General features: G+C 46.0%; 2 protein-coding genes and 3 pseudogenes across 2 annotated transcripts in view; all 5 read right to left on the reverse strand.

The window, feature by feature from the left end:
• LOC143641963 (palmitoyltransferase ZDHHC19-like) overlaps positions 1–2549 on the reverse strand; it is an 8017-nt gene extending 5468 nt beyond the window's left edge. Inside the window, exons 1-4 of the mRNA XM_077110060.1 lie at positions 2419–2549; positions 1948–2069; positions 1262–1401; positions 160–332 (exon numbers count right to left, since the gene is read on the reverse strand). Of these exons, the coding sequence (XP_076966175.1) occupies positions 160–332; positions 1262–1401; positions 1948–2069; positions 2419–2549 (566 nt within the window). The remainder of the gene's footprint in view (positions 1–159; positions 333–1261; positions 1402–1947; positions 2070–2418) is intronic.
• A 2780-nt stretch (positions 2550–5329) lies between these two features.
• LOC143641871 (guanine nucleotide-binding protein G(I)/G(S)/G(O) subunit gamma-5 pseudogene) lies at positions 5330–5536 on the reverse strand (annotated as a pseudogene).
• Positions 5537–15649: 10113 nt separating this feature from the next.
• LOC143641964 (palmitoyltransferase ZDHHC19-like) lies at positions 15650–47063 on the reverse strand (annotated as a pseudogene).
• Positions 47064–54542: 7479 nt separating this feature from the next.
• LOC143641870 (guanine nucleotide-binding protein G(I)/G(S)/G(O) subunit gamma-5 pseudogene) lies at positions 54543–54749 on the reverse strand (annotated as a pseudogene).
• A 10808-nt stretch (positions 54750–65557) lies between these two features.
• Positions 65558–71713, reverse strand: part of LOC143404228 (palmitoyltransferase ZDHHC19-like) — a 6899-nt gene continuing 743 nt past the window's right edge. Inside the window, exons 3-6 of the mRNA XM_077110061.1 lie at positions 71170–71309; positions 70306–70478; positions 69748–69855; positions 65558–65921 (exon numbers count right to left, since the gene is read on the reverse strand). Coding sequence (XP_076966176.1) covers positions 65558–65921; positions 69748–69855; positions 70306–70478; positions 71170–71309 — 785 coding nt within the window. The remainder of the gene's footprint in view (positions 65922–69747; positions 69856–70305; positions 70479–71169; positions 71310–71713) is intronic.

Below are 71713 nucleotides of genomic sequence, written 5' to 3' on the forward strand. Positions count from 1 at the left end.
TTCATAGGTCCTCCCAAGAAGCTTCTCCGTTTAGCCCTGCTCACAACATCAGCCCTCCCTCGGTTAACCCTGCCTCTTGGCTGTCCTGCACCTTGGCTGTCCGTCCCTCCCCACAACCCATTCTCTTTCCAGTGTGGGCCCTTGGGACTGGGTGGATACGCCATGGCTGAGTCCAGCCACAAGGGCATGTGTCTTATACGAATGAGAAAAAGCACACTGGTAGCCAGAAGAACAACCAGATAAAGGCACATGGACACCAGCAGCAGCACGAATACGCGGAAATTTCTTTGACCTACATAATTGTTTACCCACAGGCAGTGGTGGTCAAAGTCCTAGGGTAGAGAAGGGAGACCTTGAGGGTCTATTTGGCTTAGCCCAATACTCCCAAATCTTGAGGCCCCCCCTCAACCCAGCCCCTAGACCTCCTGCTCTTGGCCCTGCACGTGAGCTCCCATCTCCAGGGTGAAACCAGCACGTACATGGATAGAGCACAGTTAGGACGCCATGGCTCATCAGGTCATTTGTCATGAGTGAGGTCTTTAGAGACAAGACCTGCCTGGTGTCACTTTGAGCAGGATACAGAAAAGCTCTGAAGCTGTATTATTTCAGATACTGGGTAAGGATGAGAAGAATTTCTTGCCCAGCCAGGCTTCTGTACTTGGAAACCCGTGCAAGGTGTGCACATGAGAGAAGAGCACTCAGAACCCAGGAAACCCTCAACTGGACACCCAGAGGTGGACAGGCAACGATACCCAGAACAGGGCAGCAGCCGGCCTAAAGTTATGGGTATCTAGTATCAGCAAGCTAGTGGGACAGTCACTGCCTTTTCTCCCCTTGACTCCACCAGGCTCAGCACAGATGGTGCCCTTTGCATGTCAGCACCTGTGCAAGCAAGGCCAGCGTCTCAGGACAAGTGCCGAACTGGAGGCAATAACATATATAAGTGACCATGAGTGGCTGAGAGCCACTTGTAGCAGTGTGGGAAGATGATCTCATACCCACCCCTGAACCACATTTGATGTGAGGTTCCTGGTCCTTGCCAGGTGCCCTGGGATGTGCAAGCAAGGCCAGCGTCTCAGGACAAGTGCATAACTGGAGGCAATAACATATATAAGTGACCAAGAGTGGCTGAGAGCCACTTGTAGCAGTGTGGGAAGATGATCTCATACCCACCCCTGGACCACATATGATGTGAGGTTCCTGGTCCTGGCCAGGTGCCCTGGGATGGGTTGGTGAGTGGACAGGAAGGAGGAGTACTTACCTCCACACAGATATTAAAGAAGGAACAGTGGTGGGTCCGGGGTGGACGATGGAAAGAACACTTCGAGCACCACTGCAGGCGAAAGGCTGTGTTGTTCACTCGTGCTATGTATTGAATGTTGGGGTCCTCTTCTAAGGAGCCTGGCATGGGAAGTGATTTGGGCAGTGGCAGGAGGCGCTTCCACCACTCTACTGCTTGGGGCCGTCCCATAGCATCATTGGGCAACAAGAAGTGTAGGGAGGAGGAGGGCAGGGGAATCCTGGTCCCTGTTGAGCAAGCTGACCACTCAGATGGGCGGCAGTCAGAGAGAAAAGGCTGTCCAGCCACAGGAGCTCTATACAGAGCTCTCCCCTTTTGGAATAGTGATCAGTGCTTGAAGTCCTGTGTAAAATGGGAAGGAGGAGGAGTGAACTGCGTAGTTTGGAAGAGCCTGCTGGCCTCTCTTGCCAGCCTGCCCAGTCCTTCCTTCTAAAGCAGCTGAAACACCTCCAGGATTCTGTTTTTTCGCACTTCAGTGGCTTGGGAAATGAAGTGCCAGGGCCCAAGTAATGATGACATGAATGGAAGGGCTCCTGAGGCCACGGGGGCGAGGGGTGGGGTTGAGGGGGGTTAGCATGTTTGAAATCACCCCTATAGGCATCAGCCCTTGGGATACCACCTCCTTCTCCAGGGGTCTCAGGCCTTACCTTTGTGTAAAATGCCTGGGTCTGACCCGTTGAGGAAAATGAGGCTGCAGAAGGACACTATAAAGAATAGGCCCGAAACCACGGCAAATTCCCACTGCCCATTCTGAGCCAACAACCGGCACCTGAAACCAAAGCCAGACTCAGTCCTAGTCTGGGGAAACCCAGAGCTCCCCACAAGGCCTAGTTCACCTGAGGTAGGACTCACTCGCCTGAAGGACAGATCTAAATATCCAGGTTAGAGACAGACCATGGAGACTCCACAAAAATGTCACCAGCATTACCAGTCTCTCATAGTTCCCTAAATGCGTCAGGCACTCCAGACCTCTGTGCTTTCACATTGGGATACCTCTAACTCTATATCCTCCTTCCCCTGCTGACCCTCTCTCTCCACTTCCCTCCCTGCCTCTGTACTGTCCTTGTCTATTTTCTCTTCTGTGTCTAAGACATTGACACCTTCCATGGGAGACTCACGGAAAGGCGAAGAAGATGCCACTTATTGTAATAAGAAGCATTGCATTAAAAGCTAGAAACAGGCTTGGTTTCATCCATGAGGATTCGATCGGAGGTTCATTTGGGGGCGTGATACTCTGTGAAGAGGCCATGGCTAGACCACCAAGTCTCACACACTGAAGCCACCAACGAACTCTTCTGGGTTGGCACCCAGACTGCCATGACAACACAAGTGACATCACAGAGGTTCTGGAATTGGGGCTCTGGCTGCTTCCAGTGACTTCTGAGATCAACCTTCCCCCACCCCCACATATGCACATGTTGTAGACTGGGACATCCTGCTCTTATGATGGTAGCTTTGTTGGAGCTTGTGATGATGTGATGTGATTTGTCCCAAAGGTGCAAAAGCTGGAGGGTTGGTCCTCAGTGATGAGGTGGTAGAACCTGAAAGAGGTGGGCCTAGTGGGAGGTAACTCAGTCACTCTGCAAGATGCCCTCTCAAGGGAGTAATGGACTTCTCATGGGCCCCCATTTGCTCCTGTAAGAGGGAGTTGTTATAAAAAGAGCCAGATTGGTCCCTCCCTGTTTTCTGACCACACAATCTGGTGAACACCCTCACCATGTGTGATTCGGGTGCTCTACCACTGAGCTACAGTCCCAGACTTTCAGTTATCATTTCTATTTGGAGGCACTTTGTGACAGAAAAATATTATCTCTTTTTCTGTGTGTGGGGGTACTGGGGATTGAACTCATGGCACTTGACAACTGAGCCCATATCCCCAGAACTATTTGGTATTTTATTTTAGAGACAGGGTCTCACTGAGTTGCTTAGCACCTTGATTTTACTGATGCTGGCTTTGAATCTGAGATCCTTCTTTCTTAGCCTCGCAAGCTGCAGGGATTACAGGCAGGCGCCACTGTACCCAGCCCAATATTATCTTCTTTTAGTATGATGCAACCCAGTTGTTTTCTTGACTGTTTTAAAATAAATCTGTTCTCATCATCTGATACAATGCTCATGTACTCATCAAAACCAATGATACAGCTCTTATCATTATATTCTATTGCTCATAGAACCACCTCTGAAATTGGCACCTATTTTGCAAGCATCTGAAGAAGAGGGTGATGGGCTGCACCATTGCCTTCTGTGCTTTTGGCCTGACCATACCAGTGGTGGAATCTCTGACAGACCACTCTCACTGCATGCTAGTACCTCAGAAAACCATTGTGAGTAAATATATTTCTGCAGAATTTCTTAACGACGGCTACATAAAAATTTATAACATTTAATTATTTGTTATTATTATTATAATTTATATTATAATTTATTTAATTCTCGGTAGTAATTTCAAGCTTTACACGTTACTTTTACACTGTGGTGACCTTCCTTCTATCTAACAAACATCTTTGTGTACCGAACAACTTGTTTCTTTAAAGGATTTGGGAGATCCCTGTGCTGTGGATCAAACCCAGAGCCTCACATGAGCTAGGCAATTGCTCCATCACTAAATGACACCGTTGGACCAGAGTGGAGAGATTTTACTGGGAAATTTTATTCAAGCTCTGATAGTACCTAATGAAATGTTGCTGTATGACAAAATAATGGGTTTCTAGAAAATGATTATTTGTACCCACCAGATACACTTATGATGCCAGCCATCAGATTTACAGATTTACTCTGGGGTTGTTGATAAGATAATACATTGCTTTTTTTTCCCCAAGTAAAAAATTGGAATCTATTGATTTATTTTTATTAGTAAAATTTTACATAATACTGGGATTCATTATACCATATTCTTGCATGCACATAATTTGATCAGTCTCATGTTCCAGCTAACATATTCTTTTTTTTTTTTTTTTTTTTTTTTTTGGTACTGGGAATTGAACCCAGGGGTGCTTAGCCACTGAGCGACATCGCCAGCATGTTTTTGTATTTTATTTAGAGATAGAGTCTCACTGAGTTTCTTAAAGCCTCACTAAGTTGCTAAGGCTGGCTTTGAAACCACAGTTCTCCTGCCTCATCCTCCAAAGCCCCTGGGATCAAAAGGAGCCACCACACCTGTCTAACATATTCTTTTTGGGTGAGGGGAGGTGGTATCTTGAACTTTTCTTTTGTTTTAAATGCTGGGAATTGAACCCAGGGCCTCATGCAAGCAACCAATTTATCACTGAGGTACATCCCCAGCCCTTGAGCATTATTATTAATAGGTCTATCTTTTGGACACGACCTAATGGCTGGGTATCATGAGAAATCCAGTATTTTATGTGTCTGGAACTTTAAGTATATTTTCACTCAAAATTCCTGTAGGACAGGAGTTTCTCAGAGTAATGAACTGGCTCTGGTCATATTCAACAAGATGAGACAACCAGCAAATATGGGAAAGACCTAAGATTGAAATTCAGATTTATAGTACACCAGGAATGAATATCTGGGTTATGTGGCTTCTCTGCAAGAGGAAGAAGAAAGTTGTTTTTTTTTTTTTTAATACCAAGTATTTTGAGCCAGGTGTAGTGGCACGTGCCTGTAATCCTAGCAGCCGGGGAGACTGAGACAGGAGAATCCAGAGTTCAAAGCCAGCCTCAGCAAAAGCAAGGCACTAAACAACTCAGTGAGATCCTGTCTCTAAATAAAAACACAAAATAGGGCTGGGGATGTGGCTCAGTGGTTGAATGTCATTGGGTTCAATCCCCGGTACTAAAAAATAAATCAATATTTTATTGTATGTTGCTGCCAGTGTATATAAAATAATTATCCTTGTGAAATAGAAATTCATGAAAATTCAGAGAGGTAGATGTTAAGGATTGACAAAAGTAGAAGATTGTATTTTGGTACATGTGTTACAGGCAAATTTTTTGTACAGGCTTCAAATTAAGTTCTCTTGAATATTCACTGGTTCTTGAGCAGTGGGTTTGGGAAACCTCAGAAAGATGACTACAAAAAGAAATAGACTTTCTGGGGTCTGAAGGAACTTGTACATGAAGATACTCCAGTCAGTAGGGGATCATGGTGAGCATTCTGCAGACTAAATTTTTTCAAGTCTGCAACTGTCTGGGAAACCTTCATGTGGTTGAGTCTGGCCTCAAGCCAGAGCTGCTGAACCACCTTCTTCATAGTGTCAACGCTGGAGGAACAAGACATGGTGCATTCGAGGGCCAGGTGACTCTTCTGTCAGAGGTTCCACAGGTCACCGTCAGCTGGGCCAGATGACTGGGCAGTGTGCAGCAGAGAAGATTCTTTTTCTGAGGGGGGGCTATGGATTGAATTCAGGACACTTGACCACAGAGTCCCCTCCATGCCTTTTTTGCATTTTCTTTAGGGACAGGGTATCACGAGTTGCTTAGCACCTCACTATTCTGAAGCTGGCTCTGAACTCAGGATCCTCCTGTCTTAGACTCCCAAGTCGCTGGGATTACTGTCTGTGCACCACTGCAATTGGCTAGAAAAGAGTATCTTATAGAAAAAGAGATAAATAATTGCCGGGAATTAAGGGCTGATTCTTTTTTTTTTTTTTAATTGTTCTATTCTACATGACAGTAGAATGCATTTTGACACAACATGCATAAATGGAGTATTACTTCTTATTCACCTGGTTAAGGGCTGATTCTTTATCTGAAAACCCAGAAAGAGAAGCATGTCTCTTGGGAGCATGAAAGCAGTCATTCCAGTGTAGCTGAAGTCTGGGAAAGCCCAAGACTAACTTCATGGAGACCCCATTCTTCTGACACAGAAGTCAAAATATAACTGAGTAATTTGATAAGGGCCTAAGAGTAAATGGGAAGTCTCAACTGGTTCTAGGGATGAGTCACTCTTTATGGGGACACATTCCTCACTGAGCTAACAGAAGAAAACTCAGTTCCTTGTATCTAAATAGCATGTTTTAGGTTTCCATTTTGTTGTGAATTCAATTAACAAATATTTGTTCAGCTCCTGTGTTAGCCTGGGAACTCCATGAAATACTTATTTTCTGTACCCCATTGTCCAGGTTCTTGTAGCTGTCTGGCCAGCTACATGAGGACTGTGATGGTCACTTTCTCCTTCTTCTGAAACTACACCCTTATATTTCCTCCTTTACCAGTAACCGCCACCCCCCCCCACCCAGCCCATCTCTCTTTTAGTATCAATGTGAATGACATTTGTCTTTCTTCACAGTGCAATATCTAATTCCCCTCTTCTATTACCACCATATTCTTTTTTGAAATTTTTCTTATTGTGTGAAGGCTTTATTGGAACAATTCTTAGGATGTGTCTTCCATTGCAACCTCCCATCTTGGGATTGGAAGTCCCTTCCTTTATCTCCTTTGGGTTAATTATTTCAAACAGGTAATTTAGACCATTAAAGTCCCAGGAATTTGAATCCTGGATCAGAAGGGATGCTGGAGGTGGGGCTAATGGCGATTCAAGGGACAGATTATTCATAAACCTGTGGATTTGTGCCAGCTCCATGGAACTGCCTTGATTCTGCAATTTGCCACAAGCCAGATAACTGCCTTAATTCTATGAACTCCTGATACCCTTCCAGGAATTTCTCTATTTGCTTTGTATAACTAGAGTTGGTCCCTGTTCTATGCAAATCACAGCTGGAACTGATGCAGTAAAGCTTCTATTCATTCAACTGAATATGCAATAAATTTAATTGAACACCTATCCTGCCCCAGTCAGTCTCAGTGTGTGCCAAAGTGATCACAACTGATTTGTGGTAATATGTCCAAGGAAAAGATTGGAATTCAGTTTGTTGATCAGCTTTGTGTCACTGACAAAATACTTAAGATATACAACTAGAAAGGAGAAAAGATTTATATTTGGGTTATAGTTTCAGAGGTTTCTTTCCATGATTTGCTGATTCTGTTGCTTTTTGGCCTATAGTGAGGCAGAACATCACTGAGGGACATGTGGTAGACCAAATCTATTGACCTCATGGTGCCTAGGAAGCAAAGGAGAATTTGCTTTTATAGCAAAGCCTCTCACTCAAAACCCAGTAAACTCTGAACCATAAATGAATGAATGCATTGTTGAAGTCAGAGTCCTTGTGATTTAATCAGTTCTCAAAGACCCCCATCTTTGAACACCGCTGCATTGGGGACCAACTCTTCAACACTTGAGCTTTAGGGATCATCTAAGAATACCCAGATTTAGCAGAATTAAACCCTGAGCTGATATTTCTTTTTTTAAAAAAATGTTTATTTCTTATTTTTAGGTGTACAGAATATCTTCATTTTACACTTATGTGGTGCTGAAGATGGAACCCAGTGCCTTCTGCATGCTAGGCGAGCGCTCTACCACTGAGCCACAACCCCAGCCCTCTAAGCTGATATTTCTTGAGAAACATCCCCACATTTCTATGTCAAGCTAGTTACTAGAAATCTTCAACAGCTGCAAATCATCAAAGAGAGACATTTCTCCCCTGCCAGATAACTTAAATTACCCTTTGATAGAGGCTATAACTAGGCAATTTATACCAAATAGAGTAGGAGGAAACCCAGGTTATTGGCCAAGTTATTTCAAGCCAAGTGAGTCTTATAGCATCTCTCAACTATTATCAGTAATGTGAGTAATGACAGATTAACTGTAAAGATACTTTGCAAACAGAGAGGAGCCTGGCAATTGAAGTTCTAGAAATGGATAGTTTTCTTTGATATTCAGAAGTTGTCAGACTACCTGGTTTTTGTTTGAAACTTACTAAGAATTCATTATATATAGGATATTCCTAATTCCTCAAACTTCCCCAGCAACCTGCTCCAAATCAAATCCAGTTTCTTTCTTTCTTCTTTTAAAGATAGAGAGAGAGGGAGAGAGAGAGAGAGAGAGAGAGAGAGAGAGAGAGAGAGAGAGAGAGAGAGAGAGGGAAATTTTTGATATTTATTGTATAGTTTTTTTTTTGGCAGACACAACATCTTTATTTTGTATGTGGTGCTGAGGATCGAACCCAGGGCAGCGCGCATGCCAGGTGAGCACGCTACCACTTGAGCCACATCCCCAGCCCCTCTTTCTTTCTTCTTTTTTTTTTAGTTGTAGATGAACACAATATTTTTGTTTATGAATTTATTTTTTAATGTGGTGCTGAGGATCAAATCCAGTGCCTCACAAGTGTGAGGCAAGCGCTCTACTACTGAGCTACAGCCCCAGGCCCCCACCCAGTTTCTTAAACAGAAATTCTTACTATGGTCTGAATGTTTGTATTCCTACTCCCAACCCCCAAATTAATATGTTGAATTTCTAAGCCTCCAAGGCCATGGCATCTGGAAGTCGGACCTATGGGAGATGATGAATCATGAGGGCAGAGAACTATATTCCTGTATACAGTGCATGCCAATTTCCAGAGATTACTATCTTTAAAAATGGTATAGTGTTCCTCAAAATAAGCCAAGGGGGCTTATCTGCCCCTTTCAGCAAGTGAGGATACAGCAGGAAGTTATTTATGAATCAGGAAAGCTGGTACCATGACCTTACATTTTCCAGTCCCCAGAACTGTGAGGAATAAATTTGTTATTTACTATTTGAGCGTCCTAGGAATACTAAGATAGTTCATAAACAAATAAGTAGACTCTTTGCTCTGAGAATGATGAAACAGAACCCACATGGGGAACAAACTCTTATCTAGTTATGTTTGTTTATACTAAACAAAATAGTTGGGGAGATATAGGTATTCACTGTTTTAAGTGTAACCAGAAATGGTGGTGGTTGTTTTTTTTTTTTTTTTTTTTTTTTTCCTTGTTTGTTTGGACACCATGGAATGAGCCCAAGGGCACTTAATCATTGAGTATATTATACATCCCCAGACTTTTTTTCTTTATTTTTCATTTTGAGACAGGGCCTTGCTAAATTGCTGAGGTGGCTTTGAACTTGTTATCTTCCTGTCTCAGCCTACTGAACTGCTGGGATTACTGGAATGCACCATCATACCCATTCCCAGGATTGTTTGAAATGTGTGTTAAATCACATAGACAAAGAAAGTACTGTCATGAAGGAAGAAGGGACTTATACTACTGATCCCTACAAACAGAAGGCACTGCAGGGTGTGAATGGGGAGCACACAGGGAAATACCAGGTCAGTCAGAAAACAAGGTCAGAGCCTTTATTGTGGTTTCCAAGGGAAGGACTGGATAAAGGAGCATAAGTTTTGAATTGTTTGGTTTGGCTAACTCCAACAGGCTGCAGCATTTAGGAATGTCTCTTGCAATCTGGTACCTGGCCCTGGGGCAATTAGTTAAAGGGAACACTAAGAGCTTGCTAAAAGAAGAGGTTAGAAGTATAGCCCCCACCCAGTGGTTTGTATGCATATAAGAGGTGTGCCTTAGGCAGTTTTTTACTGTCTTTAGGAAATGGCTAACCCCAAAGTAGCAGTCCCTTATATAAACACTACAACAATAACAACAGAAAGCAGAATATAAAGGTATGATTAATACATTCACAGACAGTCCTACTTGTTTTGGCACTTTTCATCTTTTTTACTAACTCTTTAAGTGTCCATCTCCCTTTCTACGTCTGTGAACAATGAGCATGGGGTGACATCTTACTCTTGTCACTGGTGGGTATTCAGCATATGCCTGCTAAATTAATGAGCCAGTGTGTGTGTTTAGGCAAAATTGAGGTTAGGTATAGTCAGACAAAAGAAAACAAGCAATCAAATAATAAAAACTGTGAGTCAGCTAGGCAAGAGAGTCAGCGTCTGGCCAGCTGCCCACTTTGGCTCTTCAGATACCACTGGGGCGAAAAGAAAGCCTCCCCCCACCCTTTTTGCAGCCTTCCCCCCATACCTGTATTCTCTCCAAAACTGCAAGAAAGGGAGTAGGTACGAATGAATAGGGAGACAGCCAGAGCTATCTCCTCAGTATTCCCTCCCCAAACCCCAAACTTGCACTCCTTTCTCAGCCCTTTCCCCATGGGCTTGGTCCTATGAAATTCTAGCTTGGTCTCTGTGTTTTCTTTAGACAAAAGGGACAGGCAAGCAGTGGGAGTCACTGTGTTAAAATCTTGACTGGCTCTAGGCTCATGTCCTTGTAAAATGAGGGAAATACATAAACTCAGGGGAAACTGAGCTTACAATTGTGCAGCTCCACCCTGTCTCCACCTCAGTCCTGTACCTGACTATGGCCCTTCTACAAATTTTGGACCTCCAACTCAAGGAGGGCTTCTCACTCTTGAGACAGATGGCATTCTCCCTTTAATGTGTATCTACTTTCTAAATAAACCTTTGTCTCTGCCTTTGCCAGACTCATGCTGAAATTCTTTGCTGCCCTGAGTTCCCTCCGGGAACTCTTTGGACCCTTCTTGGGAGAGATCTCTTCTCCATGACAGTTACTGAATTAGGCATGGTCCTGGCCACCCGCCTCCCATACATGGCATGCCAATCACTAAACTGGTCACAGGAGAAGATATTTCTCTGAAGAATGGTCTGAGAAGTTTTCAGAGAAAGGGAGAACTTGACTCAGGGCCAGCAGGGTTCTTGCAGACATGACAGAAAAGAATTTTACCATGCACCAGTCAAAGGCAGAGACAGAGGTTTATTTGTGAAGTAGATACACATTCAAGAAAGAATGGGGGCTTATCTTAAGAGAGAGACCTCTTTGGGGTAAAGAAGGCTATCTCCAGAGAGACAGACAGCAACCTGTTGGTATGGGGTGTTAGTATTTGCAGAGGGAGGATAGCTAGGGGCTGGTCTAGAGGTGGAGGCAGGATACAGCTTCACAATTTTACACCCTCCTTTGCACATTGCCTTCAAAGTTGCAAGTGTTGGAGGGAGCATTTCACATTTAGTGGTTTATGGTGCTTCTTTTGACACTTAGTATGTCTCTCTGTCTTCCCAAATTACTATCTCAAAATGACCAGTTTTGCAAAAGAGAAAAAAGTTTATTTAGGAGGCAGCCAAGCCAGAAGACAGATCAAGTCTCAGATCTCTCCCCCATAAGGTTTAGGGATATTTATGATAACAAAGCAAGGAGGTTGAAGGTACTGGGAGAGGTGATTGGAAGTAAGGAAAATTGAAGTAATCAGTGGTCCATACATGTGGAATCAAATTTCATTGTCTTCATAGGACACCTATTCAGAAAGTGTTGTTGGTGGGGACAAAAGGACAGTGCAAGTAATAAATAATGGGTCAGATCAGAAAGATGGAGGCTGGTTTGAAAGGAAAAGTAATAAAATGTTAATACCTCTAGAGCACTTCCCCTTTTCCACCTGTTTCCAAGGTTACCAGCCTCCAGGGATTATTCCTCCCTGCAGGGAGTTGTAGGGGCTGTTAATGAATGCCTCCTAGGCTGCTCCCTTCTTGCCAGGACCCCTGATGGACTTCCTTCTGGCCCTTGGATCACTCCATCTTTTAGGTCAAGTGAGCAGGTTGTGAGGAAGTGAAGGCATGAGAACAAAGGAATTCTAAAGTGTGTAAAAGGGGCAGGACACCCCCACTTCCTCAGACAACCAGCTCCTCTGCCCCAGGGTTCCTAGCCTTGCCTCACCCTCAGCCACTTGCAGGCCTTCTTGGGTGGGGCCCTAGGGCAGAGCAGGACAGGGCTGAGCCAGAGGCAGCAGGAGCACTATGGGCACAGTGCAGGGTTGGAGAGGGGTTCAAACTGGCCGCCTTTTCAGTAGACAGCCCTGTGCTGAACTTCACTGCCAGCTCTAAGTTTGCCTAGAGAGTGGGGCCCTGTGGTCACTGCCCAAGCCCTTAGCCTGCTGGAATGGCCCTGGAAGCATTAATGAGAGTGGTCCCCTGGGAACAAGAGAAAGCCATCAGGCTGATGCCACCAGGTTATCTCGGGCAACCTCTTCCCTCTGCAAGACCTAAGAGTCCCATATGCAAAATTGGGGATTGCAGACAGCTGGATGAGGTAGCCCTGAGTCCCTACCCTCCCTAAAGACTTAAGAGTCTGTGACCCTCAGTGTGATATCTATGATTACCTTGAGGACTCCAAGTTTTAGCAAAGGGAAGACAGATTCTCCTGTGGCACATTAGTTGGCAGCAGAGCTGGGTGACTAGGTTGAGTCTCATCCTATATGCCCTGACTTCACAAGAGGCCCATGAGGAAAGGTCTGGAGATGCTAGGCTCTCCATCCCAGGTTCTGAGAAACTGATGTGACTCCATTTTTGAGAAATCAGCTTCTACCTCAAGGCCTGTCCAGAGGGAGGGGGCATGACTCTTGTCCTTGGAAAAACCCAAGGAAGCTTCTTAGGCACATACCCACCCTACTGAGTTGTTTAACAAAAGGGATCTGTGGTGCTAGGTGCCCCTGACTCAGTTATGCTAGGTGAAGACCCATAGCAACCCCCTAGCAACCACCAATCAGGAAAAATATCTGAAATGTCAGGTGACCTCCTAGTAGTTTCCGTGATGTAAAACATGATTAGGCAACCCTGCAGTTTGGTATATAGACTCTTGCAACCCTTCCGGGCCTATACCAATCAGTTCAAATATATCCACCATTTGAATTCACCCACTACCCTTACCCAACTTGTTCCCGCCAGTGAATGTGCTCATCAATGTTAAGAATTGTTGTTTGATTTTCCTGCGGTATAAAATGATTTTCTGTGTGATGTTGTGCTGCATAGTGTATTCCTCCAAAACCTATATATCCTCACTAACTAAGGGTTGGAACTCACTACACAGGACCGCTATATTGTAAAAGATTGAGAGTCCAGGCGCGAGCCTGCAATAAACACTCTTGTGTAATTGCATCAGATTCGGCTCCTGGAGGACTATTGGGGTCCCAAGAACCTGGCATTACGGTTCTAGGAGCTTGTGGGCACCTGGTAGCCCTACAGGCATGGGGGCCATTTCTTGGATCTGGCCCAGGGATGGCAGAGTTTCCTGGGTAAGTGCACAGTGGGCCCCATAACTGGTCCCCTATAACACCCCTTGCCTTATCCATGGGCCAAGGATTGGGTGGGGCATGTCTGAGAATCAAGGGCATATTCAGCAGAAATGAGAAGGGGGCAAAAAGGGAAGGGGGTGCAGCCCAGTTGGGTCCTCTCAAGTTGGCAAGGAGTCACAAGACTGGCCCAAGGCTTAGGGTAGAGGGTATGGTGGAGGATGTCAAAGGAAGGAATGTTCTATGTCCCACTTAATGCTCAAGAAGCAATGAGCCTGATCCAAGGGTCTTTCTTAAGGAAATGCTAGGAATCCTAGGCTGGGGACAGGGGGCGGACACACCTAAAATCTTCATCCCAGAGCAGGAAGTCTTTGCCTTTGGAAAGGCCATGTCCTCTTTTGAGAATCTGAGGGATATTACATTCTTCCCTAGTGGGGAAACTGAGGACCAGATTGTGAAGTAGATGTTTCACATCTAGCTTAGGACTTAAAAGGCCTTTGCCTGAGACTGAGTGAGGCCCTGTATACCTGAAGGCAAGGAGCCAATGAGTGCAGACCTGAACCAGGCAGGATGGCAGGGGGATAGGCAGGATGGCAGAGGGACAGCCAGCGGGGCTGGAGGAGGCAGCATGAACTCCTCAGAGACTGGGGCCTGGCCTTCTGGGCCCCACTTGGAGCTGGACTCCCTCCAGCACTCCCCCACCCAGCCAGCTCCATGATGCACATCCAGGCCTTGGCCCAGGCTCCTGGACCACCTCTCTCCTCCCTCACTCAGATCCAGTTTATTGGGAGGGCTGTCCTTTGGGAATGAGCTTGGGAGCCTCTGGCTTCCCCACTGGGCCTTTCCCCCTGTTGCTCAGCAGGGTTCAGCCATCCCTACTGCACACACAGGTTCACAGGCACTAAAACCTGGCCACAGGGACTCCTCCCCTCCTTCTCCGCCATGTGCCCATGAACTTGGGCTTCCCAGACAGAGGAAGTGAGCAGGAATAAGATTTGAGAAAAGCCTTAAGCCCCAAAGGGACTTGGGCCCAGGGAGATAGATATTGGGATAGGGAAAGGGGATGAGAAGTGTTGGAGTCAAGCCAGGGCAGGCGGGTGGGGCTGGGCCTGGGCTTCCCAGGAGAGGTTGAGGAGGAAAGGAAGAGGGAAGAGCAGTCTTGTCGTGGGACTTTGTAGTCTGGAGACTTGGACACACATCCTGCATCATAGGTCACCCACCTCCTAAAGTTGGTCAGAAAGGATAAGGGGCTGGGCGAACAAACCCCCGAGGATGAGCTCATACCAAACATGTGCATACTCTCTCTCTCTCTCTCTCTCTCTCTCTCTCTCTCTCTCTCTCTCTCTCTCTCACACACACACACACACACACACACACACACACACCCTAGGGACATGCATCTGACCCCTTGGGTGACATCCTTTTGCCTCCACCTTTATCACACAAGATGGTTTCACCCAGATACAAGTATGGAAAGAAGCAGTATAGTTTGTCTGTCCTGATGCTTCATGTGTCAAGATGATATGGGGTCCTTGATACAAATTCAGAGAGCCCTGCAACCACTAATAGTACTCTGGTTATTCTGACATAGTCGGGTTGCCCAACTAGTGGAGAAAATAACCATAAATCTTTCCAGCTGCATTCATTGCTTGCCTGCTGTTCACTAGATGAAACACCTCACCTCCTCCTCCAACAACCTACTACGAAGGTGATATTATTCCCAGTCCCAAGATCACACTCTGGAGACTAACAGACACACAGTTTCATGTGCCCCGTGCCCAACACTCTGGGGCCTTCAGACTCAAAAGACCTAAGTCTACCCCAGGGACAGGACCAGAATCAGCACCTGATGCACCCCAGGAGGAAGGGACCAGGGTGGGACACAGTTGCAGGAGAGATGCAGGATGAATGCCCCCACCCTCCCACATCTGGGGAGGAGGCAGCAAGGAGGGGGCTCCAGACTGACTCAGGCTGGCTCACCTTCCACTAGAGGGCTGGGCCAGACTTGGTTTTCAAATTCCTGGGCAGCAGCCACCCCCTGTAGTCAGACAGGGATGCTGCAGGGCAGGGCTTGTTCCATCCCTAGTGCTAGCTGGGGGTTTTCTCTCCTCTCATCTCCTGCCCTTGCCAGGAAGCCAGCCAGGTCAGTCACTGTGATTATTACTGTTGCCACAATTTAAGGATGAGAGAAATGACAAGTGTCTTGCTCAAGGTCAATGAGCTAGACAATGTTGGTTCCCTAGCTTGAGTCTCCAGAGAGCAAGGATCTTTCCCTTCCAAGAGGGCTTTGTTCCAACCCCTCAGAGCTTCCCTACAGCCCCAGGAAACACCACTTCTCTAAACCTAGAACAAACAGACAGAGCAGCCATAGGAAGAAGTAAAAACTATTTACAAATGTACAACAGGAATGGAAGTCTTAGCACTCCCAATAGGGGAGTGATTGAGGGCTCAGCTATGAGAGGCCTCCACGTGGAGGCTCAGAAGATGAAGTTCAGATGTCCTGGTATCCAGGAGTGTGAATGGGTGAGTGAGAGGCTCATGGATGGGAGGCCAAGCCTTCTCTGTGGGCTTTTTGATGCGGCATCGGGCTGATGGAAATCTAAACACATAAGTCAATACATGGGTGTTCTTTCCAGTGTCTTCCCTGCATTTCACAGTCATGGCTCTGGGCCCCAGGAGGCAGGACAAAGGAGAGGGCTGGTACCCCAAGTAATGCAAGGGCCCTTGGGGGGCACCATGGCTTATCTACCCTACTGCACTCCTAATGCTCCACTTCATATATTTCACATGGGATTTCAAGTACAAATTTCCATAAAAAAAAGAGCCAGGCACAGTGGCACATGAATATAATTCTAGTGGCCTGGGAGGCTGAAGCAGGAGGATCACAAGTTCAAAGCCAGCCTCAGCAAAAGTGAGGCACTAAGTAACTTAGTGAGAACCTGTCTCTAAATAAAATACAAAATAGGGCTGGGGATGTGGCTCAGGGGTCGAGTGCCCTGAGTTCAATTCCCTGTCCCCCTCCCCCCCAAAAAAGAATCTCCTTTAAAACATGAATTACTAGTCTCAGTCCTCATTAATAACTGAGGAAACTGAGGCCTAGAAAGGTAAGGGACTGGCCAAGGCCAACTAGCAAATTAGTGGTGCAGTCTTTTCTCTTTGTCTATTCATCAACACCTGGGAGTGCTCTGAAACCTGGAACCCGCACACTCAGGTTCATTTTTCTGTTCCTTAAGCTCCATGTGCTTCAGCTTCAGGGCCAGCCCAACCTCAGGAGCCTCCCCCAACACATGTGTGACCCAAGGACATCCCTCTCCCAATGCATACCCACTATTCCTCACCTCTTGTAATGCTGCAGCCTCGCCACTCACTGGGGGGCCGTGCCCATGTGTTGGAGATGTGGGCCCAGGGAGCTCTGTGGGACGGTGTTGACGGGAATATTGTGGCGAGAACCGTGTGTGCACTGGGTCCCCTTTCTCAGGGTCCCACTCCGTGCCTTCCTCTTGCTGCATCCAAGTAGCTGCAGACATGTACCTGGGGCGTGATAGACCAAATGCAGGGAGTCACTACCCACCTTGGCCTTGTCTTCCTGACCACCCTCACCCTCATCTTGGAAAGCACAGAGCCCAGGGTTCCCAGCCAGGAGTCTCATCCCGGCTGCATTTCCCCTCTACCCCATTTCTAAGGGCAAGAACCTAGAAGGCCAATGAATAGGGACGTTCCCAGAGGCTCCCAGAGTGCCCTGGAGAAAACCTCAAAGGAAAGGACAATGGGTGACAGGGCCTGGGAGCTGGGGTCAGGGACAAAGAAGAAAACCCAGCTTTATCTCACCCCACTCCCACCAGCCCCAGAGGTCCACCACTTGAGCCTTCAGTTTACCAAATCACTTGGGTCCCACTGGCATACAAATGGTCAAATACCAGTTGTTGGCACAGCCCTGGTCGAAGGTGTTGTTGTTCCGCAGTGATTTGCCCTGGAGGGAGATGGGGATGGGAAGAGGAGCTCAGAATCAGCAGGACTGGGCAAGGCCATCTCCCAGTGACTCCTCCTAAGTCAGTCAGCTAAGCCAGGGCTCAGCCCAGGCCTGGAGCAAGATTCTAAGTGCAGGGGAGCCCAAGAGTGACCCAGGGCCTCCTGCCTTCCTATGCTCCTCGGATGAGTGACCTCCCTCGACCCACTTGTGAGCAGCTCTCCCCAGACAGTGCTGACACTGCACTCCTTTCTCTTGCCTACTCAGGGCTCCTCATCATCCTGTGCCTCCCTGTGCAAGATCCTTGTTCTGTCTCCATTGGCCACAGCTGTCCTCTTACCTCATCCTTCCACACACCCCCCTTTTTTAAAAAATATGTTTTAGCTGTTGATAGACCTTATTATTTTTTTTAATTTGTATGGGGTGCTGAGGATTGAACTCAGTGCCTCACACATGCTAGGAAGTTCTCTGCCACTGAGCTACAACCCCAGCCCCTTTCAGATACCTTTTAAATTCTTCCTTGTGCTGCTCAATTGCTCCAAAGAAAATGTCACCACCCCACTACCACTTCATTTCCCCACCTCTCATTTTTTTTTCTAAAATAATGCCTTAATTGAATTTCACTATCTGGGAGGACAGGGGCAGTGGGGAGGCCCAATCATAGTTTCCTAGTCAAAAATCACATGGCCCAGGAAAATCTGGGCTGAAGGCCTTCAGTACACAAAGCAGTAAAGGTCAAGCTCAAAGTAAAGGCAGACCACAGGGCTGATGAATAAGGGCCAAGCACAGAGTCTCAGGTGGGAGGAGGACCAGATATGGCAGTGGTGGGCTGGGGACTAAAAGGATGGGTGGTAATGAGCAGGTAGGCTCCTCTGTCTGTTCACTGTCTCGGGGTCTACAGCATCCCCTCCCCCACTGATGCTGCCCACCAGTCTTACTGAAAGAGACTTTAATCAAGAGATTGCCATACTAAAGGAATCCCAGGGCAGAGATGCCCACCCCTATCATTCCTATTCAACACTAAAAAGAAAAAGCAATAAAGATACACAGATTGGAAAGAAGGTAATGAAACTGTTCTTCACAGATGACAATTTTCTATGTAGAATGTACAACAGCCACAAAATGCTGAGGGAGAACTCAGTGGTTGAGCACCCCTGATTCAACCCCTAGTCCTAGAAAAACCACACTAAGGACTCCTGCTCTTGGGAAGATGCTATGGCAAAAATGGAATGACAAGTCACAGATTGCAAGAAGAGATTTGCAAAACCTAGATCTGAATCTGATGTAGAAAACTCTTAAAACTCAATAAGAAAACAACCGTTTTTTCAAATGGGCAAAAAATTGGAGTAAACGCTTTTGGGGGGAGTGGGTACCACGGATTGAATATAGGGACACTCAACCACTGAGCCACATCCCCAGTCCATTTTTTTTTTGTATTTTATTAGAGACAGGGTCTCACAGAGTTGCTTAGTGCCTCGCTTTGCTGAGGCTGGCTTTGAACTCAGAATCCTCCTGTCTCAGCCTCCTAAGCTGCTGGGATTACAGGTGTGCGCCACTGTGCCCTGCCAGGAGTAAACATTTTTCCAAAGACCCACTGAAGACCACAAAGATATGAAAATAGGCTCAACATCATTACTCATTAGGAAAACACAACCTGGAACCTTAATGAAATACTACGACTCATTTAATAAGACAGGATTGATTAAAAGACAAAACAAAATAACAAAGGACAGTGTGAGGGGCTGGGGTTGTGGCTCAGTGGTAGAATGCTTGCCTAGTGTGTGTGAGGCACTGAATTCGATTCTTAGCCTTGCACATAAATAAAGAAAAGGTCAACTGATACCTCAAAGATATTTGAAAAAAAAAAAAAGTGTGAAATGTTGGTGAGGATGTGAAGCAACTGGAATTCCCAAACATATCTGGTAGAATTTAGAAACCTTACAGTTGTTTTGGAAGACAAATTTGGCAATTTCCTACAAAGTTCCACACGTCATTACCTTATGTCTCAGCAATGCCACCCTTAAGACTTTATTCAACAAAAATGAAAACTTATGTTCACATGCTGTGCATTAATGTTTGGGGCAGCTTTATTTATAACTACCCCAAACTAGCTAGGCATAGTGGCCCACACCTATAATCCCAGAGGCTTGGGAGCCTTAAGCAAGAGGATGGCAAGTTCAAAGTCAGCCTCAGCAACTTAGTGATGCGCTAAGCAACTTAGTGAGACCCTGTCTCAAAATTTAAAAAAAAAAAAAATTTAAACATAATGGGAGGGGTGCTAGGAATGTGGCTCAGTGATTAAACACCCCCGGGTTCAATTTCTAGTATGAAAAAAACAAAACAAAACAAACAAAAATACTGGCAAAAAGTAGATATAATGTAAAAAATCCTTCGTTTGATGAATGTATAAACAATCTATAGGGCATCCATACGTGTCTACACAGCAATAAAAGGAAATAAAATACTGATATGAGCGACAACATGGATGAATCTCAAATACATTGTCCTAAATAAATAAAGCCAGAGAAAAGAAGGCAATGACTCCATTTACATGCGATCCTGGAAAAAAAGAAAAACCAGAAGGACATAGGGAGAGAGACTGACAACAACAGGTGAATGAAAGGATATTCTGGAGTAAAGAAACTGCCTAAACTTGATCATGCTGGAGAATGCAGGACAGTATCCATTTGTCAAAATTCCTTATCCTAGAATAAAAGGGTGAATTTTGCAGTTTTAATTTATTCTTCAATAAATGAGTTTTTGTGGTTGTTTTTTTTTTTTTAAATCCCACCATGGCTCCCAGGTTTCCACTTCATCAAAACTAAATTTCACGCTCAACTTTTAGGGGCTTTTTAATCTTGACTCCGCAGGGTCAACTTCATTGCTCATGCCACCTTGGGTTTGATTTAGAATCCTTCCTTCCTCATTTCCTTAACATCCTACTTTCGGGTTTCTGTGCCTTTTGGCAAAGGTGTGCCTCTCACAGAAAACACCCTCCTGTCTTCCACCTTTGCAAAATCACACCAAGGACAGGAAGAGTGGCACGTCCTCCTCTCCAATGCTGGCCTCGCCAAACTCAGTTTCTTGCAGGCTGCTACACCACTCAGCACCGACCCCCGTCTCAAGCGTTTTCCTAGGTGTCTGCTGGTATTTTTCTGATCGCAGGGTTCTCATCAACACAACCTCAGGATGCATCCATCCCTCAAAAAACAGGCTCTCCATACAATGCACCCACGAGGAAGAATGACCACTGAGCTCCAGGGGGAGGGAACATCTGAGCTTCATCTTAAGGGGTGGGTTTGGAAGGACTCATGAGGCACCATCAGGACCAAGGGCAGTGAAGATCAGCCGAAAGTGCCGGATTCCCAACGATGCAAGATGCCTCCGCACCGTCTGGTATTGCAGTACTCACTTACCTTGCTCACCGACACAGCCTGTATCATCAGGATCAGAATGACAGGCAGCAGGAGTACCAAGACTGGTACAGCTACTGTGATGCTGAGCATACACAAGCTAAGAAGAACAGACAAACTGTTCTCTCCTGGCCCCGCCCAACGACCAACACGCCCTCATGAGCCCCGCCCTGGCTGGCCGCGCCCACCCACTTTTTCCTTCCTGGACTGGACAATTAATCCAGCACACCCAAGAGAAACCTCACCCCACCATGCTGTCCTCCCACTTGACCCTTTTCAACCTTCATTACCCCACTTCTTGGCCTCCCTAGATTCTTAACTCCATAGTCCATCCTACCACGCCCATCTCCCTGACCCCACTCGCCTTCAACGTGTCCTTCATAGGTCCTCCCAACTAGCTTCTGCCTTTAGCCCTGCCCACAACATCAGCCCTCCCTAGGTAAACCCCGCCTCTTGGCTGTCCTGCCCCTTGGCTGTCCGTCCCTCCCCACAACCCATTCTCTTTCCAGTGTGGGCCCTTGGGACTGGGTGGATACGCCATGGCTGAGTCCAGCCACAAGGGCATGTGTCTTGTATGAATGAGAAAAAGCACACTGGTAGCCAGAAGAACAACCAGATAAAGGCACAGGGACACCAGCAGCAGCACGAATACGTGGAAATTTCTTTGACCTACACAATTGTTTACCCACAGGCAGTGGTGGTCAAAGTCCTAGGGTAGAGAAGGGAGACCTTGAGGGTCTATTTGGCTTAGCCCAATACCCACAAATCTTGAGGCCCCCCCTCATCCCAGCCCCTAGACCTCCTGCTCTTGGCCCTGCACGTGAGCTCCCATCTCCAGGGTGAAACCAGCACGTCCATGGATAGAGCACAGTTAGGACGCCATGGCTCATCAGGTCATTTGTCATGAGTGAGGTCTTTAGAGACAAGACCTGCCTGGTGTCACTTTGAGCAGGATACAGAAAAGCTCTGAAGCTGTATTTTTTCAGATACTGGGTAAGGATGAGAAGAATTTCTTGCCCAGCAAGCCTTCTGTACTTGGAAACCCGTGCAAGGTGTGCACATGAGAGAAGAGCACTCGGAACCCAGGAAACCCTCAACTGGACACCCAGAGGTGGACAGGCAACGATACCCAGAACAGGGCAGCAGCTGGCCTAAAGTTATGGGTATCTAGTACCAGCAAGCTAGTGGGACAGTCACTGCCTTTCCTCCCCTTCACTCCACCAGGCTCAGCACAGATGGTGCCCTTTGCATGTCAGCACCTGTGCAAGCAAGGCCAGCGTCTCAGGACAAGTGCAGAACTGGAGGCAATAACATATATAAGTGACCAAGAGTGGCTGAGAGCCACTTGTAGCATTGTGGGAAGATGATCTCATACCCACCCCTGGACCACATATGATGTGAGGTTCCTAGTCCTGGCCAGGTGCCCTGGGATGGGTTGCTGAGTGGACAGGAAAGAGGAGTACTTACCTCCACACAGATATTACAGAAGGGACAGTGGTGGGTCCGGGGTGGACGATGGAAAGAACACTTTGAGCACCACTACAGGCGAAAGGCCGTGTTGTTCACTCGTGCTATGTATTGAATGTTGGGGTCCTCTTCTTAAGAGCCTGGCAGGGGAAGAGATTTGGGCAGTGGCAGGAGGACCTTCCAACACTCTACTGCTTGGGGCCACCCCATTGCATCATTGGGCAACAAGAAAAGTGGGGAGGAGGAGGGCAGGGGAAACCCGGTCCCTGTTGAGCAAGCTGACCACTCAGATGGGCGGCAGTCAGAGAGAAAGGGCTGTCCAGCCACAGGAGCTCTACACAGAGCTCTCCCCTTTTGGAATAGTGATCAGTGCTTGAAGTCGTGTGTAAAATGGGAAGGAGGAGGAGTGAACTGCGTGGTTTGGAAGAGCCTGCTGGCCTCTCTTGCCAGCCTGCCCAGTCCTTCCTTCTAAAGCAGCTGGAACACCACCAGGATTCTGTTTTTTCGCACTTCAGTGGCTTGGGAAATGAAGTGCCAGGGCCCAAGTAATGATGACATGGAGGGAAGGGCTCCTGAGGCCATGGGGGCGGGGGGTGGGGTTGAGCATGTTTGAAATCACCCCTATAGGCATCAGCCCTTGGGATACCACCTCCATCTCCAGGGGTCTGAGGCCTTACCTTTGTGCAAAACGCCTGGGTCTTACCCGTTGAGGAAAATGAAGCTGCAGTTGAAGACACAAATTCTTTATGGGCAAGAAATGAAAATAAGCACAATATAGGAATCTGAAAGTTTCTGGCCTCTTTGGCAACAGAAAACACTAAACATAACCGAACTTCTGGACAAATGAGCACAAAATCTCACCAAATAAATGGCCTATTTACCTCAGTTCCCATTATTCAGTACACTGTCTAGCTTTCAATCAAAAATAATTATAAGGTATACATACTAAAAAGCAAGAAGAAAGAAAGTCCTAGGACATAAAGCAAGCATTCGAATAGAACCCTCAAATGATGAGGCTGTGGGAATTATCAGACAGGGGTTTGAAACAACTATGATTGAGATCCTAAGGGTTATAGAGGGTTATAGCTGAACAAGAATATTAAAGAAAAGATAGATAATGTAAACTGATGATGGAAATGGTAAACAAGAAAAAAAAAAAGGAAAGACTGGAGATAAAATGACTAAGATGAATGCTTAACACCTTTGATGGGCTCACTAGTACCCTGGACATGACTGGGGAGAATATTAGTGAACTTGCAGATAGGTCAGAAGAAATTTCTCAGGCAAAATTGCAAAAGGAAAGAAAAATTGAAACAAAAAATTTAAAAACAACGGGGCAATTGCAAAAGATAAACACATGTGAGGTTGGAATAGGAAGAGGAGAAGCAAAATAGAACAGAGTTGAGGAAAGACTTCGAGTAATAATGACAGAAAACTTTTATGAAGTAATAGATACAGGAAGTTCTGAGAACATCAAACAAGGCAAATACCCCAAATCTACACCTACCATCTTTCAAATTGCTGAAAATCAAAGCCAAAGAAATTGTATTTAAAGAAATAATCTTACTCATAGAGGAGCCAAGATAAGAATCTTAGTGGACTTCTCCTAAAATGTGCTAGAGAAAGAGAGTTAAGTGAAATTTTGAAGTGTTGAAAGGAAAACCCACCAGCCTATAATCCTCTACCCAGTGTATCTTGGTTTGATATTGTGTGTTCTCCAAAAGCTCATGTGGGAGACATGCCTTCAATATACATTTTAAATTGTTTTTCTGGACACAGTTTTGTTCCTGTATCTTCTTAAGAGATATCCTTGAGAAAAAGTTTTTTGAAAAATCTAGTCTCAGCCAATCATTGCAGGACATGTCTCCTCATCCCCACTACTCAAAAGGATGAGGCAGGAAGATGGCAAATTTGATGCCAGCTTGGCAACTCAGGTGGACCCTGTCTAAAAACAATGGGGATTGGTTGGGTATGGTGCTCGTTAGTAGGGCACTTGCCTAGCATGTGAAAGCCCCTATTTCAATCCCCTGTACCCAAAAATGGGGTCCTTGAAGAGGCTAATATCAAGGCAAAAAGGATGCAATGATCATTTCTTTTTTTCTTTTTATTAAGTTGCTAAGGCTAGCCTTCAACTTGTGATAGTCTTGTCTCAGCCTCCTGAATTTAGGCATGTGCCACTGTCCTGGGCCAGAATTTTTAAAATAAAATCAACACCACAGCATTGTCATCTGATAATATCAAAAAGGTACCAAAAATAATATGTAAAAAAATGTTTCCCCCAAATATATATATATATATTTAGTTGTATTTGGACACAAAGTCTTTATTTATTTTTATGTGGTACTGAGGATCAATCCCAGTGCCTCACATGTGTGATTCGGCTGCTCAACCACCGAGCTACAGTCTCAGCCTTTCAGTTATCATTTCTAGTTGGAGGCACTTTGTGACAGAATAATATTATCTCATTTTCTTGGTGGGAGGGTACTGGGGATTGATTTCATGGCACTTGACAACTGAGCCCATATCCCCAGAACTATTTGGTATTTTATTTTAGAGACAGGGTCTCACTGAGTGCTTAGCACCTTGATTTTACTGAGGCTGGCTTTGAATCTGAGATCCTCCTGTCTTAGCCTCCCAAGCTGCAGGGATTACAGGCAGGCACCACTCTACCCAGCCCAATATTATCTTCTTTTAGTATGATCCAACCCAGTTGTTTTCTTGACTGTTTTAAAATAAATCTGTTCTCATCATCTGATACAATGCTCATGTACTCATCAAAACCAATGATACAGCTCTTATCATTATATTCATTTGCTCATAGAACCACCCCTGAAATTGGCACCTATTTTGCAAGCATCTGAAGAAGAGGGTGATGGGCTGCACCATTGCCTTCTGTGCTTTGGCCCGACCATACCCGTGGTGGAATCTCTGACAGACCACTCTCACTGCATGCTACCACCTCAGAAAGCCACTTGTGAGTAAATATATTTCTGCAGAATCTCTTAACGACGGCTACATAAAAATCTATAACAGCGTGCATGCCAGGTGAGCATGCTACCACTTGAGCCACATCCCCAGCCCCTCTTTCTTTCTTCTTTTTTTTTTTTTAGTTTTAGATGGACACAATATTTTTGTTTATGAATTTATTTTTTAATGTGGTGCTGAGGATCAAATCCAGTGCCTCACACAGTGAGGCAAGCGCTCTACCACTGAGCTACAGTCCCAGGTCCCCACCCAGTTTCTTAAACAAAAATTCTTGCTATGGTCTGAATGTTTGTATTCCTACTCCCAACCCCCAAATTCATACGTTGAATTTCTAAGCCTCCAAGGAGATCGCATCAGGAAGTGGGACCTATGGGAGATGATGAAGTCATGAGGGCAGAGCCCTATATTCCTGTATACAGTGCATGCCTATTGCCAGAGATTACTATCTTTAAAAATGATATAGTGTTCTTCAAAGTAAGCCAAGGGGGCTTATCTGCCCCTTTCCGCAAGTTAGGACACAGCAGGAAGTTATTTATGAATCAGGAAAGCTGGTACCATGACCTTGCATTTTCCATTCCCCAGAACTGTGAGGAATAAATTTGTTTTTTATTATTTTAGCATCCCAGGAATACTAAGATAGTTCATAAACAAATAAGTAGACTCTTTGCTCTGACAAAGATGAAACAGAACCCATGTGGGGAACAAACTCTTATCTAGTTATGTCTGTTTATACTAAACAAAATTGAAGGGGAGATATAGGTATTCATTATTATAAGTGTAACCAGAAATGGTGGTGGTTGTTTTTTTTTTTTTTCCTTGATTGTTTGGACACCATGGATTGAGCACAAGGGCACTTAATCATTGAGTATATCATACATCCCCAGCCTTTTTTTTTATTTTTCATTTTGAGACAGGGCCTTGCTAAATTGCTGAGGTGGCTTTGAACTTGTTATCTTCCTGTCTCAGCCTACTGAACTGCTGGGATTACTGGTATGCACCATCATACGCAATCCCAGGATTGTTTGAAATGTGTGTTAAGTCACATAGACAAAGAAAGTACTGTCATGAAGGAAGAAGGGACTTATACTACTGATTCCTACAAACAGAAGGCACTGCAGGCTGTGAATGGGGAGCACATAGGGAAACACCAGGTCAGTCAGAAAACAAGGTCAGAGCCTTTATTGTGGTTTCCAAGGGAAGGACTGGGTAAAGGAGCATAAGTTTTGAATTGTTTGGTTTGGCTAACTCCAACAGGCTGCAGCATTTAGAAATGTCTCTTGCAATCTGGTACCTGGCCCTGGGGCAATTAGGTAAAGGGAACACTAAGAGCTTGCTAAAAGAAGAGGTTAGAAGTATAGGACACACCCCCCCAAGTGGTTGGTATGCATATAAGAGGTGTGCCTTAGGCAGTTTTATACTGTCTTTAGGAAATGGCTAACCCCAAAGAAGCAGTCCCTTATTTAAACACTACAACAATAACAACAAAAAGCAGAATATAAAGGTATGATTAATACATTCACAGACAGTCCTACTTGTTTTGGCATTTTTCATCTTTTTTACTAACTCTTTAAGTGTCCATCTCCCTTTCTAGGTCTGTGAACAATGAACATGGGGTCACATCTTACTCTTGTCACTGGTGGGTATTCAGCATATGCCTGCTAAATTAATGAGCCAGTGTGTGTGTTTAGGCAAAATTGAGGGTAGGTATAGTCAGACAAAAGAAAACAAGCAATAAAATAATAAAAACTGTGAGTCAGCTAGGCAAGAGCTTCTGGCCTGCTGCCCACTTTGGCTCTTCAGATACCACTGGGGCAAAAAGAAAGACTCCCCCCACCCTTTTTGCAGCCTTCCCCCCATACCTGTATTCTCTCCAAAACTGCAAGAAAGGGAGTAGGTACGAATGAATAGGGAGACAGCCAGAGCTATCTCCTCAGTATTCCCTCTTCAAACCCCAAACCTGCACTCCTTTCTCAGCCCTTTCCCCATGGGCTTGGTCCTATGAAATTTTAGCTTCATCTCTGTGTTTTCTTTAGACAAAAGGGACAGGCTTGAGGACAGGCAAGCAGTGGGAGTCACTGTGTTAAAATCTTGACAGGCTCTTGGCTCATGTCCTTGTAAAATGAGGGAAATACATAAACTCAGGGAAAACTGAGCTTACAATTGTGCAGCTCCACCCTGTCTCCACCTCAGTCCTGTCCCTGACTATGGCCCTTCTACAAATGTTCTACCTCCAACTCAAGGAGGGGCTTCTCACTCTTGAGACAGATGGCATTCTCCCTTTAATGTGTATCTACTTTGTAAATAAACCTTTGTCTCTGCCTTTGCCAGACTCATGCTGAAATTCTTTGCTGCCATGAGTTCCCTCCGGGAACTCTTTGGACCCTTCTTGGGAGAGATCTCTTCTCCATGACAGTCAGTTACTGAATTAGGTATGGTCCTGGCCACCCGCCTCCCATAGATGGCATGCCAATCACTGAACTGGTCACAGGAGAAGATATTTCTCTGAAGAATGGTCTGAGAAGTTTCCAGAGAAAGGGAGAACTTGACTCAGGGCCAGCAGGGTTCTTGCAGACATGACAGAAAAGAATTTTACCATGCACCAGTCAAAGGCAGAGACAGAGGTTTATTTGTGAAGTAGATACATATTCAAGGAAGAATGGGGGCTTATCTTAAGAGAGAGACCCCTTTGGGGTAAAGCAGGCTATCTCCAGAGAGACAGACAGCAACCTGTTGGTATCGGGTGTTAGTATTTGCAGAGGGAGGATAGCTAGGGGCTGGTCTAGAGGTGGAGGCAGGGTAGAGCTACACAATTTTACACCCTCCTTTGCACATTGCCCTCAAAGTTGCAAGTGTTGGAGGGAGCCTTTCCCATTTAGTGGTTTATGGCGCTTCTTTTGACACTTAGTATGTCTCTCTGTCTTCCCAAATTACTATCTCAAAATGACCAGTTTTGCAAATGAGAAAAGGTTTATTTAGGAGGCAGCCAAGCCAGAAGACAGATCAAGTCTCAGATCTCTCCCCCATAAGGTTTAGGGATATTTATGATAACAAAGCAGGGAGGTTGAAGGTACTGGGAGAGGTGATTGGAAGTAGGAATATTGAAGTAATCAGTGGTCCATACACGTGGAATCAAATTTCATTGTCTTCATAGGACACATATTCAGAAAGTGTTGTTGGTGTGGACAAAAGGAAAGTGCAAGTAATAAATAATTGGTCAGATCAGAAAGATGGAGGCTGGTTTGAAAGGAAAAGTAATAAAATGTTAATACCTCTAGAGCACTTCCCCTTTTCCACCTGTTTCCAAGGTTACCAGCCTCCAGGGATTATTCCTCCCTGCAGGGAGTTGTAGGGGCTGTTAATGAATGCCTCCTAGGCTGCTCCCTTCTTGCCAGGACCCCTGATGGACTTCCTTCTGGCCCTTGGATCACTCCATCTTTTAGGTCAAGTGAGCAGGTTGTTAGGAAGTGAAGGCATGAGAACAAAGGAATTCTAAAGTGTGTATAAGGGGCAGGACACCCCCACTTCCTCAGACAACCAGCTCCTCTGCCCCAGAAGTCCTAGCCTTGCCTCACCCTCAGCCACTTGCAGGCCTTCTTGGGTGGGGCCCTCAGGGCAGAGCAGGACAGGGCTGAGCCAGAGGCATCAGGAGCACTATGGGCACAGTGCAGGGTTGGAGAGGGGTTCAAACTGGCCGCCTTTTCAGTAGACAGCCCTGTGCTGAACTTCACTGCCAGCTCTAATTTTGCCTAGAGAGTGGGGCCCTGTGGTCACTGCCCAAGCCCTTCCCCTGCTGGAATGGCCCTGGAATCAGGAATGAGAGTGGTCCCCTGGGAACTAGAGAAAGCCATCAGGCTGATGCCACCAGGTTATCTTGGGCAAACTCTTCCCTCTGCAGGACCTAGGAGCCCCATCTGCAAAACTGGGGGTGGCAGACAGCTGGATGAGGTAGCCATGAGTCCCTACCCTCCCTAAAGACTTAAGAGTCTGTGACCCTCAGTGTGATATCTATGATTACCTTGAGGACTCCAAGTTTTAGCAAAGGGAAGACAGATTCTCCTGTGGCACATTAGTTGGCAGCAGAGCTGGGTGACTAGGTTGAGTCTCATCCTATATGCCCTGACTTCCCAAGAGTCCCATGAGGAAAGGTCTGGAGATGCTAGGCTCTCCATCCCAGGTTCTGAGAAACTGATGTGACTCCATTTTTGAGAAATCAGCTTCTACCTCAAGGCCTGTCCAGAGGGAGGGAGCATGACTCTTGTCCTTGGAAAAACCCACAGAAGCTTCTTAGGCACATACCCACCCTGCTGAGTTGTTTAACAAAAGGGATCTGTGGTGCTAGGTGCCTCTGACTCAGTTATGCTAGGTGAGGACCCATAGCAACCCCGTAGCAACCACCAATATGCAGGAGACAGGAAAAATATCTGAAATGTCAGGTGACCTCCCAGTAGTTTCCGTGATGTATAACATGATTAGGCAACCCTGCAGTTTGGCATATATACTCTTGCAACCCTTCCGGGCCTAAACCAATCAGTTCAAATATATCCACCATTTGAATTCACCCACTACCCTTACCCAACTTGTTCCCACCAGTGAATGTGCTCATCAATGTTAAGAATTGTTGTTTGATTTTCCCATGGTATAAAATGATTTCCTGTGTGATGTTGTGATGCATAGTGTATACCCCAAAACCTATAAATCCTCACTAACTAAGGTTTGGGACTCACTACTCAGGACCTCTGTATTGTAAATGGTTGAGAGTCCAGGAGCGAGCCTGCAATAAAGACTCTTGTGTAATTGCATCAGATTCGGCTCCTGGAGGTCTATTGGGGTCCCACGAATCTGGCATTACGGTTCTAGGAGTTTGTGGGCACCTGGTAGCCCTGCAGGCGTGGGGGCCATTTCTTGGCTCTGGCCCAGGGATGGCAGAGTTTCCTGGGTAGGTGGACAGTGGGCCCCATAACTGGTCCCCTATAACACCCCTTGCCTTATCCATGGGCCAAGGATTGGGTGGGGCATGTCTGAGAATCAAGGGCATATTCAGCAGAATTGAGGAGGGGGCAAATTGGGAAGGGGCTGCAGCCCAGTTGGGTCCTCTCAACCTGGCAAGGAGTCACAAGACTGACCCAAGGCTTAGGGTAGAGGGTATGGTGGAGGACATTAAAGGAAGGAATGTTCTATGTCCCACTTAATGCTCAAGAAACAATGAGCCTGATCCAAGGGTCTTTCTTAAGGAAATCCTAGGAATCCTAGGCTGGGGGCAGGGGGCAGACACACCTAAAATCTTCATCCCAGAGCAGAAATTCTTTGCCTTTGGAAAGGCATTGTCCTCTTTTGAGAATCTGAGGGAAATTACATCCTTCCCTAGTGGGGAAACTGAGGACCAGATTGTCAAGGAGATGTCTCACATCTAGCTTAGGACTTAAAAGGCCCTTGCCTGAGACTGAGTGAGGCCCTGTATACCTGAAGGCAGGGAGCCAATGAGTGCAGACCTGAACCAGGCAGCATGGCAGGGGGATAGGCAGGATGGCAGGGGGAGAGCCAGCGGGGCTGGAGGAGGCAGCATGAACTCCTCAGAGACTGGGGCCTGGCCTTCTGGGCCCCGCTTGGAGCTGGACTCCCTCCAGCACTCCCCCACCCAGCCAGTTCCATGATGCACATCCAGGCCTTGGCCCAGGCTCCTGGACCACCTCTCTCCTCCCTCACTCAGATCCAGTTTATTGGGAGGGCTGTCCTTTGGGAATGAGCTTGGGAGCCTCTGGCTTCCCCACTCGGCCTTTCCCCCTGTTGGTCAGCAGGGTTGAGCCATCCCTACTGCACACACAGTTTCACAGGCACTAAAACCGGGCAGAGGGACTCCTCCCCTCCTTCTCTGCCATGTGCCCATGAACTTGGGCTTCCCAGACAGAGGAAGTGAGCAGGAATAAGATTTGAGAAAAGCCTTAAGCCCCAAAGGGACTAGAGCCCAGGGAGATAGATATTGGGACAGGGAAAGGGGATGAGAAGTGTTGGAGTTCAAGCCAGGGCAGGCGGGTGGGGATGGGCCTGGGCTTCCCAGGAGAGGTTGAGGAGGAAAGGAAGAGGGAAGAGCAGTCTTGTCGTGGGTCTTTGTAGTGTGGAGACTTGGAGACACATCCTGCATCATAGGTCACCCACCTCCTAAAGTTGGTCAGAAAGGATAAAGCGCTGGGCGAACAAATCCCCGAGGATGAGCTCATACCAAACATGTGCATACTCTCTCTCTCTCTCTCTCTCTCTCTCTCTCTCTCTCACACACACACACACACACACACACCCTAGGGACATGCATCTGACCCCTTGGGTGACATCTTTTTGCCTCCACCTTCATCACACAAGATGGTTTCACCCAGATACAAGTATAGAAAGAAGCAGTATAGTTTGTCTGTCCTGATGTTTCATGTGTCAAGATGATATGGGGTCCTTGATACAAATTCAGAGAGCCCCACAACCACTAATAGTACTCAGGAAATTCTGACATGGTTGGGTTTCCCAACTCGTGGAGAAAATAACCATAAATCATTCCAGCTGCATTCATTGCTTGCCTGCTGTGCACTAGATGAAACACCTCACCTCCTCCTCCAACAACCTACTACGAAGGTGATATTATTCCCAGTCCCAAGATCATACTCTGGAGACTAACAAACACATGGTTTGATGTGCCCCCTGCCCAACACTCTGGGGTCTGCAGACTCAAAAGACCTGAGTCTACCCGAGGGACAGGACCAGAATCAGCACCTGATACACCCCAGGAGGAAGGGACCAGGGTGGGACACAGTTGCAGGAGAGATGCAGGATGAATGCCCCCACCCTCCCACATCTGGGGAGGAGGCGGCCAGGAAGGTGCTCCAGACTGACTCTTCATGGCTCACCTCCCACTAGAGGGCTGGGCCAGACTTGGTTTTCAAATTCCTGGGCAGCTGGCACCCCCTGTAGTCAGACAGGGATGCTGCAGGGCAGCACTTGTTCCATCCCTAGTGCTAGCTGGGGGTTTTTTCTCCTCTCATCTCCTGCCCTTGCCAGGAAGCCAGCCAGGTCAGTCACTGTGATTATTACTGTTGCCACATTTTAAGGATGAGAGAAATGACAAGTGTCTTGCTCAAGGTCAATGAGCTAGACAATGTTGGTTCCCTAGCTTGGGTCTCCAAAGAGCAAGGATCTTTCCCTTCCAAGAGGGCTTTGTTCCAACCCCTCAGAGCCTCCCTACATCACCAGGAAACACCGCTTCTCTAAACCTAGAACAAACAGACAGAGCAGCCATAGGAAGAAGTAAAAACTATTTACAAATGTACAACAGGAATGGAAGTCTTAGCACTCCCAATAGGGGAGTGATTGAGGGCTCAGCTACGAGAGGCCTCCACGTGGAGGCTCAGAAGATGAAGTTCAAATGTCCTGGTATCCAGGAGTTTGAATGGGTGAGTGAGAGGCTCGTGGATGGGAGGCCAAGCCTTCTCTGTTGGCTTTTTGCTGCGGCATCGGGCTGATGGAAATCTAAACACATAAGTCAATACATGGGTGTTCTTTCGAGTGTCTTCCCTGCATTTCACAGTCATGGCTCTGGGCCCCAGGAGGCAGGACAAAGGAGAGGGCTGGTACCCCAAGTAATGCAAGGGCCCTTGGGGGGCACCATGGCTTATCTACCCTACTGCACTCCTAATGCTCCATTTCATATATTTCACATGGGATTTCAAGTACAAATTTCCATTAAAAAAAAAAAAAAGCCAGGCACAGTGGCACATGACTATAATTCTAGTAGCCTGGGAGGCTGAGGCAGGAGGATCACAAGTTCAAAGGCAGCCTCAACAAAAGTGAGGCACTAAGTAACTTAGTGAGAACCTGTCTCTAAATAAAATACAAAATAGGGCTGGGGATGTGGCTCAGGGGTCGAGTGCCCTGAGTTCAATTCCCTGTCCCCCTCCCCCCAAAAAAAGAATCTCCTTTAAAACATAAATTACTAGTCTCCGTCCTCATTAATAACTGAGGAAACTGAGGCCTTGAAAGGTAAGGGACTGGCCAAGGCCAACTAGCAAATTAGTGGTGCAGTCTTTTCTCTTTGTCTATTCGTCAACACCTGGGAGTGCTCTGAAACCTGGAACCCGCACACTCAGGTTCATATTTCCGTTCCTTAAGCTCCATGTGCTTTAGCTTCAGGGCCAGCCCAACCTCAGGAGCCTCCCCCAACACATGTGTGACCCACAGACATCCCTCTCCCAATGCACACCCACTATTCCTCACCTAGTGTAAAGCTGCAGCCTCGCCACTCCCTGGGGTGCCCTGCCCATGTGTTGGAGATGTGGGCCCAGGGAGCTCTGTGGGACAGTGTTGACGGGAATATTGTGGCGAGAACCGTGTGTGCACTGGGTCCCCTTGTTCAGGGTCCCACTCCGTGCCTTACTCCTGCTGCATCCACGTAGCTGCAGACATGTACCTGGGGCGTGATAGACCAAATGCAGGGAGTCACTACCCACCTTGGCCTGGTCCCCCTGACCACCCTCACCCTCAGCTTGGAAAGCACAGAGCCCAGGGTTCCCAGCCAGGAGTCTCATCCCGGATGCATTTCCCCTCTACCCCATTTCTTAGGCCAAGAACCTAGAAGGCCAATGAATAGGGACGTTCCCAGAGGCTCCCAGAGTGCCCTGGAGAAAAACCCAAAGGAAAGGACAATGGGTGACAGGGCCTGGGAGCTGGGGTCAGGGACCAAAGAAGAAAACCCACCTTTATCTCACCCCACTCCCACCAGCCCTAAAGGTTCACCACTTGAGCCTTCAGTTTACCAACTCACTTGGGTCCAACTTGCATACAAATGGTCAAATACCAGTTGTTGGCACAGCCCTGGTCGAAGGGTTTGTTGTTCTGCAGTGATTTGCCCTGGAGGGAGATGGGGATGGGAAGAGGAGCTCAGAATCAGCAGGACTGGGCAAGGCCATCTCCCAGTGACTCCTGTAAGTCAGTCAGCTAAGCCAGGGCTCAGCCCAGGCCTGGAGCAAGATTCTAAGGGCAGGGGAGCCCAAGAGTGACCCAGGGCCTCCTGCCTTCCTATGCTCCTCGGAAGAGTGACCTCCCTTGACCCACTTGTGAGCAGCTCTCCCGAGACAGTGCTGACACTGCACTCCTTTCTCCTGCCTTCTCAGGGCTCCTCATCATCCTGTGCCTCCCTGTGCAAGATCCTTGTTCTATCTCCATTGGCCACACCTGTCCTCTTACCTCATCCTTCCACACACCCCCCTTTTTTAAAAAATATTTTTTAGTTGTTGATAGACCTTATTATATTTTTTTAATTTGTATGGGGGGCTGAGGATCTAACTCAGTGCCTCACACATGCTAGGCAAGTTCTCTGCCACTGAGCTACAACCCCAGCCCCTTTCAGATACCTTTTAAACTCTTCCTTGTGCTGCTCAATTGCTCCAAAGACAATGTCACCACCCCACTCCCACTTCATTTCCCCACCTCTCATTTTTTTTTTCTAAAATTATGCCTTAATTGATTTTCACTATCTGGGAGGACAGGGGCAGTGGGGAGGCCCAATCATAGTTTCCTAGTCAAAAATCACATGGCCCAGGAAAATCTAGGCTGAAGGCCTTCAGTACACAAAGCAGTAAAGGTCAAGCTCAAAGTAAAGGCAGACCACAGGGCTGATGAATAAGGGCCAAGCACAGAGTCTCAGGTGGGAGGAGGACCAGATATGGCAGTGGTGGGCTGGGGAGTAAAAGGATGGGAGGTGATGAGCAGGTAGGGTCCTCTGTCTGTTCACTGTCTCGGGGTCTGCAGCATCCCCTCCCCCACTGATGCTGCCCACCAGTCTTACTGAAAGAGCCTTTAGTCAAGAGATTGCCATACTAAAGGAATCCCAGGGCAGAGATGCCCACCCCTATCGATCCTATTCAACACTAAAAAGCAAAAGCAATAAAGATACACAGATTGGAAAGAAGGTAATGAAACTGTTCTTCAGAGATGACAATTTTCTATGTTGAATGTACAACAGCCACAAAAAGCTGAGGGAGAACTCAGTGGTTGAGCACCCCTGATTCAACCCCTAGTCCTAGAAAAACAACACTAAGGACTCCTGCTCTTGGGAAGATGCTATGACGAAAATGGAATGACAAGTCACACATTGCAAAAAGAGATTTGCAAAACCTAGATCTGAATCTGATGTAGAAAACTCTTAAAACTCAATAAGAATACAACCGTTTTTTGAAATGGGCAAAAGATTGTAGTAAACGCTTTTGGGGGGAGTGGGTACCACGGATTGAATATAGGGACACTCAACCACTGAGAAACATCCCCAGTCCATTTTTTTTTGTATTTTATTAGAGACAGGGTCTCACAGAGTTGCTTAGTGCCTCGCTTTGCTGAGGCTGGCTTTGAACTCAGAATCCTCCTGTCTCAGCCTCCCAAGCTGCTGGGATTACAGGTGTGCGCCACTGTGCCCTGCCAGGAGTAAACATTTTACCAAAGACCCACTGAAGGCCAAACAGACATGAAAATAGGCTCAACATCATTACTCATTAGGAAAACACAACCTGGAACCTTAATGAAATACTACGACTCATTTAATAAGACAGGTTTGATTAAAAGACAAAGCAAAATAACAAAGGACAGTGTGAGGGGCTTCGGTTGTGGCTCAGTGGTAAAATGCTTGCCTAGTGTGTGTGAGGCACTGAATTCGATTCTTAGCACTGCATATAAATAAATAAAAGGTCAACTGATACCTAATAGATATTTGAAATAAAAAAAGTGTGAAATGTTGGTGAGGATGTGAAGCAACTGGAATTCCCAAACATTGCTGGTAGAATTTAGAAACCTTACAGTTGTTTTGGAAGACAAATTTGGCAAATTCCTACAAAGTTCCACACGTGTTTACCTTATGACTCAGCAATGCCACCCTTAAGAATTTATTCAACAAAAATGAAAACTTATGTTCACATGCCTGTGCATCAATGTTTGGGGCAGCTTTATTTATAACTACCCCAAACTAGCTAGGCATAGTGGCCCACACCTCTAATCCCAGAGGCTTGGGAGCCTGAAGCAAGAGGATGGCAAGTTCAAAGTCAGCCTCAGCAACTTAGTGATCCTCTAAGCAACTTAGTGAGACCCTGTCTCAAAACTAAATGAAAAAAAAAATTTAAACATAATGGGAGGGGTGCTAGGAATGTGGCTCAGTGATTAAACACCCCCGGGTTCAATTTCTAGTATGAAAAAAAAAAAACAAAACAAACAAAAATACTGGCAAAAACTAGATAAAATGTAAAAAATCCTTCGTTTGATGAATGTATAAACAATCTATAGGGCATCCATACGTGTCTACACAGAAATAAAAGGAAATAAAATACTGATATGAGGGACAACATGGATGAATCTCAAATACATTGTCCTAAATAAATAAAGCCAGAGAAAAGAAGGCAATGACTCCATTTACATGTGATCCTGGAAAAAAAGAAAAACCAGAAGGACATAGGGAGAGAGACTGACAACAAAAGGTGAATGAAAGGATATTCTGGAGTAAAGAAACTGCCTAAACTTGATTATGCTGGGGAATGCAGGACAGTATCAATTTGTCAAAATCCCTTATCCTAGAATAAAAGGGTGAATTTTGCAATTTTAATTTATTCCTCAATAAATGAGTTTTTGTGGTTGTTTTTTTTTTTTTAAATCCCACCATGGCTCCCAGGTTTCCACTTCATCAAAACTAAATTTCACGCTCAACTTTTAGAGGCTTTTAAATCTTAACTCCCACGGGGTCAACTTCATTGCCCATGCCACCTTGGGTTTGATTTAGAATTGTTCCTTCCTCATTTCCTTAACATCCTACTTTCGGGATTCTGTGCCTTTTTGCAAAGGTGTGCCTCTCACAGACAACACCCTCCTGTCTTCCACCTTTGCAAAATCACACTTATGACAGGAAGAGTGGCACGTCCTCCTCTACAATGCTGACCTCGCCAAACTCAGTTTCTTGCAGGCTGCTACACCACTCAGGACCGACCCCCGTCTCAAGCGTTTTCCTAGGTGTCTGCTGGTGTTATTCTGATCGCAGGGTTCTTATCAACACAAGCTCAGGATGCAGCCATCCCTCAAATAACAGGCTCTCCATGCAATGCACCCACGAGGAAGACTGACCACTGAGCTCCAGGGGGAGGAAAGATCTGAGCTGCATCTTAAGGGGTGGTTCTGGAAGAACTCATGAGGCACCATCAGGACCAAGGGCAGTGAAGATCAGCTGAAAGTGCTGGATTCCCAAAGATGCAAGATGCCTCCGCACCCTCTGGTATTGCAGTACTCACTTACCTTGCTCACCGACACAGCCTGTATCATCAGGATCAGAATGACAGGCAGCAGGAGTACCAAGACGGGTACAGCTACTGCGATGCTGTGCATACACAAGCTAAGAAGAAAAAACTGTTCTCTCCCGGCCACGCCTAACCACCATATGCCCTCATTTGTCCCGCCCTGGTTGGCCCCGCCCACCCACTTTTTCCTCCCTATACTGGACAATTAATTCAGCACACCCAAGAGTAACCTCACCCCACCATGCTGTCCTCCCACTTGACCCTTTTCAACCTTCATTACCAAACTTCTTGGCCTCCCTAGATTCTTAACTCCATAGTCCATCCTACCACGCCCATCTCCCTGACCCCACTTGCCTTCAACCTGTCCTTCATAGTTCCTCCCAAGTAGCTTCTCCCTTTAGCCCTGCCCACAACATCAGCCCTCCCTCGGTTAACCCGGCCTCTTGGCTGTCCTGCCCCTTGGCTGTCCGTCCCTCCCCACAACCCATTCTCATCCCAGTGTGGGCCCTTGGGACTGGGTGGATATGCCATGGCTGAGTCCAGCCACAAGGGCATGTGTCTTGTACAAATGAGAAAAAGCACACTGGTAGCCAGAAGAACATCCAGATAAAGGCACAGGGACACCAGCAGCAGCACGAATACGTGGAAATTTCTTTGACCTACACAATTGTTTACCCACAGGCAGTGGTGGTCAAAGTCCTAGGGGAGAGAAGGGAGACCTTGAGGTTCTATTTGGCTTAGCCCAATACCCACAAATCTTGAGGCCCCCCCTCAAGCCAGCCCCTAGACCTCTTGCTCTTGGCCCTGCACGTGAGCTCCCATCTCCAGGGTGAAACCAGCACGTCCATGGATAGAGCACAGTTAGGACGCCATGGCTCATCAGGTCATTTGTCATGAGTGAGGTCTTTAGAGACAAGACCTGCCTGGTGTCACTTTGAGCAGGATACAGAAAAGCTCTGAAGCTGTATTTTTTCAGATACTGGGTAAGGATGAGAAGAATTTCTTGCCCAGCCAGCCTTCTGTACTTGGAAACCCGTGCAAGGTGTGCACATGAGAGAAGAGCACTCGGAACCCAGGAAACCCTCAACTGGACACCCAGAGGTGGACAGGCAACGATACCCAGAACAGGGCAGCAGCCGGCCTAAAGTTATGGGTATCTAGTATCAGCAAGCTAGTGGGACAGTCACTGCCTTTCCTCCCCTTCACTCCACCAGGCTCAGCACAGATGGTGCCCTTTGCATGTCAGCACCTGTGCAAGCAAGGCCAGCATCTCAGGAGAAGTGCAGAACTGGAGGCAATAACATATATAAGTGACCAAGAGTGGCTGAGAGCCACTTGTAGCAGTGTGGGAAGATGATCTCATACCCACCCCTGGACCACATATGATGTGAGGTTCCTAGTCCTGGCCAGGTGCCCTGGGATGGGTTGGTGAGTGGACAGGAACGAGGAGCACTTACCTCCACACAGATATTACAGAAGGGACAGTGTGGGTCCGGGGTGGACGATGGAAAGTACACTTTGAGCACGACTGCAGGTGAAAGGCCGTGTTGTTCACTCGTGCTATGTATTGAATGTTGGGGTCCTCTTCTAAAGAGCCTGGCAGGGGAAGAGATTTGGGCAGTGGCAGGAGGCCCTTCCACCACTCTACTGCTTGGGGCCGCCCCATAGCATCATTGGGCAACAAGAAGGGTGGGGAGGAGGAGGGCAGGGGAATCCCGGTCCCTGTTGAGCAAGCTGACCACTCAAATGGGCGGCAGTCAGAGAGAAAGGGCTGTCCAGCCACAGGAGCTCTATACAGAGATCTCCCCTTTTGGAATAGTGATCAGTGCTTGAAGTCGTGTGTAAAATGGGAAGCAGGAGGAGTGAACTGCGTGGTTTGGAAGAGCCTGCTGGCCTCTCTTGCCAGCCTGCCCTTTCCTTCCTTCTAAAGCTGCTGGAACACCTCCAGGATTCTGTTTTTTCGCACTTCAGTGGCTTGGGAAATGAAGTGCCAGGGCCCAAGTAATGATGACATGGAGGGAAGGGCTCCTGAGGCCATGGGGGCGGGGGGTGGAATTGAGTGTCGCGACCCCTTGCCGGCAAGGAAGATGCAACTCAGGAATCTTCTTTCAGCAGTTTATTCAGGCCTTTATTAAAGTATCTTTTAGTGACCCCCCTCTACTCCCGAGCGCCCAAGCACAGCCTAATAAAGCCTCCCACGTACCAATCTTATGCCGCCACGTGGATCTTTCTTATATGGTGGCAAGAGATAGCGTGCCAACTCTCCACAAAAGAATTTGTTTACTACAGGCCACAGTGGAAGCCGGCGCCATCTTCTAATGGCGGCCACAATCTACAACAATGGCTTACCACAGTTCCCCCTTCTAATTTATAAAACAATGCAGGCGAAAGTAGAGGTTCTATCCCACTGTGCAGAAGCGGCTGCAATGTATGGTTCAGTCCTAAGGAGGCGCCTTCCCCAGACCTGACCCCATATCAGCCGACGCCTTTTTTCGTAGGGCGGGGGCGTGGACGTCAAACCCGCATGCAATAGGACATGCTTTCCTTGAGGTCCGTTGAGGGATCACTCAAGAGCAGTGCTTTGCCTCGCATCCTGCATCGTGATGAAGGTGGACGAAGGGGGATAGCTGAGGCTGTTCTGTGGCTGTACACAACGACAAACGAGTTGACAGCACCCTGAAAGAAAGGCACGGACTTTAAGGCGATAGAGAAGCATTAGTGTGGAAACCCACCTGCGTGCAATGGCAGCAAGACCAGCAGAGTGCAAGGGCTTTCCAACACTAAGAGAATAATGAGGAAAGACATGCCGATCCCAGTGCAATGTTATAATAACTTGGGGTGCAACGACCATGTCAAAGATTTACTGTTTAAGATGCGCAAGCCAGACTTGAGGTGAATTGCCATTTTCTAAAGCTGCAAGAGCTTGGATGATCATAGCCTTATCGTGAGCATTGCGGGCCTTGAGGCGACAGAGAAACCACAAACAGAGAAACATACCGAAGCAACACATTGCACCAAAAATGCCTGCCCCAACCCACTCTTTAAAAAAGGAAAAAGCAGAAGATATCCAATCGGTGAATTGACCCAAAGTCACGGGGTCAACACGAGTGCTATTCAAGACAGCTATCTGGGTTAGTTGAGACTGGATCATGTCTTCCGCTTCCATGGACCAATTTCCAGCCAAATATTCGCCAATGATGCGGGAAGCATTCCTGGAATCATTAAATCTGACAGAGGTTATGCATAAATGTGCACGTTGGTCAACACAACCCAAAAGCACTAAGTCAGCCAATTCTTCTACCTGAGCTTGGAGTAAGTCTATTCTTTGGTTGGCAGCTAAAATCCCTGATAAAATATGTTGATTAATTGTATTTTGGGATTCAAGTATGGTGGATGTTTGTTGGACAACTTGATTAATGGTGGCAGCAGTTTGTACTTGATTGGCCATAGCCACTCCGGCCATAACCGCTGCAGCAGCAGATACCGCCACGGCTGTCACTAGAGCCGCTGTAATTCCAAAATCTCTGCGGACTCTAAGTAGCTCAACAATAGGGAATTTATCAGGATCCGCAGTGACCGGGATTGGGACGAAAGTTGGAATTTTCATAATCACTGCTACAGTCCAGGAACCATTCCAACACTCAGATAAGAGACAGGTAGTATGAGAACAATCCAGCATCCCTGATGAGGTGGCCTTAGCCAAAAGGAATAAGAATGGGGATTGGACACAGACCATTGCAGGAGGCAATGTGGCATTATACAACAGAGAGTTGAATGAAACAGATGTAAGTCTATTACCTCGTTCACTTTCCCTAACAGTACCAGAAATATTAGCCAGCCAACTTTTGGCTCCTACCAACTGAGCCAGTGCAGAAATATCGGCTGAAGCCCCCTTTTCATTGGAAATCAGCCATTGAAACCAGGACCAACCTACTCCTGTAGAGGAGCTGGTACTATTGTTAAAGTTATAAACATACCTCTTAAGAGAGGGGGAAAGGGAGAAACCTTTAGCAACTTGATGTTTCTCCCAAGAATGATCCTGACAAGGCGTAAATGTTGGGGGGAAACCAAGATTAGGGGAACAGTAAGGAGAGGCCTTGAAATGAGTGGCATTATAAATACTACTAGAAGAAGGAGGCACTGGGATTAGTACCTCGGAGATAATAGCCAAGGTAGTTATGTTAAGAGCAGAGTTGCTGTTTGTGGGGGTCTCTGAGCCTGATTGCTTCCCCGAAACTCCCTTGCTCAATACAGCACTGATAATGCTTCCTGAGACCTGATTGGACCGCAATGGGTCCTCCCAGTTAGTCAAATTTTTGGTCTTAAGGCTAATGCAATTAGCGTTTCTAAGGCTGAAACAAAAAACTCCTGTGAGATTAACTTGAGATTGATTAAAAATTCTCTCCATGTCCCCTCTAGGAGAGGCACAGGGAGCAGACATCTCACATGAGGTTGAAAAAAGAGTGGGGAGGACACTAGAATTACCATGAACCGGCATCGGCATTGGCCATGCCCGTGCCACTGCCCACCACTGCATTGGTGTCGCCTGTGCCATCGGCACCAGCACCAGAGCCAGAGCACTTAGCAGAATGAAGATCCTCATCACAGGATTGTTGTGGTATCTCTTGTTGCTGGTCAGTTGATGTCGAGACTCTTCTTGTCAAGTGTTCAGGGACCCACAACGGTTCCGTACGATCCTGGGGAAAAACACATACAGATCCTCGTGCCCATGTCAGCACGGGGTCAGGGCCGTTCCATTGGCCCGTAAGAACATCCTTCCACTTAACATAGCCAATCACAGAGGGCTGAGGGGACACATGTCTATCGGCCGCAGAGCGACCATGAATATCCAAATTCAAAAAATTAATGGTAAAGAGAGCTAAGGACAGGCGTTCTTTAGGAGTGTGTTCAGCTCCTATTCCCCCTTTTTGTTTTTGTAAAGTTTCCTTTAAGGTGCGATGAGCACGCTCAACAATGCCTTGTCCTTGAGGATTATAAGGCAAACCATGAGTAAGTTGCACTCCCATAGTAGAACAAAAAGCTGTAAATTGTCTGCCAGTATAAGCAGGTCCATTATCAGTCTTAAGGGATGCAGGTGCACCCCATGCTGCCCATGCCTCTAAACAGTGAGTAATGACATTACGTGCCTTTTCTCCCGATAAAGCAGAAGCATGGATAATTCCAGAGCGCATATCAATGGAAACATGCACATACTTAAGGTTACCAAAGTCAGGTATATGTGTCACATCCATTTGTCAAACAACCAATGGCTTTAATCCCCGTGGGTTTACTCCATAATTAGGGGGATGAAGAAATGTGACACAATGGGGACATTGCAATACTATCTGCCGAGCATCCGCTCTTGAAATGGAAAAACGCCTGCGCAGCGTTAATGCATTAACATGGAAGTTTTGGTGAAACAACTTAGCCCCCTCTAAGGAGGAAGCCAAGCATATCAATTGACCTCTAGTGGCTAAGTCCGTACACGCATTTCCCTGGGATAACAGACCAGGAAGAGAGGTGTGAGCCCTAATGTGTATTGGATAAAAGGAAGCAGTGTGGTTAGAGATAAGCTGTTGAAGCTGAGTAAACAGACACATTGTGGGCATCACTAATAGCTCCCACGGCCTCCAGGACTTTTAGTGCTTGTACCACATAGCTGGAGTCCGAAATAAGATTAAAAGGAAAAGAACACTGTTTAAAAACTTCAATAACAATTTGTAGTTCTACCCATTGTGGATTTCCAGGAGCAAATTGATGCTGGATAGGGGGAGAGTCATTAATTACATAAGCTCCCATTCCAGACTTGGAACCATCAGTAAAAATGTTAACAGCCCCCGGAATTGGACTGGATGAAGTTACCTTAGGGAAAATGATGTGATGTTCTTTAACAAAATGGAGTAATGGATGAGAAGGGTAGTGATTATCAATACCCCCTTGAAACGAGCAACACAGAATAGCCCAGTTGTCTAGAGTAGCACATAAAACATTAAGTTGAGCTTTAGTGTAGGGTATGATAAGAGAAGAAGGTGATTGGCCGAAAAATTGAATGCTTTGTTGAATCCCTTTAAGTGCAAATGCTGCAACAGCATCAGGATAATATTCTAAGGATTTTCCTGGGGATACATGTGGGTGGATCCATAGTAAAGGCCCATCTTGCCACAGTACTCCAGTAGGCTGCCGCATAGTGGCAAGCACACATAACTGGAAAGGTTTATCACTCTGGAGCCTGCATAGAGTGGCATGCTGTATAGCTTGTTCTACTTTTATAAGGGCTGCTCTAGCCTCAGTAGTGAGGCTACGAGGGGAAGCAAGATCTGGATCACCCTTAAGAGTAGCATACAAAGGCTGGAGCACAATATTAGGAATATGTAAATATCCTCTTATCCAATTAATATCTCCCAGCAATTTTTGAAAATCATTTAAAGTTTGGAGATCTTGAGTCCTGATGGTAATTTTTTGCAGTTTTAATTTGTCATACCCAATTGTCGCTCCCAAAAACCTGATAGAATCCCCCGTTTGAACCTTTTCAAGTGCGATGTGCAGTCCATGTTGAGCCAACAGCATCACAAGTTCTTTATAAGCCTCATTAACTGTCTGTTCTAATTTTGCGGCCAATAATACATCATCCATATAGTGAATGATCTTGGTGGAGGAATACTTATGTCTGAGAGGTGCGAGTGCCTTCCCCACATACATCTGGCACATCGTGGGACTGTTAGCCATCCCCTGTGGCAACATTACCCACTCAAACCTTTGATCCGGTTCCTCGTGATTACACGAGGGAAGGGTGAAAGCAAAACGTTGTGAATCTTTAGGATGCAAAGGAATGGAAAAGAAACAGTCTTTAATGTCAATAACAATTATATGCCAGCCTTGAGGAACAGAGGAGAGCAGAGGCAGCCCTCTTTGAATGGGCCCCATAAGTTGCATCTGAGCATTAACTGCTCGTAGATCATGCAGTAGGCGCCACTTCCCTGATTTTTTCTTAATGACAAATATGGGAGTATTCCATGGAGAAGTAGAAGGTTGGATGTGACCCAAATCAAGTTGTTCTTTGACTAGATCATGGGCTGCTGCCAGTTTAGCCGAGGGAAGAGGCCACTGAGGCACCCAAACAGGCTCCTCGGTGAGCCATGTTATGGGTATTTGAGCCCCAGTGGCCCCTAGGAAAAACCCAGACCAAACCTGTTAAGCTTTTGATGACCTTGCACAGGATGCTTACGCCCCTGTAGGTGCCTATTAGGGTCCCCAAAAATCTTTCCAGCAGCATCCACCATTCTTGCTACAAAATCTGAAAAGGGTTCTGTGGGGCCCTGCAAAATCTTAGTCAAGTTACCAGACACCTCTCCTCTATTTGGAAGTAACTTCCATGCCCGAATGCAAATGTTGTTAATTTGATCATATGCCTCAGGAGGGAATCCTGTCTGTTGATTAGCAAATCTGCCTTGTCCCAAAAGCATATCCTTGTCCCAATGGGGGTGTCCCGCCGCATAGTTTTGGGCAGCCTGCTCTACAGCGCCCTCTAGCACAAAGGCTCTCCAGTCCAAATATTTGCCTGGAGAAACACAAGCCCGAACAAGGCTAGCCCAATCAGAGGGAGTCATACAGTATCTAGACAGACTCTCCACCTGAGTTAATGTGAAGGCGGCATCCACCCCATAAGTGCGCACAGACTCTGCCAAGGTCTTCACAATTTTGAAATCTAAGGGCTCATGGAATCTTCCCCTCTTGTCATCCTGGAAAACTGGATAAGCAAGACCCATCTCAGCGTTAACAGCCCTCCATGTTTGGGCATGGAAAGCTCTCCTCGAAACACCCCCACCGTACGGCGGCAGGTCCGGAGGATCATTTTTCTTGAGCTCCTGTTTATTTTTGTTCCCTTCTCCCATAGTTAGACTCCCTAGCTGCAGAGACAGTCTCCCGAGCTCCTCCTCCTCATCCTCCTCCTCTTCTGACCCACTTTTGCATGGGAGTATGCGCAGTGTACTGAGATCTGGATACAAGCGTTTCCTCCCCCGTTTCTCGCTCTGCACATTCCCTTCCTCCTGAAATATCTCACTCTGTGCCAGAGACAATCACCTCCTCCCCTGTTTCTCGCTCTGCACACTCCCACCCTCCTGAAATACGTCACTGCCTGCCATTTTTGATCTTTCTTCATGTAATTGCTCTAAAACTTCTTGTCCTTTAGTAAGTGCTTCCTGACATCTGCCATCTGCGAGGCAACTACGGATCATCCTCCAAAGGGGTATCACCCCACCCTCTAATATGCCCTGCTCAGAAGCAAAGTCAAGATCTGTGCCTAACTTATCCCAGCTAGGTATAGTAAGGCTGCCCGAGAACGCAAACCACGGTGCAGCAATATCTGTCTTCTGTAAAAATCTCTGTAAAGTACTACGTTTCACTTCTAGGCCCTTGGAACGTAACAGGTTATCTAGGGCCAGGAGAAGCGGACTTGAAGATACGGCACCCATGACACAACAAAAGACGCACAAAAAACAAAAGTGAAAGTAAGAGCGAAAGTACACAGTGCAGCTGCAATAAGATGTAATGCTCTCTCTGGCTTTACAGAGGAGCTGCCGCTTTGATAGCGGGTCCCACTTACCTGGGACTAATCTCTGCTTTGACCGCGGGTCCCACTTATCTGGGACTGACCTCCGCTTTGACCGCGGGTCCCACTTACCTGGGAATAACCGGTGCACCAACCCTGACTGCTGAAAGTTCTGGTTCCCGGGTGTTCAGCACCATTTGTCGCGACCCCTTGCCCGCAAGGAAGACGCAACTCAGGAATCTTCTTTCAGCAGTTTATTCAGGCCTTGATTAAAGTATCTTTTAGTGACTCCCCTCTACTCCCGAGCGCCCAAGCACAGCCTAATAAAGACTACCACGTACCAATCTTAAGCCGCCACGTGGATCTTTCTTATAGGGTGGCAAGGGATAGCGTGCCAATTCTCCACAAAAGAATTTGTTTACCACAGGCCACAGTGGAAGCCGGCGCCATCTTCTAATGGCGGCCACAATCTACAACAATGGCTTACCACAGTTGAGGGGGGTTAGCATGTTTCAAATCACCCCTATAGGCATCAGCCCTTGGGATACCACCTCCTTCTCCAGGGGTCTGAGGGCTTACCTTTGTGTAAAATGCCTGGGTCTGACCCGTTGAGGAAAATGAGGCTGCAGAAGGACACTATAAAGAATAGGCCCGAAACCATGGCAAATTCCCACTGCCCATTCTGAGCCAACCACCGGCACCTGAAACCAGAGCCAGACTCAGTCCTAGTCTGGGGAAACCCAGAGCTCCCCACAAGGCCTAGTTCACCTGAGGTAGGACTCACTCGCCTTAAGGACAGATCTAAATATCCAGGTTAGAGACAGACCATGGAGACTCCACAAAATGTCACCAGCATTACCAGTCTCTCATAGTTCCCTAAATGCGTCAGGCACTCCAGACCTCTGTGCTTTCACATTGGGTTCCCTCTAACTCTATATCCTCCTTCCCCTGCTGAGCCTCTCTCTCCACTTCCCTCCCTGCCTCTGTACTGTCCTTGTCTATTTTCTCTTCTGTGTCTAAGACACTGACACCTTCCATGGGAGACTCACAGAAAGGCGAAGAAGATGCCACTTATTGTAATAAGAAGCATTGCATTAAAAGCTGGAAACAGGCTTGGTTTCAGCCATGAGGATTCGATCGGAGGTTCATTTGGGGGCGTGATACTCTGTGAAGAAGCCATGGCTAGACCACCAAGTCTCACAGACTGAAGCCATCAACGAACTCTTCTGGGTTGGCACCCAGACTGCCATGACAACACAAGTAACATCACAGAGGTTCTGGAATGGGGGCTCTGGCTGCTTCCAGTGACTTCTGAGATCAACCTTCCCCCACCCCCACATACGCACATGTTGTAGACTGGGACATCCTGCTCTTATGATGGTAGCTTTGTTGGAGCTTGTGATGATGTGATGTGGTTTGTCCCAAAGGTTCAAAGGCTGGAGGGTTGGTACTCAGTGATGAGGTGGTAGAACCTGAAAAAGGTGGGCCTAGTGGGAGGTAACTCAGTCACTCTGCAAGATGCCCTCTCAAGGGAGTAATGGACTTCTCATGGGGCCCCATTTGCTCCTGTAAGAGGGAGTTGTTATAAAAAGAGCCAGATTGGTCCCTCCCTGTTTTCTGACCACACAATCTGGTGAACACCCTCACCAGAGATCACTTGTAGTAGCTGTCAAATCTTGGATACTGAGTTAAATAAAACTTACCTCCTTATGAATTATCTGTTCTTGGGTATTTTGTTAGAGCAACAGAAAGCAGGCTAATACAGAGGCCATAAAATATGTGAAGATGGCATGGGGAGAAGTTTGGTGATGGTTATCCCCCTTTCAGGCCCAGTGCTAATTGGAGTCAACAGTGCTCATTGCTCATCCTAGCTCCACTTCTTCCTTTTTGTTGTAACAGAGCTCCAGTTTGGGGAAGGAGGTAGAAATCTACCAATTAAATATCTTTTCAGTTTACTCACTTCCATGGTGGGATTTATGATGTAATTCTCTCTCAAAAATAAAATGAGCTGGGGATGTGACTCAATGGTTAAACAATCCTAGGTTCAATCCCTGATAATGATGATATTAACAATAATAATAATAATTTGTACATATTTATGGCATATAACATAATTTGAAAACTGTTACATTGAAGAATGTCTGAGTCAAGCTTTTTAACATATACATTACTTCATATTCTTATTTGTGGTGAGGACCCTTAAAATCTACTCTTTGAGTCATTTTTAGTGTAGATAACATTATCAACTGTACTCATTCTGTTGTATGTTATTATTAACTGTAGTCATTATATTGCACAATAGATCCCTTAAACTCATCCCTCTCATCTAAGTGTAATTTGTTCTCCTGGGACCAGCATATTCCCCCTCCACAGCCCAGCCACTCCTGGGCCCCTGGCAGTCACCATTCTGCTCTCTGTTTCTATGAGTTCAACTTTTATCGATTCCACATGTGGGTGAGATCATGTGATTGTTGCCCTGTGCGTGGCTATTTCCCCCAATAAAACGTCCTTTGGCCTCATTCATTTGTCATAAATGACAGAATTTCCTTATTTTTTTTAAAGACTAAAGAGTATCCCCTTATATTTCTAAACCACATTTTCTGTATCCATTCATCCACCGATTGGCTGGACCATAGGGTAGTTTTTTTTTTTTTTTTTTTTTGTGCTGGGGATTGAACCCAGGGCCTTGTCCATGCAAGGCAAGCACTCTCCCAACTGAGCTCTATTTTTAATTTTTAAAGAAACTTCCCATACTAATTTCCATAATGACTGTACTAATTTACATTCCCCCAAACATAGTACAAGAATTCTAGTTTCTCCACATCCTGACCAGTACTTAAAATCTTTTGTCTTTCTTTTTCTTTTATTTATGATGGGGGTTGAACCCAGGGGGACTTTACCCCTGATAGCCATCTGGAGACCTTTTTACTTTTTATTTTGAGATCAGGTCTCACTGAGTTGCTGAGGTTTACCTTGAATTTATAATCTTCCTGCCTCAGCCTCCTGAGTTACTGAGATTAAGGAATGTGCCACTGGTTCTTTTGTCTTTTTGACAATAGCCATTCTAATAGGTGTGAGAGGGTATCCCATTATGATTTTAATTGCATTTCTCTAGTGATTAGTAATGTTGAATATGTTTTTTCAGATTTCTCTTGGTCAGTTGTGTTTCTACTGAGAATGAAGTGATGTTTGGGTCACAGTCTACCACCAAATTTTATGTCAATTTCTGTTGTAGCACAAGAAGAAGGGATGACATGCATTGGGTCATGGAAAAAGGTTAGGAGTGGTACTAGAATCATAACTACCATGTCTATTGAGCTTTGGAGCAGACCATGCTAGCCTTAGGGTTTCTCTTTTTGTTTTGTATTTTTCATTAGATATATATGACAGCACCATGCCTTTTAATTCATTGTACACAACTGCAGCACAAATTTACATTTCTATGGTTGTACCTGATGTAGCTTTCACACCATATGTGCATTCATACATGTACCTAGGGTAATGAAGTCCATCTCATTCCACCATCTTTCCTACCCCCATGCCCCCTCCTCACCTCTGCCTCCCCTTTGCCCCATCAAAGTTCCTCCATTTTTCCTTATCAGAGAGAACATTCAGTCTTTGGATTTTGGGGATTGGCTTACTTCATTTAGCATGATATTCTCTAACTCCATTCATTGCATATCATAATTTTATTCTCTTTTAATGCTGAGTAATATTCCATTAGGTATATATACCACAGTTTCTCTATCCATTCATCTATTGACGGGCATCCAGGCTGTTACCACAGTTTAGCAATTGTGAATTGAGCTGCTATAAACATTGATGTGACTGTGTCCCTGTAATATGCTGATTTTAAGTCATTTAGGTATACACCTAAGAGAGGGATAGCTGGGTCAAATGGTGGTTCTATTCCAAGTTTTCTAAGGAATCTCCATACTGCTTTCCAGATTGGGTAGTACCAATTTGCAGTTCCACCAGCAGTTTATGAGTGTACCTTTTCCCCTTCTACATCAGCATATATCGTGGTCTGTCTTTAGCACACAGGGCACTTTGTGGTACAACCACTGTTCTATGTGGTTTACATGAATTAACCCACAATTCCTTGTTTTACAGATAGGGAAATTCAGTGACCAGATGCTAACTGCTACCCAAGGTCTCCATGCTGGACAGTTGTAGAACTGTGATTTGGACTTATGAGGTCTGGCTCCAGAGTCCTTGCCACCAACCACCAAGCAAGTGACTCGAGGAGGAGTTGCAGTCAGGGGGCTGAGTAGAAAGGGAGTGAAGTTGGAGCATGGGATCAGTGCCTGAGATGGGTGCTGCCAATAATGGAAAGGAGCCCTGATTGGTGAATCCCAGACGGCAGACGACATTTAGGTCCCTTGAGAATAGTGATCCTGGACATGGAGGTAACCATTGTGAAAAGAGCAACCATTCTCCAGAAGAGAAACTTACTCTACAAGTACAAGGATTTCACCAGAGCCTTGTCACTCAAGGGGGAAGGCGTTTCTCCTACTCCAGGCTCTTATCTCCTGCAAGGTGCTAGTGGTGATGGAAAAGTAGGAAACACCAGTGAAAGTCATACCCCAGCAATACAGGCTAACTCAACACCATGATCTAATCATAGACCACAGAATCCTTCTTTCTTCTCTAATGTGCCACTATACCAAAAAGCCTCCGCACAACTTTAGAGAATTAGAGATGAAAGAGTTGAAGACACAAATTCTTTATGGGCAAGAAATGAAAATAAGCACAATATAGGAATCTGAAAGTTTCTGGCCTCTTTGGCAACAGAAAACACTAAACATGACCGAACTTCTAGACAAATGAGCACAAAATCTCCCCAAATAAATGGCCTATTTACCTCAGTTCCAATTATTCACTACACTGTCTAGCTCTCAATCAAAAATAATTATAAGGTATACATACTAAAAAGCAAGAAGAAAGAAAGTCTTAGGACATAAAGCAAGCATTCGAATGAGACCCTCAAATGATGAGGCTGTGGGAATTATCAGACAGGGATTTGAAACAACTATGATTGAGATCCTAAGGGTTATAGAGGGTTATAGCTGAACAAGAATATTAAAGAAAAGATAGATAACGTAAGCTGATGATGGAAATGGTAAACAAGAAAAAAAAAGGAAAGACTGGAATTAAAATGACTAAGATGAATGCTTAACACCTTTGATGGGCTCACTAGTACCCTCGAGATGACTTGGGAGAATATTAGTGAACTTGCAGATAGATCAGAAGAAATTTCTCAGGCAAAATTGCAAAGAGAAAAGAAAAAATTGAAACAGAAAATTTAAGAACAACGGGGCAATTGCAAAAGATAAACACATGTGCAGTTGGAATAGGAGGAGGAGAAGCAAAATTGAACAGAGTTGAGGAAAGACTTCGAGTAATAATGACAGAAAACTTTTATGAAGTAATGGATACAGGGAGTTCTGAGAACATCAAACAAGGCAAATACCCAAAATCTACACCTACCATCTTTCAAATTGCTGAAAATCAAAGGCAAAGAGATGGTATTTAAAGAAATAATCTTACTCATAGAGGAGCCAAGAAAAGAATCTTAGTGGACTTCTCCTAAAATGTTCTAGAGAAAGAGAGTTGAGTGAAATTTTGAAGTGTTGAAAGGAAAACCCACCAGCCTATAATCCTCTACCCAGTGTATCATGGTTTGATATTGCGTGTCCTCCAAAAGCTCATGTGGGAGACATGCCTTCAATATACATTTTAAATTGTTTTTCTGGACACAGTTTTGTTCCTGTATCTTCTTAAGAGATATCCTTGAGAAAAAAGTTTTTTGAAAAATCAAGTCTAAGCCAATCATTGCAGGACATGTCTCCTCATCCCCACTACTCAAAAGGCTGTGGCAGGAAGTTGGCAAATTTGATGCCAGCTTGGGCCACTCATTTGGACCCTGTCTAAAAACAAGGGGGATTAGCTGGGTATGGTGCTCGTTAGTAGGGCACTTGCCTAGCATGTGAAAGCCCCTATTTCAATCCCCTGTACCAAAAAATGGGGTCCTTGAAGAGGCTAATATCAAGGCAAAAAGGATGCAATGATCATTTCTTTTTACTTTTTATTAAGTTGCTAAGGCTAGCCTTCAACTTGTGATAGTCTTGTCTCAGCCTCCTGAATTTAGGCATGTGCCACTGTCCTGGCCCAGAACTTTTTAAAATAAAATCAACCCCACAGCATTGTCATCTGATAATATCAAAAAGGTAACAAAAACAATATGAAAAAAAATGTTTCCCCCAAATATATATATATATATATTTAGTTGTAGTTGGACACAATGTCTTTATTTATTTTTATGTGGTACTGAGGATCAAACTCAGTGCCTCACATGTGTGATTCGGGTGCTCTACCACTGAGCTACAGTCCCAGCCTTTCAGTTATCATTTCTATTTGGAGGCACTTTGTGACAGAAAAATATTATCTCTTTTTCTGTGTGTGGGGGTACTGGGGATTGAACTCATGGCACTTGACAACTGAGCCCATATCCCCAGAACTATTTGGTATTTTATTTTAGAGACAGGGTCTCACTGAGTTGCTTAGCACCTTGATTTTACTGATGCTGGCTTTGAATCTGAGATCCTTCTTTCTTAGCCTCGCAAGCTACAGGGATTACAGGCAGGCGCCACTGTACCCAGCCCAATATTATCTTCTTTTAGTATGATGCAACCCAGTTGTTTTCTTGACTGTTTTAAAATAAATCTGTTCTCATCATCTGATACAATGCTCATGTACTCATCAAAACCAATGATACAGCTCTTATCATTATATTCTATTGCTCATAGAACCACCCCTGAAATTGGCACCTATTTTGCAAGCATCTGAAGAAGAGGGTGATGGGCTGCACCATTGCCTTCTGTGCTTTTGGCCTGACCATACCAGTGGTGGAATCTCTGACAGACCACTCTCACTGCATGCTAGTACCTCAGAAAACCATTGTGAGTAAATATATTTCTGCAGAATTTCTTAACGACGGCTACATAAAAATTTATAACATTTAATTATTTGTTATTATTATTATAATTTATATTATAATTTATTTAATTCTCGGTAGTAATTTCAAGCTTTACACGTTACTTTTACACTGTGGTGACCTTCCTTCTATCTAACAAACATCTTTGTGTACCGAACAACTTGTTTCTTTAAAGGATTTGGGAGATCCCTGTGCTGTGGATCAAACCCAGAGCCTCACATGAGCTAGGCAATTGCTCCATCACTAAATGACACCGTTGGACCAGAGTGGAGAGATTTTACTGGGAAATTTTATTCAAGCTCTGATAGTACCTAATGAAATGTTGCTGTATGACAAAATAATGGGTTTCTAGAAAATGATTATTTGTACCCACCAGATACACTTATGATGCCAGCCATCAGATTTACAGATTTACTCTGGGGTTGTTGATAAGATGATACATTGCTTTTTTTTTCCCAAGTAAAAAATTGGAATCTATTGATTTATTTTCATTAGTAAAATTTTACATAATACTGGGATTCATTATACCATATTCTTGCATGCACATAATTTGATCAGTCTCATGTTCCAGCTAACATATTCTTTTTTTTTTTTTTTTGGTACTGGGAATTGAACCCAGGGGTGCTTAGCCACTGAGCAACATCGCCAGCATGTTTTTGTATTTTATTTAGAGATAGAGTCTCACTGAGTTTCTTAAAGCCTCACTAAGTTGCTAAGGCTGGCTTTGAAACCACAGTTCTCCTGCCTCATCCTCCAAAGCCCCTGGGATCAAAAGGAGCCACCACACCTGTCTAACATATTCTTTTTGGGTGAGGGGAGGTGGTATCTTGAACTTTTCTTTTGTTTTAAATGCTGGGAATTGAACCCAGGGCCTCATGCAAGCAACCAATTTATCACTGAGGTACATCCCCAGCCCTTGAGCATTATTTTTAATAGGTCTATCTTTTGGACACGACCTAATGGCTGGGTATCATGAGAAATCCAGTATTTTATGTGTCTGGAACTTTAAGTATATTTTCACTCAAAATTCCTGTAGGACAGGAGTTTCTCAGAGTAATGAACTGGCTCTGGTCATATTCAACAAGATGAGACAACCAGCAAATATGGGAAAGACCTAAGATTGAAATTCAGATTTATAGTACACCAGGAATCAATATCTGGGTTATGTGGCTTCTCTGCAAGAGGAAGAAGAAAGTTGTTTTTTTTTTTTTTTTAATACCAAGTATTTTGAGCCAGGTGTAGTGGCACGTGCCTGTAATCCTAGCAGCCGGGGAGACTGAGACAGGAGAATCGAGAGTTCAAAGCCAGCCTCAGCAAAAGCAAGGCACTAAACAACTCAGTGAGATCCTGTCTCTAAATAAAAACACAAAATAGGGCTGGGGATGTGGCTCAGTGGTTGAATGTCCTTGGGTTCAATCCCCGGTACTAAAAAATAAATCAATATTTTATTGTATGTTGCTGCCAGTGTATATAAAATAATTACCCTTGTGAAATAGAAATTCATGAAAATTCAGAGAGGTAGATGTTAAGGATTGACAAAAGTAGAAGATTGTATTTTGGTACATGTGTTACAGGCAAATTTTTTGTACAGGCTTCAAATTAAGCTCTCTTGAATATTCACTGGTTCTTGAGCAGTGGGTTTGGGAAACCTCAGAAAGATGACTACAAAAAGAAATTGACTTTCTGGGGTCTGAAGGAACTTGTACATGAAGATACTCCAGTCAGTAGGGGATCATGGTGAGCATTCTGCAGACTAAATTTTTTCAAGTCTGCAACTGCCTGGGAAACCTTCATGTGGTTGAGTCTGGCCTCAAGCCAGAGCTGCTGAACCACCTTCTTCATAGTGTCAACGCTGGAGGAACAAGACATGGTGCATTCGAGGGCCAGGTGACTCTTCTGTCAGAGGGTCCACAGGTCACCATCAGCTAGGCCAGATGACTGGGCAGCGTGCAGCAGAGAAGATTCTGTTTTGGAGGGGGTCTGTGGATTGAACTCAGGGCACTTGACCACAGAGTCACATTCCCAGCCCATTTTTGTATTTTCTTTAGAGACAGGGTCTCAGGAGTTGCTTAGCACCTCGCCATTGCTGAGGCTGGCTGTGAACTCACTATCCTCCTGTCTCAGACTCCCGAGCCACTGGGATTACTGACTGTGCACCACTGCGATTGGCTAAAAAAGAGATTCTTATAGAAAAAGAGATAAATAATTGCCAGAAATTAAGGGCTGATTCTTTTTTTTTAATTATTCTATTTTCATGACAATAGAATGCATTTTGACGCAACATGTATAAATGGAGTATTACTTCTCATTCACCTGGTTAAGGGCTGATTCTTTATCTGAAAACCCACAAAGAGAAGCATGTCTCTTGGGAGCATGGAAGGAGTCATTCTAGTGTAGCTGAAGTCTGGGAAAGCCCAAGACTAACTTCATGGAGACCCCATACTTCTGACACAGAAGGCAAAAGATAACCCAGTAATTTGATAAGGGCCTAAGAGTAAATGGGAAGTCTCAACTGGTTCTAAGGATGAGTCACTGTCTATGGGGACACATTCCTCACTGAGCTAACAGAAGGAAACCTTTCCTTTTATCTAAATAGCATTTTTTAGGTTTCCATTTTGTTGTGAATTCAATGAACAAATATTTGTTCAGCTCTTGTGTTAGACTGGGAACTCCATGAAATACTTATTTTCTGTACCCCATTGTCCAGGTTCTTGTAGCTGTCTGGCCAGCTACATGAGGACTGTGATGGTCACTTTCTCCTTCTTCTGAAACTACACCCTTATATTTCCTCCTTTACCAGTAACCGCCGCCCCCCCACCCAGCCCATCTCTCTTTTAGTATCAATGTGAATGACATTTGTCTTTCTTCACAGTGCAATATCTAATTCCCCTCTTCTATTACCACCATATTCTTTTTTGAAATTTTTCTTATTTTGTGAAGGCTTTATTGGAACAATTCTTAGTATGTGTCTTCCATTGCAACCTCCCATCTTGGGAGTGGAAGACCCTTCCTTTATCTCCTTTGGGTTAATTATTTCAAACAGGTAATTTAGACCATTAATGTCACAGGAATTTGAATCCTGGATCAGAAGTGTTGATGGAGGTGGGGCTAATGACAATTCTAGGGACAGATTATTCATGAACCTGTGGATTTGTGCCAGCTCCCTGGAACTGCCTTGATTCTGCATTTTGCCACAAGCCAGATAACTGCCTTAATTCTATGAACTCCTGATACCCTTCCAGGAATTTCTCTATTTGCTCTGTATAACTAGAGTTGGTCCCTGTCCTATGCAAATCACAGCTGGAACTGATGCAGTAAAGCTTCTATTTATTCAACTGAATATGCAATAAATATTATTGAACACCTATCATGACCCAGTCAGTCTCAGTGTCTGCCAAAGTGATTATCCAAACTGATTTGTGGTAATATGTCCAAGGAAAAGATTGGAACTCAGTTTGTTGATCAGCTTTGGGTCACTGACAAAATACTTACGATATACAACTAGAAAGGAGAAAAGATTTATATTTGGGTTAGAGTTTCAAAAGTTTCATTCCATGATTAGCTGATTCTGTTGCTTTTAGGCCTATAGTGAGGCAGAACATCACTGAGGGACATGTGGTAGACCAAAGCTATTGACCTCGTGGTGCATAGGAAGCAATGGAGAATTTGCTTTTATAACAAAGCCTCTCACTCAAAACCCAGTAAACTCTGAACCATAAATGAATGAATGCATTGTTGAAGTCAGAGTCCTTGTGATTTAATCAGTTCTCAAAGACCCCCATCTGTGAACACTGCTGCATTGGGGACCAACTCTTCAACACTTGAGCTTTAGGGGTCATCTAAGAATACCCAGAATTAGCAGAATTAAACCCTAAGCTGATATTTCTTTTTTTAAAAAAAATGTTTTTTGCTTAGTTTTAGGTGGACACAATATCTTCATTTTACACTTATGTGGTGCTGAAGATGGAACCCAGTGCCTTCTGCATGCTAGGCGAGCGCTCTACCACTGAGCCACAACCCCAGCCCTCTAAGCTGATATTTCTTGAGAAACATCCCCACATTTCTATGTCAAGCTAGTTACTAGAAATCTTCAACAGCTGCAAATCATCAAAGAGAGACATTTCTCCCCTGCCAGATAACTTAAATTACCCTTTGATAGTGGCTATAACTAGGCAATTTATACCAAATAGAGTAGGAGGAAACCCAGGTTATTGGCCAAGGTATTTCAAGCCAAGTGAGTCTTATAGCATCTCTCAACTATTATCAGTAATGTGAGTAATGACAGATCAACTGTAAGGATACTTTGCAAACACAGAGGAGCCTGGCAATTGAAGTTCTAGAAATGGATAGTTTACTTTGATATTCAGAAGTTGTCAGACTACCTGGTTTTTGTTTGAAACTTACTAAGAATTCATTACATATAGGATATTCCTAATTCCTCAAACATTGCCAGCAACCGCCTCCAAATTCTACCCAGTTTTTTTCTTTCTTTTTTTAAAGAGAGAGAGAGAGAGAGAGAGAGAGAGAGAGAGAGAGAGAGAGAGAGAGATAAGGAGAGAGAGAATTTTTTGATATTTATTTTATAGGTTTTTTTGGCGGACACAACATCTTTAATTTGTATTTGGTGCTGAGGATTGAACCCAGGGCAGCGCGCATGCCAGGTGAGCACGCTACCACTTGAGCCACATCCCCAGCTACTCTTTCTTTCTTTCTTTCTTTTTTTTTTTGTTGTAGATGAACACAATATTTTTGTTTATGAATTTGTTTTTTAATGTGGTGCTGAGGATGAAATCCAGTGCCTCACACGGGTGAGGCAAGTGCTCTACCACTGAGCTACAGCCCCAGGCCCCCACCCAGTTTCTTAAACGAAAACTCTTGCTTTGCTCTGAATGTTTGTACTCCTACTCCCAACCCCCAAATTCATATGTTGAATTTCGAAGCCTCCAAGGCCATGGCATCAGGAAGTGGGACCTATGGGAGATGATGAAGTCATGAGGGCAGAGCCCTATATACCTGTATACAGTGCATGCCTATTGCCAGAGATTACTATCTTTAAAAATGGGATAGTGTTCTTCAAAATAAGCCAAGGGGGCTTATCTGCCCATTTCAGCAAGTGAGGACACAGCAGGAAGTTATTTATGAATCAGGAAAGCTGGTACCATGACCTTACATTTTCCAGTCCCCAGAACTGTGAGGAATAAATTTGTTATTTATTATTTTAGCATCCCAGGAATACTAAGATAGTTCATAAACAAATAAGTAGACTCTTTGCTCTGAGAATGATGAAACAGAACCCATGTGGGGAACAAACTCTTATCTAGTTATGTTTGTTTATACTAAACAAAATAGTAGGGGAGATATAGGTATTCACTCTTTTAAGTGTAACCAGAAATGGTGGTGTTTTTTTTTTTTCCTTGTTTCCTTGGACAGCATGGATTGAGCCGAAGGGCACTTAATCATTGAGTATATCATACATCCCCAGCCTTTTTTTTTATTTTTCATTTCGAGACAGGGCCTTCCTATATTGCTGTGGTGGCTTTGAACTTCTTATCTTCCTGTCTCAGCCTACTGAACTGCTGGGATTACTGGTATGCACCATCATACCCAATCCCAGGATTGTTTGAAATGTGTGTTAAGTCACATAGACAAAGAAAGTACTGTCATGAAGGAAGAAGGGACTTATACTACTGATCCCTACAAACAAAAGGCACTGCAGGCTGTGAATGGGGAGCACACAGGGAAATACCAGGTCTGTCAGAAAACAAGGTCAGAGCCTTTATTGTGGTTTCCAAGGGAAGGACTGGGTAAAGGAGCATAAGTTTTGAATTGTTTGGTTTGGCTAACTCCAACAGGCTGCAGCATTTAGGAATGTCTCTTTCAATCTGGTACCTGGCCCTGGGGCAATTAGGTAAAGGGAACACTAAGAGCTTGCTAAAAGAAGAGGTTAGAAATATAGCCCCCCCCCCCAGTGGTTGGTATGCATATAAGAGGTGTGCCTTAGGCAGTTTTTTACTGTCTTTAGGAAATGGCTAACACCTAAGAAGCAGTCCCTTATTTAAAAACTACAACAATAACAACAAAAAGCAGAATATAAAGGTATGATTAATACATTCACAGACAGTCCTACTTGTTTTGGCACTTTTCATCTTTTTTACTAACTCTTTAAGTGTCCACCTCCCTTTCTAGGTATGTGAACAATGAGCATGGGGTCACATCTTACTCTTGTCACTGGTGGGTATTCAGCATATGCCTGCTAAATTAATGAGCCAGTGTGTGTGTTTAGGCAAAATTGAGGTTAGGTATAGTCAGACAAAAGAAAACAAGCAATCAAATAATAAAAACTGTGAGTCAGCTAGGCAAGGGAGTCAGCTTCTGGCCTGCTGCCCACTTTGGCTCTTCAGAAACCACTGGGGTGAAAAGAAAGCCTCCCCCCACCCCTTTTGCAGCCTTCCCCCCATACCTGTATTCTCTCCAAAACTGCAAGAAAGGGAGTAGGTACGAATGAATAGGGAGACAGCCAGAGCTATCTCCTCAGTATTCCCTCCCCAAACCCCAAACCTGAACTCCTTTCTCAGCCCTTTCCCCATGGGCTTGGTCCTATGAAATTCTAGCTTGGTCTCTGTGTTTTCTTTAGACAAAAGAGACAGGCAAGCAGTGGGAGTCACTGTGTTAAAATCTTGACAGGCTCTTGGCTCATGTCCTTGTAAGATGAGGGAAATACATAAACTCAGGGAAAACTGAGCTTACAATTGTGCAGCTCCACCCTGTCTCCACCTCAGTCCTGTCCCTGACTATGGCCCTTCTACAAATGTTGGACCTCCAACTCAAGGAGGGGCTTCTCACTCTTGAGACAGATGGCATTCTTCCTTAAATGTGTATCTACTTTCTAAATAAACGTTTGTCTCTGCCTTTGCCAGACTCGTGCTGAAATTCTTTGCTGCCCTGAGTTCCTTCCGGGAACTCTTTGGACACTTCTTGGGAGAGATCTCTTCTCCATGACAGTCAGTTACTGAATTAGGCATGGTCCTGGCCACCTGCCTCCCATAGATGGCATGCCAATCACTGAACTGGTCACAGGAGAAGATATTTCTCTGAAGAATGGTCTGAGAAGTTTCCAGAGAAAGGGAGAACTTGACTCAGGGCCAGCAGGGTTCTTGCAGACATGACAGAAAAGAATTTTACCATGCAGAAGTCAAAGGCAGAGACAGAGGTTTATTTGTGAAGTAGATACATATTCAAGGAAGAATGGGGGCTTATTTTAAGAGAGAGACCCCTTTGGGGTAAAGCAGGCTATCTCCAGAGAGACAGACAGCAACCTGTTGGTATGGGGTGTTAGTATTTGCAGAGGGAGGATAGCTAGGGGCTGGTCTAGAGGTGGAGGCAGGGTAGAGCTACACAATTTTAACCCTTCTTTGCACATTGCCCTCAAAGTTGCAAGTGTTGGAGGGAGCCTTTCCCATTTAGTGGTTTATGGCGCTTCTTTTGACACTTAGTATGTCTCTCTGTCTTCCCAAATTACTATCTCAAAATGACCAGTTTTGCAAATGAGAAAAGGTTTATTTAGGAGGCAGCCAAGCCAGAAGACAGATCAAGTCTCAGATCTCTCCCCCATAAGGTTTAGGGATATTTATGATAAAGAAGCAGGGAGGTCGAAGGTAAGGTACTGGAGAGGTGACTGGAAGTAAGGAAAATTGAAGTAATCAGTGGTCCATACACATGGAATCAAATTTCATTGTCTTCATAGGACACATATTCAGAAAGTGTTGTTGGTGGGGACAAAAGGACAGTTCAAGTAATAAATAATGGGTCAGATCAGAAAGATGGAGGCTGGTTTGAAAGGAAAAGAAGTAAAATGTTAATACCTCTAGAGCACTTCCCCTTTTCCACCTGTTGCCAAGGTTACCAGCCTCCAGGGATCATTCCTCCCTGCAGGGAGTTGTAGGGGCTGTTAATGAATGCCTCCTAGGCTGCTCCCTTCTTGCCAGGACCCCTGATGACTTCCTTCTGGCCCTTGGATCACTCCATCTTTTAGGTCAAGTTTTAGGCTGTGAGGAAGTGAAGGCATGAGAACAAAGGAATTCTAAAGTGTGTAAAAGGGTCAGGACACCCCCACTTCCTCAGACAACCAGCTCCTCTGCCCCAGGGGTCCTAGCCTTGCCTCACCCTCAGCCACTTGCAGGCCTTCTTGGGTGGGGCCCTCAGGGCAGAGCAGGACAGGTCTGAGCCAGAGGCAGCAGGAGCACTATGGGCACAGTGCAGGGTTGGAGAGGGGTTCAAACTGGCCGCCTTTTCAGTAGACAGCCCTGTGCTGAACTTCACTGCCAGCTCTAAGTTTGCCTAGAGAGTGGGGCCCTGTGGTCACTGCCCAAGCCCTTCCCCTGCTGGAATGGAGCTGGAAGCAGGAATGTGAGTGGTCCCCTGGGAACCAGAGAAAGCCATCAGGCTGATGCCACCAGGTTATCTTGGGCAAACTCTTCCCTCTGCAGGACCTAAGAGCCCCATCTGCAAAACTGGGGGTGGCAGACAGCTGGATGAGGTAGCCCTGAGTCCCTACCCTCCCTAAAGACTTAAGAGTCTGTGACCCTCAGTGTGATATCTATGATTACCTTGAGAACTCCAAGTTTTAGCAAAGGGAAGACAGATTCTCCTGTGGCACATTAGTTGGCGGCAGAGCTGGGTGACTAGGTTGAGTCTCATCCTATATGCCCTGACTTCCCAAGAGGCCCATGAGGAAAGGTGTGGAGATGCTAGGCTCTCCATCCCAGGTTCTGAGAAACTGATGTGACTCCATTTTTGAGAAATCAGCTTCTACCTCAAGGCCTGTCCAGAGGGAGGGGGCAGGACTCTTGTCCTTGGAAAAAACCCACAGAAGCTTCTTAGGCACATACCCACCCTGCTGAGTTGTTTAACAAAAGGGATCTGTGGTGCTAGGTGCCTCTGACTCAGTTATGCTAGGTGAGGACCCATAGCAACCCCCTAGCAACCACCAATCACCAAGAGACAGGAAAAATATCTGAAATGTCAGGTGACCTCCGATTAGTTTCGTGATGTATAACATGATTATTCAACCCTGCAGTTTGGCATATAGACTCTTGCAACCCTTCCGGGCCTAAACCAATCAGTTCAAATATATCCACCATTTGAATTCACCCACTACCCTTACCCAATTTGTTCCCGCCAGTGAATGTGCACATCAATGTTAAGAATTGTTTTTTGATTTTCCCGTGGTATAAAATGATTTCCTGTGTGATGTTGTGATGCATAGTGTATACCCCAAAACCTATAAATCCTCACTAACTAAGGGTTGGGACTCACTACTCAGGACTTCTGTATTGTAAACGATTGAGAGTCCAGGCGCGAGCCTGCAATAAAGACTCTTGTGTAATTGCATCAGATTCGGCTCCTGGAGGTCTATTGGGGTCCCACGATCTGGCATTACGGTTCTAGGAGCTTGTGGGCACCTGGTAGCCCTGCAGGCATGGGGGCCATTTCTTGGCTCTGGCCCAGGGATGGCAGAGTTTCCTGGGTATGTGGAGAGTGGGCCGCATAACTGGTCCCCTATAACACCCCTTGCCTTATCCATGGACCAAGGATTGGGTGGGGCATGTCTGAGAATGAAGGGCACATTCAGCAGAATTGAGGAGGGGGCAAAAAGGGAAGGGGCTGCAGCCCAGTTGGGTCCTCTCAACTTGGCAAGGAGTCACAAGACTGGCCCAAGGCTTAGGGTAGAGGGTATGGTGGAGGACATCAAAGGAAGGAATGTTCTATGTCCCACTTAATGCTCAAGAAACAATGAGCCTGATCCAAGGGTCTTTCTTAAGGAAATGCTAGGAATCCTAGGCTGGGGACAGGGGGCGGACACACCTAAAATCTTCATCCCAGAGCAGGAAGTCTTTGCCTTTGGAAAGGCCATGTCCTCTTTTGAGAATCTGAGGGAAATTACATCCTTCCCTAGTGGGGAAACTGAGGACCAGATTGTCAAGGAGATGTCTCACATCTAGCTTAGGACTTAAAAGGCCCTTGCCTGAGACTGAGTGAGGCCCTGTATACCTGAAGGCAGGGAGCCAATGAGTGCAGACCTGAACCAGTGCAGGATGGCAGGGGGACAGCCAGCGGGACTGGAGGAGGCAGCATGAACTCCTCAGAGACTGGGGCCTGGCCTTCTGGGCCCCGCTTGGAGCTGGACTCCCTCCAGCACTCCCCCACCCAGCCAGTTCCATGATGCACATCCAGGCCTTGGCCCAGGCTCCTGGACCACCTCTCTCCTCCCTCACTCAGATCCAGTTTATTGGGAGGGCTGTCCTTTGGGAATGAGCTTGGGAGCCTCTGGCTTCCCCACTCGGCCTTTCCCCCTGTTGGTCAGCAGGGTTGAGCCATCCCTACTGCACACACAGGTTCACAGGCACTAAAACCTGTTCACAGGGACTCCTCCCCTCCTTCTCTGCCATGTGTCCATGAACTTGGGCTTCCCAGACAGAGGAAGTGAGCAGGAATAAGATTTGAGAAAAGCCTTAAGCCCCAAAGGGACTTGAGCCCAGAGAGATAGATATTGGGACAGGGAAAGGGGATGAGAAGTGTTGGAGTTCAAGCCAGGGCAGGCGGGTGGGGCTGGGCCTGGGCTTCCCAGGAGAGGTTTAGGAGGAAAAAAAGAGGGAAGAGCAGTCTTGTCGTGGGACTTTGTAGTCTGGAGACTTGGAGACATATCCTGCATCATAGGTCACCCACCTCCTAAAGTTGGTCAGAAATGATAAGGGGCTGGGCGAACAAACCCCCGAGGAAGATCTCATACCAAACATGTGCATACTCTCTCTCTCTCTCTCTCTCTCTCTCTCTCTCTCTCTCTCTCTCTCTCTCTCTCTCTCTCTTTCTCTCTCTCACACACACAACACACCCTAGGGACATGCATCTGACCCCTTGGGTGACATCCTTTTGCCTCCACCTTTATCACACAAGATGGTTTCACCCAGATACAAGTATGGAAAGAAGCAGTATAGTTTGTCTGTCCTGATGGTTCATGTGTCAAGATGATATTGGGTCCTTGATACAAATTCAGAGAGCCCCACAACCACTAATAGTACTCTGGAAATTCTGACATGGTCGGGTTGCCCAACTAGTGGAGAAAATAACCATAAATCGTTCCAGCTGCATTCATTGCTTGCCTGCTGTGCACTAGATGAAACACCTCACCTCCTCCTCCAACAAACTACTACGAAGGTGATATTATTCCCAGTCCCAAGATCACACTCTGGAGACTAACAGACACACGGTTTGATGTGCCCCCTGCCCAACACTCTGGGGCCTGCAGACTCAAAAGACCTGAGTCTACCCCAGGGACAGGACCAGAACCAGCACCTGATGCACCCCAGGAGGAAGGGACCAGGGTGGGACACAGTTGAAGGAGAGATGCAGATTGAATGCCCCCACCCTCCCACATCTGGGGAGGAGGCGGCCAGGAGGGGGCTCTGGACTGACTCAGGCTGGCTCACCTCCCACTAGAGGGCTGGGCCAGACTTTGTTTTCAAATTCCTGGGCAGCTGGCACCCCCTGTAGTCAGACAGGGATGCTGCAGGGCAGGGCTTGTTCCATCCCAGTGCTGCCTGGGGGTTTTCTCTCCTCTTATCTCCAGCCCTTGCCAGGAAGCCAGCCAGGTCAGTCACTGTGATTATTACTGTTGCCACATTTTAAGGAAAATAGAAATGACAAGTGTCTTGCTCAAGGTCAATGAGCTAGACAATGTTGGTTCCCTAGCTTGAGTCTCCAGAGAGCAAGGATCTTTCCCTTCCAAGAGGGCTTTGTTCCAACCCCTCAGAGCCTTCCTACATCCCCAGGAAACACCACTTCTCTAAACCTAGAACAAACAGACAGAGCAGCCATAGGAAGAAGTAAAAACTATTTACAAATGTACAACAGGAATGGAAGTCTTAGCACTCCCAATAGGGGAGTGATGGAGGGCTCAGCTACGAGAGGCCTCCACGTGGAGGCTCAGAAGATGAAGTTCAGATGTCCTGGTATCCAGCAGTGTGAATGGGTGAGTGAGAGGCTCATGGATGGGAGGCCAAGCCTTCTCTGTGGGCTTTTTGCTGAGGGATCACGCTAATGGAAATCTAAACACATAAGTCAATACATGGGTGTTCTTTCTAGCTTCTACCCTGCAGTTCAGAGTCATGGCTCTGGGACCCAGGAGGCAGGACAAAGGAGAGGGCTGGTACCCCAAGTAATTCAAGGGCCCTTGGGGGGCACCATGGGTTATCTACCCTACTACACTTCTAATGCTCCACTTCATATATTTCACATGGGATTTCAAGTACAAATTTCCATTAAAAAAAAAAAAGAGCCTGGCACAGTGGCACATGACTATAATTCTAGTTGCCTGGGAGGCTGACGCAGGAGGATCACAAGTTCAAAGCAAACCTCAGCAATAGTGAATCACTAAGTAACTTAGTGAGAACCTGTCTCTAAATAAAATACAAAATAGGGCTGGGGATGTGGCTCAGGGGTCGAGTGCCCTGAGTTCAATTCCCTGTCCCCCTTCCCTCCAAAAAAGAATCTCCTTTAAAACATAAATTTCTAGTCTCAGTCCTCATTAATAACTGAGGAAACTGAGGCCTAGAAAGGTAAGGGACTGGCCAAGGCCAACTAGCAAATTAGTGGTGCAGTGTTTTCTCTTTGTCTATTCATCAACACCTGGGAGTGCTCTGAAACCTGGAACCCGCACACTCAGGTTCATATTTCCGTTCCTTAAGCTCCATGTGCTTCAGCTTCAGGGCCAGCCCAACCTCAGGAGCCTCCTCCAACACATGTGTGACCCACAGACATCCCTCTCCCAATGCACACCCACTATTTCTCACCTCCTGTAAAGCTGCAGCCTCGCCACTACCTGGGGGGCCCTGCCCATGTGTTGGAGATGTGGGCCCAGGGAGCTCTGTGGGACGGTGTTGAAGGGAATATTGTGGCGAGAACCGTGTGTGCACTGGGTCAACTTTCTCAGGGTCCCACTCCGTGCCTTCCTCCTGCTGCATCCAAGTAGCTGCAGACATGTACCTGGGGCGTGATAGACCAAATGCAGGGAGTCACTACCCACCTTGGCCTGGTCCCCCTGACCACCCTCACCCTCAGCTTGGAAAGCACAGAGCCCAGGGTTCCCAGCCAGGAGTCTCATCCCGGCTGCATTTCCCCTCTACCATATTTCTTAGGGCAAGAACCTAGAAGGACAATGAATAGGGACATTCCCAGAGGCTCCCAGAGTGCCCTGGAGAAAAATCCAAAGGAAAGGACAATGGGTGACAGGGCCTGGGAGCTGGAGTCAGGGACCAATGAAGAAAACCCACCTTTATCTCACCCCACTCCCACCAGCCCCAGAGGTCCACCACTTGAGCCTTCAGTTTACCAACTCACTTGGGTCCCACTTGCATACAAATTGTCAAATACCAGTTGTTGGCACAGCCCTGGTCGAAGGGGTTGTTGTTCCAGAGTGATTTGCCCTGGAGGGAGATGGGGATGGGAAGAGGAGCTCAGAATCAGCAGGACTGGGCAAGGCCATCTCCGAGTGACTCCTCCTAAGTCAGTCAGCTAAGCCAGGGCTCAGCCCAGGCCTGGAGCAAGATTCTAAGGGCAGGGGAGCCCAAGAGTGACCCAGGGCCTCCTGCCTTCCTATGCTCCTCGGAAGAGTGACCTCCTTCGATCCACTTGTGAGCAGCTCTCCCCAGACAGTGCTGAAACTGCACTCCTTTCTCCTGCCTTCTCATGGCTCCACATCATCCTGTGCCTCCCTGTGCAAGATCCTTGTTCTGTCTCCATTGGCCACACCTGTCCTCTAACCTCATCCTTCCACACACCGCCTTTTTTTAAAAAATATTTTTTAGTTGTTGATAGACCTTCTTATTTTTTCTAATTGGTATAGGGTGGTGAGGATCAAACTCAGTGCCTCACACATGCTAGGCAAGTTCTCTGCCACTGAGCTACAACCCCAGCCCCTTTCAGATACCTTTTAAACTCTTCCTTGTGCTGCTCAATTGCTCCAAGACAATGTCACCACCCCACTCCCACTTCATTTCCCCACCTCTCATTTTTTTTTTCTAAAATTATGCCTTAGTTGAATTTCACTATCTGGGAGGACAGGGGCAGTGGGGAGGCCCAATCATAGTTTCCTAGTCAAAAATCACATGGCCCAGGAAAATCTGGGCTGAAGGCCTTCAGTACACAAAGCAGTAAATGTCAAGCTCAAAGTAAAGGCAGACCACAGGGCTGATGAATAAGGGCCAAGCACAGAGTCTCAGGTGGGAGGAGGACCAGATATGGCAGTGGTGGGCTGGGGAGTAAAAGGATGGGAGGTGATGAGCAGGTAGGGTCCTCTGTCTGTTCACTGTCTCGGGGTCTGCAGCATCCCCTCCCCCACTGATGCTGCCCACCAGTCTTACTGAAAGAGCCTTTAGTCAAGAGATTGCCATACTAAAGGAATCCCAGGGCAGAGATGCCCACCCCTATCATTCCTATTCATCACTAAAAAGCAAAAGCAATAAAGATACACAGATTGGAAAGAAGGTAATGAAACTGTTTTTCACAGATGACAATTTTCTATGTACAATGTACAACAGCCAAAAAATGCTGAGGGAGAACTCAGCGGTTGAGCACCCCTGATTCAACCCCTAGTCCTAGAAAAACAACACTAAGGACTCCTGCTCTTGGGAAGATGCTATGAAGAAAATGGAATGACAAGTCACAGATTGCAAGAAGAGATTTGCAAAACCTAGATCTGAATCTGATGTAGAAAACTCTTAAAACTCAATAAGAAAACAACCGTTTTTTCAAATGGTCAAAAGACTGGACTAAACGATTTTGGAGGGAGTGGGTACCACGGATTGAATATAGGGACACTCAACCACTGAGCCACATCCCCAGTCCATTTTTTTTTTTTGTATTTTATTAGAGACAGGGTCTCACAGAGTTGCTTAGTGCCTCGCTTTGCTGAGGCTGGCTTTGAACTCAGAATCCTCATGTCTCAGCCTCCCAAGCTGTGGGAATTACAGGTGTGCGCCACTGTGCCCTGCCAGGAGTAAACATTCTACCAAAGACCCACTGAAGGCCAAACAGACATGAAAATAGGCTCAACATCATTACTCATTAGGAAAACACAACCTGGAACCTTAATGAAATACTACAACTCATTTAATAAGACAGGTTTGATTAAAAGAGAAAACAAAATAACAAAGGAGAGTGTGAGGGTTGGGGTTGTCGCTCAGTGGTAGAATGCTTGCCTAGTGTGTGTGAGGCACTGAATTCGATTCTTAGCACTGCATATAAATAAATAAAAGGTCAACTGACACCTAAAGATATTTGAAAAAAAAAAGTGTGAAATGTTGGTGAGGATGTGAAGCAACTGGAATTCCCAAACATTGCTGGTAGAATTTAGAAACCTTACAGTTGTTTTGGAAGACAAATTTGGCAATTTCCTACAAAGTTCCACACGTGTTTACCTTATGACTCAGCAATGCCACCCTTAAGAATTTATTCAACAAAAATGAAAACTTATGTTCACATGCCTGTGCATCAATGTTTGGGGCAGCTTTATTTATAACTACCCCAAACTAGCTAGGCATAGTGGCCCACACCTATAATTCCAGAGGCTTGGGAGCCTGAAGCAAGAGGATGGCAAGTTCAAAGTCAGCCTCAGCAACTTAGTGATGCGCTAAGCAACTTAGTGAGACCCTGTCTCAAAATTAAAAAAAAAAAAAAATTTAAACATAATGGGAGGGGTGCTAGGAATGTGGCTCAGTGATTAAACACCCCCAGGTTCAGTTTCTAGTATGAAAACAACAAAACAAAACAAACAAATATACTGGCAAAAACTAGATATAATGTAAAAAATCCTTCGTTTGATGAATGTATAAACAATCTATAGGGCATCCATACGCTTCTACACAGCAATAAAAGAAAATAAAATACTGATATGAGCGACAACATGGATGAATCTCAAATACATTGTCCTAAATAAATAAAGCCAGAGAAAAGAAGGCAATGACTCCATTTACATGTGATCCTGGAAAAAAAGAAAAACCAGAAGGACATAGGGAGAGAGACTGACAACAACAGGTGAATGAAAGGATATTCTGGAGTAAAGAAACTGCCTAAACATGATCATGCTGGAGAATGCAGGACAGTATCCATTTGTCAAAATCCCTTATCCTAGACTAAAAAGGTGAATCTTGCAGTTTTAATATATTCCTCAATAAATGAGTTTTTGTGGTTGTTTTTTTTTTTTAAATCCCACCATGGCTCCCAGGTTTCCACTTCATCAAAACTAAATTTCACGCTCAACTTTTAGGGGCTTTTTAATCTTGACTCCCACGGGGTCAACTTCATTGCCCATGCCACCTTGGGTTTGATTTAGAATCGTTCCTTCCTCATTTCCTTAACATCCTACTTTCGGGTTTCTGTGCCTTTTTGCAAAGGTGTGCCTCTCACAGACAACACCCTCCTGTCTTCTACCTTTGCAAAATCACACCTAGGAAAGGAAGAGTGGCACGTCCTCCTCTACAATGCTGGCCTCGCCAAACTCAGTTTCTTGCAGGATGCTACACCACTCAGGACCGACCCCCGTCTCAAGCGTTTTCCTAGGTGTCTGCTGGTGTTATTCTGATCGCAGGGTTCTCATCAACACAAGCGCAGGATGCATCCATCCCTCAAATAACAGGCTCTCCATGCAATGCACCCACGAGGAAGAATGACCACTGAGCTCCAGGGGGAGGAAAGATCTGAGCTGCCTCTTAAGGGGTGGGTCTGGAAGGACTCATGAGGCACCATCAGGACCAAGGGCAGTGAAGATCAGCCGAAAGTGCCGGATTCCCAAAGATGCAAGATGCCTCAGCACCCTCTGGTATTGCAGTACTCGCTTACCTTGCTCACCGACACAGCCTGTATCATCAGGATCAGAATGACAGGCAGCAGGAGTACCAAGACGGGTACAGCTACTGCGATGCTGTGCATACACAAGCTAAGAAGAACAGACAAAGTGTTCTCTCCTGGCCCCGCCCAGCGACTGACACGCCCTCATTAGCCCCGCCCTGGCTGTCCCCGCCCACCCACTTTTTCCTTCCTGGACTGGACAATTAATCCAGCACACGCAAGAGAAACCTCACCCCACCACGCTGTCCTCCCACTTGACCCTTTTCAACCTTCATTACCCCACTTCTTGGCCTCCCTAGATTCTTAACTCCATAGTCCATCCTACCACGCCCATCTCCCTGACCCCACTCGCCTTCAACCTGTCCTTCATAGGTCCTCCCAACTAGCTTCTCCCTTTAGCCCTGCTCACAACATCAGCCCTCCCTCGGTTAACCCGCCTCTTGGCTGTCCTGCCCCTTGGCTGTCCGTCCCTTCCCACAACCCATTCTCTTCCCAGTGTGGGCCCTTGGGACTGGGTGGATACACCATGGCTGAGTCCAGCGATAAGGGCATGTGTCTTGTACGAATGAGAAAAAGCACACTGGTAGCCAGAAGAACAACCAGATAAAGGCACAGGGACACCAGCAGCAGCACGAATACGTGGAAATTTCTTTGACCTACACAATTGTTTACCCACAGGCAGTGGTGGTCATAGTCCTAGGGGAGAGAAGGAAGACCTTGAGGGTCTATTTGGCTTAGCCCAATTCCCCCATCTCCAGGGTGAAACCAGGACGTCCATGGATAGAGCACAGTTAGGACGCCATGGCGCATCAGGTCATTTGTCATGAGTGAGGTCTTTAGAGACAAGACCTGCCTGGTGTCACTTTGAGCAGGATACAGAAAAGCTCTGAAGCTGTATTTTTTCAGATACTGGGTAAGGATGAGAAGAATTTCTTGCCCAGCCAGCCTTCTGTACTTGGAAACCCGTGCAAGGTGTGCACATGAGAGAAGAGCATTCGGAACCCAGGAAAACCTCAATTGGACACCCAGAGGTGGACAGGCAATGATACCCAGAACAGGGCAGCAGCCGGCCTAAAGTTATGGGTATCTAGTATCAGCAAGCTAGTGGGACAGTCACTGCCTTTCCTCCCCTTGACTCCACCAGGCTCAGCACAGATGAAGCCCTTTGCATGTCAGCACCTGTGCAAGCAAGGCCAGCGTCTCAGGACAAGTGCTGAACTGAAGGTAATAACATATATAAGTGACCAAGAGTGGCTGAGAGCCACTTGTAGCAGTGTGGGAAGATGATCTCATACCCACCCCTGGACCACATATGATGTGAGGTTCCTGGACCTGGCCAGGTGCCCTGGGATGGGTTGGTGAGTGGACAGGAAGGAGGAGTACTTACCCCCACACAGATATTACAGAAGGGACAGTGGTGGGTCCGGGGTGGACGATGGAAAGAACACTTCGAGCACCACTGCAGGTGAAAGGCCGTGTTGTTCACTCGTGCTATGTATTGAATGTTGGGGTCCTCTTCTAAGGAGCCTGGCAGGGGAAGAGATTTGGGCAGTGGCAGGAGGTCCTTCCACCACTCTACTGCTTGGGGCCGCCCCATAGCATCATTGGGCAACAAGAAGGGTGGGGAGGAGGAGGGCAGGGGAATCCCGGTCCCTGTTGAGCAAGCTGACCACTCAGATGGGCGGCAGTCAGAGAGAAAGGGCTGTCCAGCCACGGGAGCTCTATACAGAGCTCTCCCCTTTTGGAATAGTGATCAGTGCTTGAAGTCGTGTGTAAAATGGGAAGGAGGAGGAGTGAACTGTGTGGTTTGGAAGAGCCTGCTGGCCTCTCTTGCCACCCTGCCCAGTCCTTCCTTCTAAAGCAGCTGGAACACCTCCGGGATTCTGTTTTTTCACACTTCAGTGGCTTGGGAAATGAAGTGCCAGGGCCCA

The sequence above is a fragment of the Callospermophilus lateralis genome, chromosome 7, assembly GCF_048772815.1.
Source record: "Callospermophilus lateralis isolate mCalLat2 chromosome 7, mCalLat2.hap1, whole genome shotgun sequence".
Classification (NCBI taxonomy): Eukaryota; Metazoa; Chordata; class Mammalia; order Rodentia; family Sciuridae; genus Callospermophilus; species Callospermophilus lateralis.